We start from the raw sequence: 60,948 nt of genomic DNA on the forward strand, positions 1-60,948 counted from the left end.
TCAGGTCCCTCACAGCCCATTTCTGGAGCCTGACAAAGTTCCTTTAAACAGCAGCCCTGCATCCCAATGTACTGGACACCCTTCCCAATTCATATATCTGCAAACCAGCAAAGGATAGACTTGATCCAGTCATCCAAACTGTTACTGAGAACAAGCATGGGTGGAATCCATCCCTGAGGCAAGCAACTCATACTTTGCTGCCAGGTGAGCTTTGTACCAGTAATCACTATCTTAGAGTTCAGTGGTTGAGCTAGTTTTCTGCCCATCATACCATCTTTTTATTCAGCTCACCAGTTTGGCTGTAGGAGCACTGTGTACATTCTTAAAAGCTTTGCAATACAACATCCATTACTCTTAATGGCTTAGCTGGTAATCTCATCACAGAATAGAAGGCAGATGATCTTCCCAGACTACATGGCACAGAGGATAGATAGGTAAAGAAAGCTTATCAGAGATGAGAGGTGGCCAAAGTACATAAGAAGCAGTTCCATGGCGACTGTTTCCAACTGCTGCAAACTCGAAAATAAAAATCCAGAAATCTGGGAAGCCAAAACCAGTTAGTTGTCTGCTGGCCTTGCGTTTTCTTCTGAAATATTGTTGGGAAACTTCTCTTTCCCCAAGGTTTCTGCTCATTGTAAACATGATGCCCCCTAAAATTCAAAAGGAGTTGAGATTTTCATTTTCTCTGTCAGTTGTAGCAAGTTCTCATGCAAACACATCAACACTGGAAGCTCATAAGTGCAAGATTTAGAGTATATGTCCTTCTCACTCATTGCCTGAAATTAACAGATTTCTTCACTAAAATACACAAAGCTTGTAACAAATTTTGCCATGCTAAGCCACACATGGATTTTTCTTTTCAATGTCATATGAAAAATTTTCCAAGCCAAAAACATTTCTCTGTCGTTGTTTGAGTCATCATAACACTGACTTACATTCACATCTCCTGATGAGCTCCTCAGTTTTGCTTTCAGTTGCACTGCTACAGAATGAAACTATCATAAAAAGAGGAGACGAAAGTTGCACTAGGATTTCGCTGTACATAGGTGATGCTGCTGAAAATATACTATTGCTGACTGCTTATGAAGATTTTTAAAGCAAAAATAAATTAGTGAGGCAATAGGAGAGGCAAATGGCTTTTGAAACCCATCCATATGCACTTCATGTAATGTTAAGTTTTGTAAAACACTATGCAAGGATGTACCATATGTCAAATTGCAGAACAGGCTCTGACACTACCAGTTTCATGCATTTAATAACAAGTATTTAAACTTCAACCATATCTAGTGACTGTGACAAGATGCTTGAATATCAGACTTCACAGCCAGCCATCTTAAAATGAGAGTTGCCATAATACTTTAAGTTTATGTGCTGATTATTTTTCTTAAAGCAGTGTTAGCAGCAGCAGTCCCACTGTTGTGCTGAATGAGCAGGGTTTTTTTTTGGAATTAATTTTCAGGTTTCTAAGAATATGTAATACCCAAAGCTACTTAGTATATTTCGAAGAGGCAGGAGGGAAGCAAAAAGAGAAGAAAAAACCACCTCTTAATAAGCTCAGGACTTTCTGAAATTGTTAGTTTCACAAAACCCAAAGAAAACTGAATTTGCATAAAACAAGGAAACTTGTTTATTTCCATCTAATAGTAAAATTAAAATAAAACGTAACATTTCTAATACTTGCAGTTATGGTCTGTAGGGAATATTAATAATTCCAAGTATTTTATTTGAGGAATAGATGGTTTTAAGTAACAATCAAAAGTAGTGTTGAGGAAATGCTCCTATTCATCTACACAGTTTTTAACTGAAAGAGGAATGTGGTATTGAGGATATGTTCCTAATTAATCTAGACAGTGATAGATCACAATCTTCTCTTGAAGCTTTGATGTCTATCAATTGCTGCTTAGAATGACAGGAGAGAGGTTGTTAGATTTTACTAGTATTTATTCTTCTGTTTTTTTTTTAAATAAAAAGAATGGGAAGAAAACAAAAATATAAGCATAATTTTGTTTGGGGAGAAATTTAAAAGAAAAAAAAAAACAACCCAAAGTCTAACATGGTTTATATGTTCAAGGATAAAAGTTGTCAGTAAAAATGCCAACAGTATGTAAAACAGAGACAAGTCATGGTTGTGGGAAACTGTAAATTTGAATTCTTCACTTTGTGTATTCCAATGCAGATGTTCGGCTGCTATAAATCAGCAAAATTCCCTGACCCTTAATTTCTTACGCACACGAATGTGCTGAGGATTTTTTTTTCCACCAAATTTAGTTAAGCTAAGTAGCAGTACTCTAGCTATTCTAAGAACTACAACACCCTCTATCGGGCAAAGAATTTTCATTCAAATATGGAAAACGAGTTAATTTCAATGATCCAAAGCAACCACTGGTTGCATTCTTCCAAAGGTCGAGCTTGAGTGCATGATGCACACACATACAATCTATACAAATAAGCTATATATAAATATAATGATGTATAAAATCCTATGATTTATTTTGGTGTGATGGTAACATTTTATAAAGAGAAAGTAGGAATTCATCTTTTGATGAAAGAAAAGACCATCTCAACTCAATAATGAGGTTACTCTTGAACTCCCTTTCTCTGAATTTTCTCATTTGATGGGTGCTTTTCTCAGTACTGCCCAACATCTCCTCTGGACAAATCAGTGTTCCCAATATGGGTGCTCCTTTTTAATTTGATCCTTGCATTCCTCCTTATGTATTCTTAAAATGTCCTAAGTATGTGATACTTCTTAAGGTTGCACGGTCACAGGCCCAAAGAACTTACAGATTCTTGCACAGAGAGTATCAGTATGATACTCACTATGCCATCAGTATGATGGGATTTTCAGCTGCCTCTGTGAAAAGAGATGAAATAATGAATTTTCATCACAAATCAGAAGGACACAATGTCATACAGGAAGGAATAGATTGCTGCAAGTATAAAAAAAGGAGTAACATTTAGATTAATACTTAAGAAACAAAAAAATGGTTTAGGATGGAAAATTTATGAAAAAGGCAAGCATTATTAAACAGAAGTATTGTAGATGAAGGGGAGGTGAGAACCAGTGCGTCAGAGTTTTAAAAAAGAGCTCTTTGAAACACAAAACTGTAAAAGTAAGAAAAATAATTTAGAGAGCAAGACACTGAAATGGGAGAATGATTTTGATTGCCATACTTAGAGAAGGAGGTGCCTATCCCTTTTAGTACAGACCACTTTCTGAGTATCTACCTCCTATCAGCCCTCTGAACCACCTCTTCATTCTGCATTCTTCCAACACATCACTTGCGTGGAAACAAAACTTCCCCAGTCAAACCAACTTTCCAAGATAAAAAGTAAAGCTAGTCTAAACACGTTGATGGCATCTTCTGCTGGAAACGAGTCCTTTTAGAGGACTGGAACTTTCCTGTTTAATTTTGACTAAATAATGCATATTTAATTCTTTTAACATTTCAGTGCAATTAATATGTTTCAATTCAACTTTTTCTGAAATCAAAAATTCAGTCCCTTGTACCAAATAACATTTTTGTTTGAAATGCAGTTCACATTACTAAGTTTGATTAATCTAAATGCCTTTTATCTTTTCTTTTGTGCATTGTCACTGCCAGGAAAACTCTGCAATTAACCAGAGGATACTGACTGCACAGCAAGTTATTAGCCCACTGCATAACTGGGCTTTAAGCTTACCTGAGCCACTTCTAAATACTATTGCCAGAGATATAGTATTAGTATCACTGTGCTGGAACTTGACATCCTTAATTTAATTACACTGCTAATAGTTGTAATAATTACCGACTTTTTTCCTTGCCAATTACATTTTTTTCTCTTTTTTTCACAAAAAAATTGAAGCCCGTAATCCAAAGCATGTGCTGAGAACTACACTTTAAGTGACCATGTAAGGATAATGGATGTTTAAATTTACCTGTCTCTGTAAGATCATTTTATCTGAAAATAATAGAGAACCTCAGGATGCTTTGGGAGGGAAAAGATGACTCTTGTCTTTAAACAACATGAAAAATGCCATGGTAACTTGCAAAAAATGAATAAATGACTGTTTTTGAAACAGTCCATTTTCTTCTTCCATACACTTATGAATCCTAAATGAATTGCAACAGTGAGTAGAATGGTTATGTTCTGATGTAGGTTATCCTAGGAGTACAGGGATATTCACTCACTGGTGTTACTGCAAATGATGGAGTTTTAGCTCCAGCAGTTTTAAACAGCTTACCTAAAACTAATCTATTATCTATAGTATTAAGACACTTTATATATATGTTATATATAAAATAAGTAATATATGGTATATACACAAGAATAACTCTTTTTTACCTTGCTATCAAAGAAAGTTGTGATTCTCCTGAAACTCCTTCCCATTCCACAAAGATGTCAACCCCAAACATTCACATGCACAGGACAATCACTGTCTTGTTTAGTCTCAACAGATTCTGAGGGCAAATACCTATGAAATTGCCCTTTTGTTCTCTTCTGTAATTTCAGTAGGAGCCAGTAAACTAGGAAATTTTTCCACCTAACACTAATTCATCATTTCAAAAGAGGAAATAAGAGACATGAGAGCTTTCTGTTTCTTGGACTCTTATCTTCTCAAGAGAATTTGGTCCTGATGCATAGGTCAAAATAAAAGTTTTACCCTCTTCTCAAAACAAGGAGGTCTAAGGAGAGACAAAAGGGACCATGAAAGTGTCAGGGCTATAGGATGTCTCTTGACACCTGAAGAATTTAAATTTTGGGTCCCAATTTTCCTCCCAGTCTTTCTCCTGGCAAAAAGCACCTTAATCTGCTCTAGACTGTAGGACCTTTTCCTTTGCCAGACAAAACCCCCTATTAGGCTACCCCAATTCAGGATGGGTACACTGGGCAGATAAGCACGACCATGTTCTTGTCTCTTCCATATAATGTCCCACTGTCTGATGTCAGCATAAAACAGGGATCAGCATCTCTTCCCATCACCACTTTGCCATCACTGCTAATACAATTACCTTAAGCCCTTCAGTGAGAAGAAACAGTTGGAAAAATGAATGTCAGTCACAGTCCAAAACTTGCCTATCCTACAAAGAACGGAGTAATCAGCATTTTGTAAGCTGGTGACATTTATCATTCCTCAAACACAAATGTGCACACAATGGAGTTTTGAGCATGACTTCTGTTATTAAAATTTCTCCTCAGTGATCACCCTGAGAGCAAATAGTCATACAGTACTGTTGCATCCCAGAGTTTGGGTTTAGATTAGGGTTTTTAATTTATGTTAAAATAAATTCTGTAATCCCGCGTTTCCCCCGTGTTGTTCCCCCCCCGCGGTTTCTGGCCGCACGCTGCCGGCTCTTCCCCCTGTGCCGCTCCTGTAACCACCCTGCCGTCCGGCCCCGGGAAACCCCATGCTGGCCACCCCAAGCCACACGATCCGCTCAGCCCGCTCTGGCTCGGTGCCCGCCCCTGTGGGGTTCTCTGGTTGGTCGCTGTTGCTGGCGTCACCGTCACGGCAGCCGCCCCTATTGGGCGGCAGGCCGTGGATCCTCTCGCCCCGCCCCTCCATAAAATCCAATCCCGCCGGCACCCAGGTGCCATTTTCTCCCATGCGAGTGCCGGCAGCGGTCGCGTCTTTCCATCGAACCGCGCCATGTGTGACCAATAAACCGTTCCTGCCAAGCACGGAGTAAATGGACAAATTCCTTACCTCTTTGCCGGATCCCTAGAGCACAGTAATAGAGGCTGGCCAGCCCACGCGCCCGAGACACGGAGCCTTGTCCGGGAACCCGCGGCAGCAAACCCCGGCAGCACGTGGAAGCTACGCCACAGCCGGGCTCCCAAGAGCTGCGTGCAGCCGGGGAGAGCAAAAACCAACGCCGCACAGTACTTCATGTTACACTATAAACAAAGTCCAGATAGATTCACACCAGTAGGAAGCAGGCATCCAACCCCAACAGGTAGACAGCTAAACATTTCTGTGATTTGGTTCAACAACATTTTCTAGCCTACATTTTTTTCTATAGATCTGATTGATAAACTGATTTTTGTTTTCTTGGGTTGAGAGGGCAGAAGGACAGGGTGAGGTAATTAAAAGAGGGAAGCAAACAGAAAAGGGAACTGTAGAAAACTTTAATATGCATTTTTACCTCCTCAGAACAATTTAGTAATACAACACCATTGCAATTCCCTATAGATCTGTATGGACTAAGTTGCCTGACATTAATTCATATATTTGTTTTTCCTACCACCCAAGCCAGCTTTTTTAAAGACAAGTAAGGCAAATCTATCTCAGTGTAAATGAAGTTTACTGAGTTATATCTGTCACTTGTACTGCTGTCTGTCAACAGTTCATAGCAGTAAACCCATAAATTCTCAATAAAAAGTTTCATGAAGAGATTTAATTCTTAAAAAATATATTAAGTAAACCAAATGGGACCACATACTTAGAGACTATATGTTTATGTTCTTTACCTACTCCTTCTGTCTAGTGGAGAGCTGTTCTAAGATGTAACACACTGCAACCAACAGAATCAAACGAATCTGAGTTTGGAGTAGAGATTAGAAGGGAAAGAACAGTATCTGCTATGTTTTCCTAAAACCCCAAACCCACCACACTAGCCTGCAGAGAGAATCAGCTGCACTGCACAAAGAAAAAAAAGGTGCACCTTAAGTCACCAAACCAACCACATGATGGCAGTCCAACATTAAAAAAAGAAAGAAAACCTGCATTAAAAGAAACTATTTGAAAAAGCAGTGTAAAATCGATACATATTATTTATAATATACAAAATATACAAAAAACAATGCTGCAGAGCCGTAATTTTCAGTCTTTCTCTGTACACCTCTAAATACTTGAAGGACTTAAAGACCCAAAAGGCAGATAAATATGCTGTTTATCTTCCATGAAGCCCTGACTTCATAGATGAGTTTTTACATCCCAGAGTCCACAAAAAAAGGATTTAAATACCAATTTCATAATTTTCTAAAATACTATTTTGAAGTAGTAGTATGCAGATTTGCACTCTCTTTGTTAAGAGTTCTGACTTCAATTCACTTACATTTATTTCTGAAGTCTTGCATAGCTGTCAATGTGCTATTGTACAAATGAGGTTGTATTTTCTTCTAATCATACTTTTTAATTTCCTGCTCACTAACTGAAACTCAACTATCTACAAAAATTCACACCAAAAAGCTTCTTGTCCAAATCTTTGGTAGGCATATGCAACACATCATTATCTTATGAATGCCCAACACTTAAAAAAACTGATGACATCCAGAGTCTCATTTGCTTGGATTCAGTGTTGTTTGCTACAGTTGATATATAGTTTGATTTTTATTATTTTCATTAGTGTGGCTAATGATTTCAGTGATATTTCATGGTATTTCCAAAATAATTTCCCAATGCTTTTCCTAACCAGCATGACAGATTGTTCCAGTTGGCACATATCCCCAGAATTGCTCCCTTGTTCCTAGATGAATTAATTTTTATTTGTCTATATTGAATTCCATGTTCTGTATGCCAACTAAATCAAGATGGGTGAAATCACTTAACATCTTGTGTCTCTCATTATTGTCTTTGCTTTTGCCAGTATTGTGAGTAACTCTGAAAATGTTTTTTCTCATACCAAATTATATGGATCAAATTACCAACATCAGAGTTCACATCAGTTGCTGGTGAGAGCATTTTTACACAACACAAGACATTAGCTGCAAAACAGTCACAAATACTGCTGCTGCACCAAAATGTGGCAATTTGTCATTCTAACTCAGGTTGGAAATAGAAATTTAATTTTATATTGTGATGTTACAGGAGATATGAACTGCTAGGTCACCTGCAGGTCTGTAATCACAGATGTGAAGAATGCTTATCAGCATTCTTCCACTCCATGGTGACAAAGTAAATTTGTTGCACTTTAATTTAGAGCACATTAAACTGTGGAATCTCTTCTGGCTCACAGCTCTCCAGGTTGTGACTCAGCTTTCGTTACTTGTGGAAAAGTTTCACTGTGAATACCTGTTTGTACCTATGAAATCAAAGGGCATGCTCGTTAACTTCATTTCCACAATCACCGCAGCGTCATAGAATCATTTAGGCTGGAAAAGACCTTCAAGATCAAGTCCATCAAGTCCTTCAAGATCGCCACCTTGTCAACTAGACCACGGCACTGAGTGACACATCCAGCCATTTCTTGAACAGCTCTAGGGATGGTGACTCCACCACCTCCCTGGGCAGTCCTCTCCAATGCTTGATGACCCTCTCCATAAAAAAATTCTTCCTGGTGTCGAATCTGAACCAATCCTAGTGCAGCTTGAGACTATGTCCTCTCATCCTGTTGCTGGTTGCCTGGGAGAAGAGCCCACCTCTCACCTGGCTACAGCCTGCTTTCATGTAGCTATAGAGAGTGATAAGGCCCATCCTGAGCCTCCAGGCTAAACAATCTCAGCTCCCTCAGCCACTCTTCATGACTCACTCTCTGAACCCTTCGCTGGCTTCATTGCCCTTCTCTGGAGACACACAATGTTTTTCTTGAAGTGATGATCCATGACACCAGAGATGGAAGTGGAGGAGGAGGAGGTTTTCCAGCCTTTTGGTACTTCTGGGTGGTGCTATACAACTTCTCTGCCATACAGCAGTTCCAATCACCCCATTGCAGGTTCAGTATCCTTGTTTTACAGTGCCTTCTTCCCCCTCTCTACTGAATTGTTTTTCAGATTGCACCCTGAGCAGCCATGACAATATAAATTTTCTTCCCTGAAACAAGCCCAGGAATTGAAAAGCTGGCCTAAAACCTGCACTTCTTTCCTCTGCCTTGTAAAGCCTTCCTGTTAATGGATATAGTCTGAAATTTTTTGAGCTGACTTAGACTTGCACCATGGCACCACTTTCAGGATTACTTTTCTGAAATACTTCATATGCATATTCAAAAACACACTTTAAAATAAGTGCACTTTGGTATTTTCCTCCTGCTCATGAGATGTTTACAATTTCAAGTCTGGTATATCTATCTGGTATATCAAAATTTGCTTTTTACTGCACTATTGATTTGAAAGACACAAAAACTAGCAACATGATGACTTTTGCTATAGTATGTACAGAATTTAATTTTGTTGTCACGATGCCTTTAGTTCTAATTAAATTCCTCTCATTCTGTAAAGTTCTTTTTTCATGCTAAAAATCAAAAAGTGTCCATTATAATTACATTATTTATTCCCAGAATCCATTCTGATTATCAATATTGAAGGAAATTGATGACTTGTCAGTAATTATTCAGAAAATGCTTAACTGTGCATATACTTGAAAACGTTTAAAAATCAGAAGTACAACCACCCCATCTTCTGATCAATTTGTGGTATGACACGTCAGGAAACTCGGACACATGCTTGATATTGGATATTTTCATATTTAATTGAGAATGATTGCACATGTAACGGCCTCAATATGTGCTCAATCTTTATAAAAGCACTTAAGTGTATGATGAAAAACAAGGAACTACTGGAAAGGGTTCTGTGGTGGGCCACACAAATGATTAATGGACTGGAGCATTTCTTGTACAAGGAAGGACTGCTGGAACTGGGCCTATTAAGTCTAGAGAAGACTGAAAGGGAATTTCATCAATGCATATAAATACCTCAAAGGTGCCAAGAGCGTGGTGCCAGGCTCTTTTCAGTGGTGCCCAGCGACAAGATGAGGAGCAATAGTCATAAACTAAAACACAAAAAGTTCCACCTCAACATGAAGTAAAATTTTCTTACATTGGGGGTGGCAGAGCACTGGCACAGGGTGCCCAGGGAGGTCATGAAGTCTTTCTCCGAAGACATTCAAAGCCCACCTGGAAACTTTCCTGTCACAGGCTCCAGGTGACTCTGCCTTAGAAAGGGCTTGGACAAGTTGATGCGGAGATTGTCAAAGGGGAGAGTCAGATTAGATTATTAGAAAAATCTTTTTCACCGTTACTGTGGTCAGATATTGGAATAGGTTGCCCAGGGAGCTGGTGGAGTCAGCATGCCCAAAGTGTTTAACAGGTGTCTGATCTGGCGCTTGGTGATGTGGTTTAGGGGTTACAGTGGCAGTGCTGGGTGATGGTTGGACTTGATGCTCGTAGAGGTCTCTTCCAACCCCGATGATTCTATGATTCTCTAATTCTATCTCCAGAGCTCCCTTCCAACCCTACCGATACAGTAATTGTTTAAGAAAGCAGGCAGAACACCGCAGCTCCATTTTGGCTGCACACCGCAGGAAGAATTCCAAGTGCGAATGTACAACAGTTTCATGTCGGGAACCTTCAAGTCGAAACGCTGCTCCCCAAGGCAACAGCTCCATCCCGGATTTGCCAGAGCAGTGACCAGCCCCACAGGCCCGCGGAAGCACCAGGGCCTGCTGGGGAAGCGGAAGGGCCGCCCCGCCCGGCCCGGCCCCGCCCGGCCCGGCCCGGCCCGGCCCCGCCCCACCCGCGCGGCCCCGCCCCTGCCTCTCCTGCGCAGGGGCCGCCGGAGCCGCCGGAGCCGCCGCGCTCGCCCGGCGCCGGGGCCGCCGCCGCCCCGCCATGTCCGAGGCGGGCCAGGAGCTCGTCCACCTGGTGTGGGGCAAGAAGGCCGGGCCCCGCGGGCTGGCCGACACCATCTTCTGCCGCTGGGCGCAAGGTACCTGCGTGCGCCGTGCCCTGCCGGCCCTTCCCGCCTCGCTGCCCGCCCGCCGGGGCACGCCCGCAGCTCCCCGCGCCGCCCCCGCGCTGTGGGTCCGTGTGCCTGAGGGGCGCCGTGCCGCGGGCACTGCTCGTGTGCTTGTGGCAGCGGCACCTCGGCGCTGGCCCACGCGGGAAAATGATGCAGCAGCTTCCCTTGCTAAATAATTATTTTGGTTTTTTGCAGCATAATCTTCTTTAGCCACACATCTCCCCAGGAACTTAAAATTGTGTAGAAAAGGGTCTGAATTTGTTAAATATAACAACAGCGTCTTATGTTGTAATTTTACATGGCTTGTGGAAACGAACATAAGTTGTGCTTTGGTTTTGGTTTTTTTGTGAAGAACATATGAGTCACAAATAGCAAAAGCGGGGCCGAACTTGGGACAGAGACCCACAGATTTGTTTTTTGAACTGGTTATTTGGCCGTGGAAGCAGGTGCATGCCAGTGTTAGGACATGCCAAGAGGTAAAGCACCAGTAACGCTGGAACGTGTGGTATTTGTAAGGTGTTTTTTCTGCGTTTAAGTTGTGTATCCAGTGAATGGTTTCTTCTTGATGGAAGCTTGTTGGTGGTCCTTAAAAGTGCAATTGAAATGCTTGCCTATAAGAATTATATGCAAGGAATCAGTATGTGTACCTGTCCTGGCTGAAAGAAGGGAATCATAGCCTTCTCTATAACTTACTGTGGGTTTTGAGGAATTCTAGTAATGATTCATGTTCGAGATAAAACTGTTGATTCCTGGAGAAAATATGTAAGTGAAATAGTGGAATTTATACATTAAAAAAAATGTATCCAGGTCATAGGTTAAAGTTGTTTGAAACAGAAGTTTCTTAGTGTTCTCTGTTCCTTTTTATTTTTTTAACAAGGGTGTTGTCATCTGCATAGTTTCAGTAGATTTGGGAGCTGCGCAGCTGCTCCCCACTACTGGACACAGTATATTACCAGACTTATATTTTTTTCCCCTAAGTTTATCTGTCTTCAGATAATTCAGTGATAAGTATTTAGGGAAAAAAGCCAAATTCCTCCTAAGATCTAAAATTTAAGCAGGCGCAGCAAAGCCATTGCTTTTCCTAACAAAATTGCTTATTGATATGTAATTACTTTCTATAATATCTCTTTATGTTTTGGTAATGTTGCGGTTTCAGTATAAGGTGTGTGCAAAGTCAGAAAAGAAGAATTGGTGTTAAAAAGCTTAATTATTTCTTTAGCTGGTAATCTTGGATTGCCACATTTGAAGGTTTAAATATAGTTTGTATGAGAAATTTCAACAGTTTCAAAATGTATTGAAATGTGTGTTATAATGCGCTGTACTTGTGATTGAGTGAGGGTTTAATGGAAAAGGTCTCTGGAGTTCTTGGTGGCTTCTGCAATGGAGCTATTTCCAATCTGTCTTCAGGGAAAGTCCTGTGACTAGAATATGTAGTGCATCTGTTCCCTTCCCTATATCCCTCTCAGTATAATCAATTTTGTGTAGCAAAACCCCATGACATTAAGTTAGACTGTTTGGAGGTCTTGTGCTGAGAATCAAACAGTCAGTTCCAATCACTTACCTTATGTAGCTGCATAATACTTTCACCCAGCTTTCAGTTTCTATTCTGTTGAAAAAGTTCTGCAGCATTTACTTGCTGCAAAGGAGGCCCGTCAACACTGACTCATCAAGATTTAAAAGAAAAAAAAACCCCAAAAATATATAAAGCTTTATTATTTCCAAAGACTTAAAAGTTTAAAATGTAGACCCCGTTCCACATAAAAAGTGCTAAAAGCATCAAACAACTAGTTTGGTGTTGGATTTTTTTTTGTTTGTTTGTTTGTTTGTTTTTATTTCTTTTGACTGTAGTGCCAGCACTGGCATTTATTTTGAATACTTGCTGAACATCATCTGATCCTTTCTCAAACCCTTTTGAAGTTGAGAGCTATGATTTTCATTTGGAAAGAAAAGTAGGCAGTAGGGAGGGTGTTGAGGAAGGTAAGACTGATAGTTGTCAGTTTCTCAGTGAAGACAGTGCACTCCAGGAATCCTGTTATGCACCAGACTCATTGACCATCATACTAGTTTGAAGACAGGCTGATTTGCAAGCAGTTACAGAACTGACCCAGCTCATGTGGGTGTGTTGTTGGAAGTTAGTGGCAGTAATTCCCTCAGGTTTCTGCACTGGCAACTTTAAATATATGGGTTTTATTCCAGACTTAACAAAGGCATGGCTGTAAAGTTGTTGTGAGGGCTTTTGTGTGGAGTTCTTTACAGAATTTTTTTCTTTATGATTGCAGCAGAATTTGCAGTTTGAACCTTGTGGATTCCATTTACCAGAATCCTGAAAGCAGACACAGGAATGTAGTCCAAAGCCTCAGTCTGCTCTTTGGTGTTTCCTGGCATAGACGTGAGGACTTGGGAGGGAGCTGAGAAGATGACTGAACCCTAAAGGAACATACCTATGTTAGGAGTAAATTTCTCCATTGATCCAAGGCACAAATTTCATGTATAGAACTGCTCTTCAGATTATCCCCAAGACATAAGACATCATGTCTATCCAATACAAATATCTGGCAGGCTTGCACTCAGCATCCTTTCAGAATTAGGTAAGCTGTGTTCTCACTGGTCCTTGGAAAGAAAGATATGGAATGGTCTTCTCCAACAATCATTTAACTGCAAAAGCATAGTGGGAAGTACAGTTTATGTATGTGGATAACATACAGTGTAAAAAGGTCCGTTTTGTTTGGATTCTCTTCCAGCTTCCAGTTGCCCAGTTTAGTGGTAGCCTACCAGATAGTTTGTATACATTCCTTAATCCCTTACAGGACTTCTGTCTCTTTATCCACAACCCATTCAGTGGAGTTTTGTTCTGATATTGCTGTAGTAAATTCCCCTTTCTTTATGTGGGCAGGAAAATAGTTTTTGTTTGTTGGGGGTTTTTCTCCCCACAGAAAATTTCAGAAGTTTTATTTTACTGTAAAGATATGCTTGGAAAACCCAAAGCCACAAACAAAATGTGTATCATTCTATTCCCAGTGCTAGAGAAAGAATGAAACATTAAGGTGTATTGTGAACCTCATTCTTGGGTAATAATGTGTTATTCTAGTGTTTCTGTCAGGCAGTTCTTGTATCCCAAAAGAGAAAAAGAAAAGCACTTCCATGGTGAGAGGTGGCTGAAGTCACTTGGTTCGTTCAGCTTGGAGAAGAGGAGACTGAGGGGGAAGACTTGTGGTCTTCAACATCCACACAAGGGGAAGTGAAAGGGCAGTCTTCACTCTTGTGACCAGTGACAGGACTTGAGAAAACAGCATGAAGCTGAGTCAGAGGAGGTTTAGGTTGGGTATCAGGAAAAGGTTTGGAAAACCAGCAGGTGGTTGAGCACTGGAATGTGCTCCCCACATAAGTGGTTTTAGCATCAAGCCTGTCAGAGTTAAGGAGCGTTTGGACAGCACTCTCAGGAACATAGTATGACTCTTAGGGTCTCATGTGCAGGAACAGGGGTTGGACTTGATGATCCATGTGGTTCCTTTCCAACTCAACATATTCTGTGATTCTAAAAAAAAAGTGGATAGTGCAGTGTCTTTATAGCTAGATTGGATCAGCAAGGATCACCTGTTAGTGTTGTGTGCTCTTTGCTAATTCCCTTGTCTCTTTCATTCAGGTAGAATTGGGTTTTGTACAGAGTGAAAATACTGAAGAAACTCAGCATCCTTTGAGAAATGACAGTTATATCTATGGTGTCTTGCATGGAAAAAAATATTTTTTAGAAATAGGCTAGTAATAAAAAGATACAAGAAGGTGGTGGAGTAGTCATAATAGAAGATTGAATGGGTTTTGTAGTACTTTGGACTGTGATGTGGTACATTAGATGAAGGACAACAGTGATTAAGTAAGTCATACACTAATTTTGGTAAACTGTACATAGAAGAGCTAAGAATTAGATGCAAGAAAGAAACATGGACCTTCATAAATGCCAAATGGGGAAATAAGGAGACTAAAACTTTGTGTTGTGTGATTATAGTGGACAAAGGATATAAAGACAAATTTCTCAATGTCATTACTCAAAATATTGAGTAATGCACTGGCTACCAACAGGAATCTAGATCCACTTCATCTCTCTGCCATGCTGCGTCAAAAGGTTAAAGCAGCAGAGCAGTAGCGATGTTGAAAAAATTGGGTCAATGCAGTGTTTAATAGGGTTATAAATGACATGGAAGATACATGGTAATGACATTATTTTATGTTTCTTGCAGAGAAATGATTCTAATTGTACTCATGGATAAAAGGCAGACACATTTATTAAAAAAATATTTTGGCTGTGTTACATCTTTTTTTTTTTTTTTTTTGAGATTTTATCTTGAGTGAAAAGAGCTGTATGATAGATATGAAAAGTTGAGAGAGAGTAAGCAGAAGTTACTCTGGATCGGAGATGCTCATCTTGGTAGCTTAAAGGGTGGCCAGGTCATTCTTACGGATCATAAGGAAGAGTGTGGGGTTAATGAGTGTTTACAGAGATTGCCCAAAATGTGACTGTTGTAGAGGGTTAAAAAGGTAAGTGGGTGTGGTTTCAGGCTGAGGTAGACTTGAACCCAGCTGGAGTTCAGAATGCTGCTTTTTGGAATTCTACAGAATTGGAAGCCAGCTCAGGTAAAACTTTTTAGAAGAGCAAGACCATACTACCTGAAGCCCATTTTTTTGCTTAACAGCTTTTAGAATCTTAGTATTTATCAAGCATTAAGCAGCATTTAAGTAATAAGAAGTGTTTCCTCAGGTATTTTATATGTGTTTTGCCTGTGGTTGTATTCTGTGAAATTCTGTGTGATATCGACTTTACATTGTCTATCTCATATTTGTATTCATTCTGGTGGATCAATAGATGTTCTTTGTTTTTAGGAAGCTATTCTGAAAAACAGGGCAGGGTTAAGCTGAGACAGTTCATGCCTTCTATAAGAAGCCTGAAGAATGTGAAGCAAATTCAAGATTTCTTAAGTGTGGTTTAGTGGTACCACACGCAAGTATGTTGTTTTTCTGCAGAAACAAATCATTAAAACAACTAAAAAAGCTCTTTTGTTGAAGTGTGCTTATGTGGCATGCAGTAACGCTTCAAAGCAGAGGAGGACTCACCTATTAATATTCCAAGCCTGCACAAACCAATTCAGAAGGTTGAAAAGACTGATGATATTTCTTAGTAGGGCATGTTAACAGGGCAGTGAAATGGGATTACTGCAAACTTTGCTTCAAGTAGGAATTAGTGGAGTTTCATTGCCACATCAGGTGATGCCAGATGTAAGTATGTAGGCTTGACATAGGCACCTAGGTTTTGGTTATAAAATACATCTTTGTAATGCACGTTTGCACATATGGTTAAAAATAACGTGGAGCCTTTGGTCAGATACAGTGGAAACCCCATGGCTACCCTGATCCTTAAAAAAAAAAAAAATCACATTGCTGTGTAACAACTACTATTGTGTGATGAAGTATGGTGTACAAAACATGCAGTTGTCCTATCTCTTGCTGCTTGGGATGATGTACTTGCCATGCTGTAGTGTGGGGGAATGCATTTCCTCAGTTCAAATTCACATCCAGGGCTTAGAGTGCTTTTGTTATGGCAGCATGTAATCCTACAGAATTGGGAAGAGGAGAAATTGTGTAAAAGTAGCATTGAACTTTCTTTCTGCTGAGACTGACACTATCAGTTCATGACAAGATGCATGTGTATCCCCTTTCTGTCTGCCCCCACTTGCTTGTGTTTGTTGGTTACTTGCTGACTACAGTTGCATGGTTTCTGGATTACAGTGAACTAGAATGACTTTGGCACAATTTTATCATTTCTTAAAAGGATAATGCAAAACACCACTCACTCTAAGTTGCTGTGTGTCAGCTTCATCGGGGTAATTGCATGTGCATTTATCAATGAAAAATGAAAGATAAGAATCACCTATCTTAAAGACAAGTTTAAGGGCAAGGTGGTAATGAACAATTTTGCTGTAATTGCTCCAGTATTTGCTTTATTATATGACTGTAAGATAATTCTGAAATACAAATTAATACAAAGCATTAAAGCTGAAGGGGGAAAATAGGTGATGTTGCATCTCAGTAAATGTAGTGTATCTTCTGTGAAAGAACACCATTAAGAGGTTTAATGCAGGAATTGCAAGTGAATATTTAAGCTACTCAGCATATTTCAGTCTTAATAGGATGTGCTGATAGGTCAAAAATGAGATCAGTGGGAGGCATAGTGTGCCATTCATCAGGAATAGAAGTGTATTATATGTGTTCAGTGAAGGTTCCAAGACATATTTTTATTACAGATGTAGACAAAATAATACACAAATTTAAATTTATTGATAAGAAATAAACTATCATAAAATAAAAACCATGGTTTAAGTTAGAAATTCTTTTGTTTAAAACCCTATCTGTTGGACCTTTGTGGTCATGATTTAATTGAAGATATAAATAATTAATGTCTGTCCTTTCATCTGTATTCGTTACTTTTTTTGCTTCAGATAGTTTAACCATATGCAGTTACATTTATCAAGGAAACAAAAAACCTGATTTTTAAAGGTGAATAAATCAGGTGTCATTTCTGTTAGGGAAGGAATATACATACTTGTTTACAATATTACATACTTGTTTATTTATTTCATTAAATAAAATCCTTTTTCATTTGACAGGATTTGTTTTTAGTGACTCTGAATCAACTGCATTAGAACAATTTGAAGGTGGCCCTTGTGCAGTGATAGCACCTGTGCAGGTAAGATGCCTTTATTATAGGAATAATTTAAAATCAGTAAGCCCAAAATTTGTTCTTTATGTATTTGGAGCTGAAATAGATATGAAAAGAATTGCGGATCAGTTGTATTTTGATTTCATAATTAAAGTGTGGAGGAGGCAAAATCTCTGTAAAAAGGCAGGGATGAGCATGGGCTGATTTTGAACTATAATTTTGCAGAAGGACATTTGTTTGAGGAAATGCAGCAGGCTGATCCAAGCAGAAGTAACTTCAAAATCAGGAATGCATTATAAAGGGGAGAAGGAAAAGATCAGTTACAAATTTAATCCTAATCCTTTCACATCTGTTGAATTCCCTGCCTTTAAGGATAATGTCTGTGTCACAGTGTCTGCTTTTTTTTTTTTTTTTTCGTAATTCTGTATTAGAAATATTTGAAGTAGTTGATTTTCACATCTAACAAGGTTTGCTAAAGAAAAAAAATCTGTTTTAAAAAAAAAATCTGTAATGGGAGAACAGGGCGAGTGTGTCAGGAAGGCAGTGAAAGCTGAACCAGCTGTTTCTGAGGTGCTAAAAATACCTGAAATGGCAAGATGGCAAGACTGCTTAATGAAGTTTCTTCTTTCATTGTTCCTTCTCTGTACCTTAGAGCTTTTTGTTCTGCTTTTTTTTAATTGCAGCATTGCATTGGCGTTGTTGATAAAGCAAAGCAGGGGTGTAGAGATGCATAGGATTTCTTTAACCTGTTCTGCAGTTTATTGTTTGAAATAGTTAAAAGAGGTGGGTTTGTTATCTACTAAAGGGGTTTGTGTTAATGACTAGAGATAGCTTGTACTACTGATCAGTTATACTGAAAAATATTTGTGCCTCCATTCCTGCAGTCCTGTGAGTCTGGAGGTGTATATGCCAATATGCACTATGTGTATTTGAAGTGTACTTGAGGTTCAAACTCAGTGGTGTTGAATGTAGTTACAAGGCCACCATTGTAGCTGGTTTGATGAGTCTTGTTCTGAATGGTAAGCAGCTTGAAACTCTTTTAAAAACATGCAAAAATGCTTTGGTGCTTGTGACGTAACACAAAAGGTAGTGTTGTCTTGTATTTTAATAATATTTTACTCTTTGGTAACAAAGGCATTCCTTTTGAAGAGGCTTTTTACCAGTGAAAAGTCATCTTGGAGAGACTGTCCAGGTACTGAAACCCTTTTTTTTCCCCTCATTATTTTTTCCATTTTATTTATTTGTAAAACATGCATTAGTTAAAAAAACTTAAAATATTACACACTTTGTTTGTGTTCTTCCATATTGTATGTATACTGTGTGCTTCAGAACTCCTATTTGTGAGGTCTGTGATGGTCCTTAATACTTCTGTGTTCTAGAAATATTTAATTGAAATCCTTTATTAAGAAAGAGAATGGGTTACAAATGCTATAAAACCACATTTTTCTAAAGACAGCCTTATAATCTTTGGTCCATTATAGTCAAAGAGCAATTAACATTAGTAATTAATGAGATAAAAGTAATAATTATTTAGATAGCATTAATGTATAAAAAGATACTAGTAGCTTATATATGAATGACAATGGTTCTCAGCAATCAGACTCATGTAGGTTTCTGATCTTTCAGAAGAGGAGCAGAAGAACCTTCTCTGTCATACATTATGTGATATTTTGGAAATGGCTTGCTCTGATAATTCTGAGTCATACTGTCTGGCAACATGGATAAGAGGAAAAACAACCGAAGAAACTGCTAGTATTTCTGAAAGTCCTGCAGAATCTAGTCATCAAGAGGAGCAACCTTGTAAGATGTATTTCTGTGCTAAATTACCCATCACTTAGTGAAGTATTACATGGTTTTTGAGGGACCACTGCTATTTTATTAATTCACAGATGGGGGGGTTTGCCTTTATGATTCCATTAGCAAAAGACAGATTTTTGTCTGTTGTAATTAGCGGCATTCATCCTTTTTGCTGAAAGCAATGTGGTGCCTTATCACTGGAGTTCTAACATACGTGTTTCTTTAGAATTTCAGCAATTTCCATACTCTTCAATTTTATTTTGTAATTTACTGGGACCTGATACATCTTTAATTTTGAAACATCTACATGCTTCTTAACACTGGAAGAATATTTGTCACTTGTGTTTTTAGAAGAATTTTGTAGAAAATTCTTCAATGCTTTATTTATTCTAAATTATTCTGGATCCTATATTATTATGGAGAAGTAGCCGTTTTCCATTTGTCTGTGCAGTACCAAACAATTTAAATCACCTTCTGGTAAATTACTGTATTTTTTTGGTAGTTTGGAGTTTTTCAGTTACCTGCTTTTTGCAAATGTCTTCACTCCTTCATGAGTTACTGACATCAAGGATCCAGGAGACATCATCTGTTGCACTAAGATGAGGCATCCAGTCATATCTAACTACTGCAGAGTCAGTGACATGGAAAGTTTGTCTGTGCACATGTGATCAGAGTTGTATATATTAATCTTTAAACAGGAAAGATCTAATGTGTTAAAAGATAAGCTGCTTTTTCTTTTAGTTTTTGTTCACAATTTGTGCCTGAAGAAGTATGAAAATCTCTTCACATGAGAATATATTGCTTATCGAGGTGCTATCTTTTGATGGAAAGAATATGTTATTCATCAGTTTGTGGCATAACTACAAAGTAAGAATTGTACAAATAGATTTATATGTGCACAGCTAGTTATAGCAATTTGTAGTGATGGAGCTCTTTCAAAGTCATCTTCATCTGCTTCTAGCAAATGCTCCCTGTGCTTTAGAAGGCTCAAACAATAATAATTAAAATTATATTTATTTGAAAAAACAGATGGTCAGTGCATAAGAGCTCCAAGGTAAGCATTTTTTAAAGTAAGAAAAAGTATTATACAGAAAGTTTTATCTGCAACTTTTCTGGTTTATCCTTTGCAAGATAAGGCAGCTGTAACTCTGAAATTGCTGAATTTTTCCTTTTTTTAGTTGTCTCTGAAGCTCTTGCCAGTGATAGGAGTTTGTTTTCTGGATGGAATGAAGCAGAGATTAGTTATCTACAGGATCTTACTAATGTATTGCTTGATTCCAAAGGACTTTTAACTGTAGGAAATGTTCAACAGTGTTTTTAAATGTACACTCAAGTTAATAATTACTCTCAACACTGACACTTACGAACTAATCCGTTCTATTACATAACTACATTTTTCGCGGTTCTGTGCAAGTCTTCAAGTTCTGCCTGACTTGTCCTTAATAACATGGAATGTGCTCAAGGAAGACCAGGATACTTTTCCTGTGTACAGCCTGCTTATGTTGTGGGCAATGTTGATCTCTTTCATTGTTTGTATTCTATATTCCCTGCTAGACACTGAGTGCACCTCTCCTATGTACAGCATTTTGCTTTCTATGTGTAATGCTGTACACTTACCAATTGAAGATATGTTAGTTAGGTTTGGGCTTTTTTCCCTTTCTCTGTCCTGCTATTTACCTGTAGACCATCTTCTTAACCTGGTTAGGGGTGGGACAAAGATGCTGAGGAGAAGATGTTGTGAATAATGCAAAGTTGTGTAACTGCTAGTGCATTTATTTCTTGCTTGGCTGCTGCACTCAATAAAAATAGAAACTGGCATTGTCGTAGTTGATAGGACTTAAGAGATGAGTTGGGTGAGCGAGGAGTATTACAGATACAGTTCCATATGGCAGGCTGTTTGAGAATTGAATATGAGGGTATGTTTATAATAAAGTCATGAAATATGCTTAGACACAGCATGATAGAGTATCATTTTAAAGAATTTCTAAACAATTGTATTTCTCATACATCTCATGTTCTCTTGCTGTTTGTTCTTTTTCATTCCACTAAGCACTGTCTTTATTTAGCATTGTTTGGGTTATGTATAGCTCTACTTCTCTTTAGAATTTCTACTTATTTCCCTTTATTTCAAATAGTAATTATCTTAGCATTTCACTCTGTTCTTTAGTAACAGAATGAAACTGCCTATCATCCTGCTCTGTGAACAAAAGGTGGATTCGAGCACACTTACTGAATGCAATAGCATTTTTCATCTGCTTTTGTGGTGTATAGCAGTCACTTGTTGGCCATGTGTTGCCTTTAGTAGTGCAAGTTCCCAGGTTCAAAGATTGCTTTATATGAGTTAGTCCCTCTAACCTTCTGCTTACAAAAACATGTGTTCTTCAAGCAAGGTTAGTTTTTGCAGCATTTTCTGCAATTTAGATTCATTGTTTCATATTTTATAAAAATGTCTTAAAAATACATTATTTTAAGTCCAGTTTTACTCTTGGTAATCTAAGCAATTCCTTGTAGTTATTCAAATGACAAAAACTAAAATTCTTAAGGCTGCTGCTGTATTTCTTAAGTAGAAAATGAAAGTATTCTGTTGGTTAAGAATCAGTTGTATTTGCATGTAGGGCAAATTAAGTGCATCTTTCAAAATACAATCAGAATAGGCACAAAATGCCTTTTGGGGAATTCTGGTGGGAAGAATTGATCAGTAGTACTAGCCCTAATAGCTTCAGATCTTAACTGAATTGTATGCAGCTGCATTCTGTAGCTCAGTGATCAGACATTGTTTAAATATTCAGCATCAGGTGGTATCTATCAGAAAGCAGATCTGTTCTGTATATTGCTCTACTAGCAGAAAGATAAAGGAAAGGTATAAAGCCTGTGTTGAACTTGGGAAGACACTAATGCTGTATTTTTTTATGTCCTGGATGCACACTAATTTGAAAGGCTGTTTATCCATTATTGAAAGAAAACAGCAGGAACTTATTTAAAAACAGAATGTGTAACACTGTTTAGAATAATTATTTTTCATTTGTAATAAATAAGCATTAAAGGGAAAAAAAAAACCAAACTAAATTTCAGTAACAGAGGTATATATTCAAAGAAAAAATACAGCTTACCTACACTGATAAAATGATCCAAATAATCACGCTTGCTTTTCTAGGAAATAGTACTTCTTGTTGACCTGCAAAATTATATCTATAGTATGCATATGCTTGGTGACTTTGTGACAGCCACATTTTGTACAAAATCAACAGCTCAGTATCTGACAAATATTTCCAACACACCAGTGGCTTTGTGCTTTTAATAAATTGATTAGTCCAAATAGAAATGTTCTCACTAATTTGTATGGTGGAATCTTAATGTTGCAGTAAATTAGTTTATACTAATAATGTAAATTTAAATGTCAGGAGAGGATTAAAAATATAATTAGAGCTTGAAAGTATTCTAGCTTGCTGTGTGTATCTTGTGTCATTTTTTTGCCATGTGTAGTGCTGAAAAGTGTCTCTTGTGTATAGCTGCCTTGGCTGTCGAAGAGCTTGGCTTTGAGCGATTTCATGCATTAATTCAGTAAGTAATATGTTGGAACATTTAAAATACAATATTTTGAAGTTACACTTATATTCACTGGCCTGAAAGGGGTATGCTGAGGAACTTTTTGTGTGTTAGTCATCAGGTTAAACTTAGATTTCAAGTTTTGGTTTGGGGGTTTTGTATTTTTTCTTTGCATTTTAGCCATTTTAAATGGAATATCATTTTGAGCATAAGTATTAGACTTTAAAATAAAACTGGAGCAATGTAATGTATAAATTGGCTAGATAATTTATGCATTTCAAGTTTATGAACACCAAGTTTTGGGAGTCTAATCAAGATTACCATTTAAGTTAAAGATGTTAATCCTCAATAATTATATAATGTCATCAGTACTTTTTCCTGATTTGAGATATCATAAGAAACATTTTTTAAAAGGTTTCATATACAAGACTGATTTTTGTTTCATACTTTAAACATTGTTCTTTTTTGAGGGTCTAAACCCATAGCTCACAGTTCCAGTGAGTTTATATTTGAAGGTAACAGCCTTTTATTTTCACAGTGAACAGTTGGGTAAATATTATACAAATCAATCCCCAAAGAGTAAATAAAAAGCAGCAGAACTCCAAAAAACACCTGAGATGGAAAATGTTGCTAATTAGAACTGAAATAACCACAGCTCATTTTATCAGTAGTAATTATAGTTTATTTTTTAAACCTATTGTCATATAAGGAAATAAGAAAGAGGAGAATATAAAATTTTTATAACCTTAGCTGATCAAAACACTAATTTCCTGCCCTTTCTCCTCCCCTCCTGCTCATCCCTTCAATCTTTGGACTGGTGGTACTAAATTAATTTTTTTCTGTCATTCTCACTGGGAATCAATGCTCTGGCATTTGCCTTTAGCCATCAGATGGATTTCAGAACTGGCTTTGCCTTGCATACCTTGTATGCTGTGTGTACTCTACTGATGAAAAAATGATGTTTAGAAATCAAGTATTAGCCAGAGTAAACCCATCTATGAATATATTTTTGTAGATCTTTGTTTCTTTTTTAAACAAAGCTTACTAAAAGTGTGCAAGAAATCAGAAAGAAAATAATGTACTGTTTGTGTAAGATAAGCAAAGACTATGATCTAGTTTGAATTACTCAAACTGATGTTTGTGTTCTGAAATGTAATATTTAGCTCCAACTACCCAAGGAATTGCAAGTGTGTTGCTTCACTGGGATATTGGTGAATTTCTTCCTTTCCTCAGTTTTTATTTCAGTTTTTTTCCTTTTTAAACATATGATCACATGGTGTTACCTTATCGTCCAGGCAGGCACCATATTATGCTATAAGATAGTATCCCAAATGTCAATGTTCAATGTTTTGAACAATTCGCCTTATCTAGAGCTAGTGTCTAACAAAGTCAAATTCCTATGGGAAATAAAATAATTGCTTCAAAAGCTTGGAAGATAGTCTTACCTGGTTAAGTAGAAGGTTTATTTCTCCATTGTTTATAGGCAGAATGTCATTCAGAACACTGTATAATGCAAATGTTATTTTGGTGACATAGTCTATTTGTAATTTCAGTAACAGTGTTTTATAGAATTACAGTAGTGGTGCAAGCCACTCAGCTCTTTCACATGTATATGTAACTTTATGGTTAGTGTTTGCATGTAAAAACCATTCATTTTTGCATTTTGCTCCAGAATTATTTATCATCTGCAGATGGCAGTTACCATAACTCCAGAGGAGCTGCTGTGTCATTCTGTATATAATACCAGATCTCTTCTACTTTTACTTTGATGGTTTCATGTTAGGTGTTAGTAATTCTTGGTAGTGCTTTGTGACACTATTCTAATGCTTAATCTAAATTACATACTTCTTTTCTGTTGTTTGTTTGTTATTGTTTTTTGTCTTTAGCAAACGAGCATTCAAAAGCTTCCCTGAACTGAAGGCTGCAGTTTGGGATCAATATTCAGCGTGGACAAACAGATTTGGAGTATTGCTCTTTCTGTATTCTGTAATACTGACAAAGGTTTGTGGGTTGCTTGATGTATTTTTGGGGTGGATTTTATTTCTTTGTTATGAGAAAATTTGATCATGTAACCCTTTTTCTGTAAAAGGTGAACAAATAAACTGATGAACTAAGTCCAGATATTGATGAAATGGTATCTTCATCTATGTTGCAGTACAGTTCCAGGCTAAAAATTTGAAAGGCTCAGTCCTTTGGGGTTTTTTTTGGGGTTCTGGTTTGTCTTTTTCTCTTTTGATCTGGGAGACTTCCACATTTTGAAAATATCCTTCCTTGCAAGATGTTTGAAAACATCTTCCTTTGAAGAGAAAGCAGCCTGTTATCAGTTCATGTAAAAACATCAGCCTCCCAATGTTTTACTGTTGCATTCTGTTGTATAAATGTTGCAGCTCATTCCTTAAGACAGAACAATGTTTGTAATTTTTCTACAGGGTATAGAAAACATAAAAAATGAAATTGAAGATGCAACTGAGCCATTGATAGATCCTGTTTATGGTCATGGAAGGTAAGCTGCAAAAAAGTTTGGTACCACTTAAAATAGATTTTTGGGCTAATTCTTTGTCATATGTAACTGATCATTCTTTTAGGAAGTTACTGACATTAAAAGAGAGACTCAAACTCAATTGTAACTTAAAAATAACTAAAAGCAACACTGAAAAGTGTGTCTATTTCACTGCTAACTCCTATTAACTATTAACTACTAACATCAGTTCTGAGGAAATGCTTCTGTTCTCGTTGAATTTTCAGATGGATAATTCTCAAATTCAGGACTACATTCTATGTCAAGTTCATGTTTGAAAGAGTGGAGATGATAATTAGGGTTCCTGAATTAAAATACACACTAGTTAATGGAAAATAGTTACAAAATGTCTGCTTAGGCAATCCAATAATTTTTTAAATTTGTTACAGATAACCACATTTTTTTAAATAGATTTCATGTCCTTTTTAATTTCTTATGTCTTACATAATTTCTTTCTGTTGTGTAGCCAAAGTTTGATTAATCTGCTGTTGACTGGACATGCTGTTTCTAACGTGTGGGATGGAGACAGAGAGTGTTCAGGAATGAGTAAGTTGGTTCTAGTTTATGCTTGTTATTTTTTAAGATACTCTGAGATGCTAACCTATAGATTTGGAATATATTCCATTTCTGTTTTGATAGTCTCCTTGTTTACTGCTCTTTGAATTAAGTAGACTCCAAATGGAAATAAAGCATACTGCACAAAATTGCTGATGTTGGTATCAGTGAATACAGGATTGCCAGCTACAAGTTAAACGTAGACGTTACCTGATGACCTGGATGATGGAAGGGAGTGCAGTCTCTGTAATTTGGGAAGTTTGAGGACAAGGCCACCATTCAAAACAGCCACATCAAACTAGAGAAATGGACTGACAGTAATGTCCTGAGATGCACTCAAGTCCTACACCCAGGATGGAATAAACCCATGGAACAGCACAGGGAAGCACTGGCTGGCTGGGAAGCAGCCTTGTAGGAGACGACCCAAGGCCCCTGTGAGCAGTGAGGTGCACTCAGTCATGGTGTGTCCTTCTGACAAAGAAGGGCTGTGCAGGGTGTAGCCAGCAGCTGAAGAGAAATGGTGGTTCTTTCCCGCTCTCTGGCACTTGTGGGACCACCTCTGGAGTGGTGTGTCCAGTTTTGGGCTCCCCAGTGCATGAAACATTAACATAGTGGAGTGATTCAGTGGAAGCTCATTATTAGAGGGCTTTTGTGGTTTTGGGGTTTCATTTTACAAATAGAAATTATATGAAAACAGGAACAGTTTGAATTGTTCACATCTCCTCTTCAACTGCTACAAAGTCGATCTCAGGTTCATCAGCATATTTCTTACAATGATTTTCCATCACCTAAGTCAGCACATAAAATACTTACTTGAAATGAGGTTCATGTAATACCTGAATTGATGATGAACAAGTAATATAATCTCCCTTGAGACATCTTAGACTTGCACTTGGTTATGATTTCATGCAGCCTATGCTTTCAGACTTACAGAATGTCATTTGGATATTCTATCTTTCCTCTATTTGACATTGTTGTCATTTATCCCCCCTATTTCTAATAGAAATATGTTTCAATTAGTCTTCTGGGTTTTATCTGTATGTTTTCTTCAGTACATTAATTTTCCCTTTTTGATTATGATATATCAGTCTTAATTTTTAGATTATGATTGATCAATCAATCTGAATTTTCTAGGAGCTTTCCTTTACATTAGGCTAAGTTGCTGTTCCGCAATTCAGTATATTGGTTTCGAAAACTGTGAGTTCATTCCCTCATTTGCCTTACAGATTATCTTTCTGGTAGGCTTTATTTCTTAGTTATCCAAGTTGGAATTTTTTCTTTTCTGAGAATGCTGAACTTGCTTTGGACACAGTAATAGACAACATTTAGGTTCTCAGTCAGTTCTGTCCTGAAAACCTAGAGTCTGTATTTTTGTGGAGAGCAGAGGAACAGAAAATGATCTTTAGTACTTTTTAAGGATCCGGTATTATGTGTCCTGTTAGTCTTTCTGACCAGTCAAGTAATTGGACATTATATTGGGAGCCCACCATTTTCTTGAAGCCATTGGATAATTGTACCCAGAAGCTACTTAGACACAGTATTAAGTCTATAATCATATTTGTTACCAAGTGAGTTGTTACAGTCTATCAAAAAGAAAGATAAAGAGCGGCCGGTACTGTTTGCAACTTCTTAGGCTAGGCTGAATTTTGGATCCATTGTCACATTTCCTTTATATAGAAATTCTTTTTGTTATCTTTTATTCTTTGAGCATTTCTCTTGGATTTTGTTTCTCTTTGTGTGTAGAACCTTCAGCTGCTTTCATGTCAATGCTTATGAGCTTTTCATATAGAAGGGTTGAAGGTATCAAAATAACAAGGACTGAATACTGTTTTATTCAGAAGTTATCTGAAGTCACTTTACCTGTTTTTCAACTATTTAGATAAGCAGTTTTAAATTAATAAATAATTAAAATTATTTATAAGCCATTTTAAAAGTACTGCCAGTAATTTTAGCAGTGATGAAAAAACAGACTGAATTCCAAACTTAAGGAATTACCATGTCTTTGCAGAATGTACTGAGAGCACTGGCTCTCACAGTATTGCATATTTTCTAAATAGGGTAGGAGTTATTAACTTTGTTCTTGGCCACTGGTGGTAAAAACGCCAGTGAAATGATATCTCTTCTTTGACTATCTACATGTTCTCCTTTAAACCTTTCTTCTTATTCTGATCTCTTCTCTTGCCACAGCTATCCACAGTGTGAAGCTATGGGGAGGTAGTTGGTATTTTTTACTGCTTTTTTAGGGCTGTTGTTCCTCCATGCACTGTAGCAGTTCCCTATGAATGCGTCCAGGGCTGGAACTCCTTTTCCCGGCGGTGCCAGGGATTTGTGGGGTTGATGTGGCCGCTGGGTGGCGCTGTGCCGATAAAGATGGAAACAAGTGGGTTCAGAAATTTGAGTCCTTTGCAAAAGTCCTTTGAGTCCTTTGCAAGAGAAACTTTGTGACAAGAGGCATAAATATTAATTTTCTTAGTTGATCTTTGGTGTTATCAGATGTCTTCCAGTCATCTTCTCTCTTTGTGGGGTAAGGATATTCACAGATTAAACTTTGATTTAGTGCAGCTAGTCTCCTTTTGTTTCTTAGTAAATCATCTGAGAATAGTTTTTGCTTTTGTGTCTCTCCTCTCTGTTGGCTGATTCTGAAGAAGGCATGGGTAGATCAGTGACTACAGGCTGAAGTTAACCTAGGAGCTTCCTACAGAGATACACAGTCTGTGTAGCTTGACTACTAACTATTCAGAATATTCACTCTGTGTGGCCACTGTCATAGCCAGAATCACAGCACTCTCTAGTTATCAGTCAAGAATTCTCATCTAGTTATCTGTCAGGGGGACAAAGTACTTAATCATAGCATTATGTTGAATAATTTTCTGAATAGTAAATATTATTTTCATGTGACTTAGTTTTTCTGTGCCCAGGTATTGGCTCCTACATCTGAAGCCCTTGTTTAGCAGACTGAACTTTACACTGGTTTTTGTTACTGGTTTTAAGAAATATATGTGACACATAAAATTACTTCTCTAATGTACTGTTGCTTACTTCTGCCACTTGTTTCCTTCATTGCACATATAAATGTGTTATTTCTGTTTGTTAGCTGTTCCCTAGTTCGCAGGATTCTTCAGTAGTTTTTTTAATTGGGCTGTAGCTCTCTTCCCCCCAGCTCAAAGAAAGGATGAATTGTCTCTGCATATTAGCCAGGGAGATAATGGGGTTTTGCTGAGGATGATCTGTGCACCTCTGAATATTGTAATTCCAAGCAAGTTTGAAGGCAATCTGTGAAAGCACAGCTTTCAGATCAAGGAATTCTACACTGCAGAGAGGCTTTTAATATGTATAGCTCACACTCTAAAGAAGGAGTTGTACTTCCAGACACAAAGATAGTGAACAAGCTCATATATGTAAGTTTTTTGGGTTTTGGTTTTCAGCATTGGATATATGGAGACTTTTGCTTAACAATAGAGGGAAGAATTAAACCATTACTAGAATAACTGTTCTGCACTGTTGCAAAGTTAGTGAGGTAAACTTGAAGCTGGTGAAGAGAGTATATCATGCTTGGTGCTGCAGAGTTCACTTCTGCAAATCCAAGAATCTTTTAAATTCAGAATGGTTTCTTTCACTTGCTATGGTCCTGAGGCTTTAGCCCATGGATAAAGATGTCAGTTTTATGCTGTTGTACACAGATGACTGGTGTTAAAAATTATGGTTGAGACTTAGTGTTTTAGAGGGAACTTTCAAATATGGAAGTCAGCGTTCAACAAAATAAAGGAAGTCCAGATATTCTTAAATTGATCATAGTGTATGCTTCCAGTATGTGCTGCTCTTGTTACTGTTTGGGGATCTAGCAGAGCTGTTCTAAGCAGACACTACTTGGAACTCCTTAAATGATGTATACAAAAGCCCAGAGCTTCTTCCAGATCTTTATAATTCGGTTCAAAGCTTGAATTTTGAAATACTTTCTCTTTATTTATATTAGAGGACCTCAAATATGGCTCTGTAAGTGCTCTTCCAATCAGAAGTACATAAATATTTCAGCTATTTCTGGCAGCTGTGTGTGTTTGAGAGCTTTAAATGGAAGTCAGTATTGAAGATCAAATTAGTTTTTCTGCTTAAAAAATTATTATTTCAAAAATTGTGTTTTCGTATTCAGAATTTGTTAAGATAAATATGGCCAAGGAACTCTAAGAAAAAAGAGGGAGAGAGGAAGAAACATTCATTTATGTGTGTATATGGGATTTTCTTTTATTGAAGATAGCTGTTCTTCTTAGATTTTTTCTAAGTATAATTGTGATGTAAACTGCAAGTATTCCCCTCCTACAAAGTCCAACAGGTTTATAAAAGAGACTATCAACAGGAACCTCTTAAAGCTTGAGTCTGGATCTTATTTTATAGAGAGATTTTTTTATAGTGATTGTGTTTTATAGAGAGAGAAATTACCATATTTGACTATATCTTGATATTTTGCTATTGTTACTAAAACTGAATAACTTAAAATTGTTATTAGTTGACCAATTTTGAAAGTAAGAAAAAATGGCTTAAAATAGAATTTGCAGATTTTTCTTGAATAAATTTTGTGTTTTCTTTTAAACAGAACTTCTTGGCATACACAAACAGGCAACAGTAGGCTTTTTGACATTGATGGAATCACTGAGATACTGTAAGGTAAGCTGTTTTCTACACAGTTTATATTTTTTCTTTCATTAAGATGTTGCGGGCTTTTTTAACAGTATTACTGAAAGCTTCACTGTGTACTATTGGAGATCTTAAAGAACTTTCAATTAATGTCCAAATTCATATATTGAGACATATATGAGACATATATTAAGACAAATATATGATAAAATTTTTAAATGTATCTTACTGAGTAAATGTTGCTTGATGCTATTTAGATTAGAACTTTATTGCATCAATTAATTATTGATAGTTAGAAGCTTATGTTTTTACTGAAAACTTTGTGTTTTTCCTGAAATAACTCTAGCTAAAGTTTTGTAGCTGGTTTTAAAACTGTGAAGTCCCAGAATGGCTTGCTGTTGTCTTGTAATTTTATTGATCTCTTTTTATGCCTTCATTGTCTTCCATTTAAAATAAATATCTCTAAGGAAAAATTATAAAACTACTATTAAGCAACTGTATTCTAAATATAATATATTCAAAATTTAAAAGGTATTTTATGTATTTATCTCTGAACATTTGAAAGTTGCTGGTGTGCACCTTAGTCCATATTGTTTCTTCCTATTGTGACAGAATTTCTTGATTTCTGGTTTTTATTTGAGAAACTCTGTGCTTTACTGCTGTGGTTTAATTCCAGCCAGCAACCAAGTCCCACAAACCTGCTCACTCGCTCCCCCAGCAGCAGGATCAGCAAGAGAATTAGAAGGGTTCAAGCTGAAAAACTCATGGGTCAAGATAAAGGCAGATTAGTAGGGAAAACAAAAGCCACACACAAAGGCAAAGCAAAACAAGAAATTAATTATGGTTTTTGATGGACAGGCAGGCATTCAGCCATGTCCAGGAGAAAACAGCCCAATCAAGTGTAACAGTTACTTGGCAAACCAAATGCCATCACTCCAAATGTCCCCCCTTTCCTCCTTCTTCCCTCCCACTTTATATCCTATGGTCACTTTGGGTCACCTGTCCCAGCTGTGTCTCTTCCCAGCCTCCCTTGCACCCCATTACCCTTGCCAGTGTGGCTGTAAAAAAGCAGAATAGGCCTTGGCTCTGTGTTAGCTCTGCTCAGCAGCAACAAAAACATCTCTATATTGTCAACCCTGTGTTCAGCACAAATCCAAAACACAGCCCCATACCAGCCACTTTGAAGAAAATAAACCCTATTTCATTTGAAAGCAGCACATCCACCCCTTATTCCATACCATTTATGTCATGCTCAGGTCCCATACTATTCAATACAACCTCATTAAACACCACTCCCCTTTCCACCCTTTGATATAAAGTATATCTCTCATTCCCTTAGTCTGACCACCCCTGCTGAATGTCTGTACAATGTCCATGAAATGTCCTTTGAGTTATTTTAGTCCATGGCTTTGGGCTCCATCTGTTCTGGTGGTCACTTAGAATAGGAGATGTGGTGCTGTGTGGAGTCACTGGGCACCAAAGCCAGCTCAGGTCAGGTCACTGCTGCACTGCATCTGCTTCTTGTAGGGCTTCTCCTCCACTGGTTCAGGTGGTTCCTGTTACAGTAATTCCTGTAACAGCAACTCAAATAATGGCTTATAACAAATTAAAGACATCCATTACAACCTCCACCCTTGGTCCTTTTAAGCCAGGTTATCTGTTTTAACGCTGCAATCAACCGCTGTGCTTGTTCCCAGCCTAGCTGCAGCAAGAGACTCCTGCTATAGTGAGGAGTCTGTACCATTAATTAGTACAGTCCATATGCTGGTCCTCCATGAGCTGCAAGGGAATTTGTGCTTCCCCTCTTCCAGCCTGGGGTCCCACTCGTGGGCGACAGTCCTCCCTGAGCTTATCCAGCATCCCCTATGGGGTCACAGGTCCTGGCTGTTCTACAAAAACTACTTTTGAAACAGCATTAATACTCTTTAATTCCTGAACCTTTTTTGTTGTTCTTTGCTTTCTGTATAGTCTATATTCAATTCCTTCAGCTTATCTCAGAGTTAAAGAGAATAATGTAGTTGGCAGAATGTTGATGCATTGACTGCAACTGGCTGTCTATTTATTAAATAAAGGTCAATTCTGAATTAATCAATCCAAAACCAGTTAATAAATCAAGTGAACTTCTACCTTTCATTAGCATCTGATTATAGTATTGTTAAGCATACTACTTGTCTGCAAGCTAAACACTTACATAATTTTATTAAACATTTTATATCAGTGGAGTCCTAACCATTCTGAAAACTAACTAAATTTTCATTAATTTGGTCACTAACTAGATGACCTTTCTGGGTTTGCTTTGTATTTCTGATTTTGCTGTACCTTTTGTAGGTTGGGTCCTATTTGAAATCTCCGAAATTTCCCATTTGGATACTTGGCAGTGAAACACACCTCACAGTCTTCTTTGCCAAGGTATGTTAGATGTGGTTTTGGTAACCACAGGCAGATAAACACCACATAAATTCAAAGTACAGATCTTGCTACAAAGTGACTTTTATGTGGCTTTAATGTAAAAACATAGTCAGTAAAACTGTTAATTAAGCCTGTCCTTCGAGGCAGAGTTGTTCCCATACTTAGCAATATTTCATAAGTTGCAGTGTGAAATCTTCTGGTTTTTCCTTAATTAATTGGGCTGGGCGTAGTTTATGCTTTGGAACACCATGCTTGGGATAAGTACTGTCTTAAATTTCTATAGTGTAAGAGAGATTTATGTAGTAGTTTCAGCTCCCTGGCAGTACTTTCACAATTTTTAATCTCTAGTTGGTTGTTCTAGATTTAAAATAGATATCAGGACTGTTACAATACTTCTTGATACATAGTCTGTCAGATATCTACTGTAGCCTGTGAAACATAAAATGCTTTCAGGAGGACTCTCAGTTTAAAATCTTAGACCAGATTTTCCAAGGAGACAATTTCTGTTTCTTTAGTTGAAGATTGTAAGTTTTTTACTTTAAATTTTACTTTTATAGAACACCTGTTTCTGATTAAAAATTGTTTTTGTAGTAGTATTTTTTAATCTTTAAACTTAAATTAAAAAAAATTAATAAGCCAGTTTTACACATGGAAATTTTTATTTGCAAATTTTTAATCCCTAAATATTCTTTCTTCCTTAATCCATGAAATAGAAAAGTCCTTATTCACCTTTGGATATTTCTTTTCTGCTTTACTCTCTCCCCAGTCTTCCCTAGTAAAGCTTTTCTATTTCAATTTTGAAATTTTTATCCCCAGTTTTTCTGAATAGTATCATCAAAGTCAGTACCATGTAGACAGCAGTGTGATGCAAATAGATATAATTGATCTGTTAATGCTAGTCCAGCGTTCCTGTCACAATGTTAATACAGCTAATGTTCAGTGTCTACAGAGGCCATTTCCCTACAGAAATCCACTCCTAATGCTCTTTCTTTTAGGATGCTGCAGGCTGTTTCCTGGGTTTAGAGTAACTGGGTATCAATATTTGGTGTCTCCAATTGTTTCTTTATTCACTGAGCTCCGCTTAGGCTGTGTAGAAGTTCAGCTTGTGATTATTAAAAAGTAGAATAAAGAATTGACATAGTCATGACAAAGACTTTCCTAGATTTTTTTTTGTTGTTATTATTATGCAAAGCAGGAGCTGAAAGTGTGTAAAAGCTCTTAGTTTTTGAATTTGAGTGTCTAACCTCACCCTTTCTAAAGTAGCAGTTGTTGAGCATTTCAGGTGGAGCAGACATGTCAGCTGCAGTGCAAATACGAATGGTGTTGACAATCAGTTATTGCATCAATTGAAGCTACATGTCAAAAACTACAGGAAGAAACTTGAATTCGTTGCCAGTGGTTAATCAGCAAGTTGTTAAAGCATGTGTAGTTGTGTAAATGATGTTTGATACTGAGGATGTAGCTTCTAGTTTGGTGGTGAGTTTAATTACATGAGAAGGAAATGTTCAGAATGGAAAGAGAAAAATGAACTGTGGAGCCAAAACCAGTGAAGATTAAATTAAAAAAAAACCCCAAGCTTTAATTCTTTCAACCTGCATATATTGTACAGGAGCATAAAGCCTTATTTTTAAATAGAATAATGTTAGGCAATTATTAATTATTCTATTAAGCAGAACAGTAGTCAGTTTTGTCATTAACTGAGTAATTTGGTATAGAAATCTGGAAACAGCAATCTTCCTAGGCTACTGTTGCTATAGACAACTAGCATGGGAAAATTAGGGAAGAGAACAGAATCTTCATTTCCTTGAGCATGGAGGTTTAACAAGCAAAATGTTTTACTCATATTCTGCATACTGCTCTACTTAAAGAAAGAAACCTGGCTGCTGTTCTTTAGTATTTAGATGTTTGACTCAGATTTTTTACATTAGATGAATGATAAACATTTTTCTCCTATCAGTGGAATGAACGATAAACCACCGCACTCTTCTATCTCAGACGATTTTGATTTAAATATTGTAGACTTCTATTGTTGTCTGCCAGAATACATTTGCACTACTCTGAATGTCGACCATTCTTTTAGCTGTGACTTTGAGAAATGTTTCATTTTGTAAAATAAATTATTCTGTTCGTAGCTGCCATTCTAAAACTCTGTATATTTTCAATGGATTTTAATGTGCAAAATGCAGCACAGTGTCTTTGGCTGAAGGTCACACTTATAGCTTAAAGTGAAAATTTATTAACTAAAGTGTGTAATTGGGCTTAAGCTCTCTTGTAACTGCTGCTGCATGAAATAGCTGTAGACAGAGACAGTTGAGTCAATTCCTAGTTTTAAGACAAGTCTACAGTGGGTCAGCAGTTTCTCCTGTTACTAGAAGAGCAAGTTTTCGTCTATCTGCATGGTCTTCATTTCCACATCTTGACTGTCACAGCATTTCTGTACATACCCAGTGAGTTATTAGCCTTATTTTAGTACAGAGATTTGGAGATTCAGAGAAATAACAAATTGTTTCTTTATTGTTTTGATTTAAGCACATTTTATTAAAGACCATATCAGTAGTTTTGTTGTCTGTGACTTAACCAACCTGTCATCAGCAAAATAATTATTTGTACTTAGATCTTTTGGAAAGAAAATAGAATTTGGAAGTATTTGAAATGAAACCTCATTGTCTTGAGCAAAAATACTACAGCTTGTTCTGCAGATGGGTAAATGTTGAAGTCAGAAAGCACACGTGAACATCTATATTACCTAAATAGTTCTTCAAAACTCTGATAGTTATGTGTGTCATAATAGAGTTGGAAAAACTTTGTGAATCATTGTGGGGGAGAGGATGTCGCTAGCAAAGAACCATAAATAGTACCATCGTTTTTCTTCACAACTGTTGTGTGTATAAAGTCAGAAAGTTGCTTAATGCTCAGCAGTCCAAATTTAACGTTTTTTGAAAAAATAACGTGGCTATTACTCTTAGTGGTCATGGTGCATTTGTGACAAGGTAGATTTTGCCGGAAAAAGTGAGTATGCAGATTATTTATAGGCTACTAAATTTAAGCAGCCATCATTTCTGCCTCTCCCTGCCCACTCTTCCTTTCAGTGAATAGAAAAACTTTCAAATGGCTTCAGTCCAACAAAACTGAACAAGGAATCTTTCATCTGACACAATGAGTTTCCCTGCATGTTCTGTCAGTTGGTGTGAAGGCAAATATGTGGTATTGTAAATATTCTCTAAAAATCAGCTTTATTACTACAGTTTTTTTCTATTTCTTTTTCCTCTTTCATTGTAGGGATAAGAGAGAGTAGGAACTGGGGCAGCTCTAAATAAGGCTGTGATGTTCTGGATGAAATGTTGTACAAGCATTTCATAATTATTTTTATAATACTCATAGGAAGTTATGACAAGCTGAGACAATTCAGAACTTCAAGGAATGCCAGAATGTGGTCAGACACTGTATAAAAGAGTACCAACAAGTTGAAATGTTATGCAAAATATAGCAAGAAAATGTTCCAATGCAAACAATAGGAAGAACAACAGGAGGTTAATAGGTGCTTTCTAAATTCTGTCGTGACATGCAAATCCACATTTTGTTGAAGTTTGAATTCAGACTCATTGAAAGTGAAAAGACAGCATGGAATAAATATATGTCTGCTGACTTCAGCTGTCTAGGTCTTTAAAAAATTTCTTGTGTTTCTATGTCTGTGCACAGAGGCCCCAGCAGAATTGGCTATCCATTTTCAGTTACAGCATTATGGCATTTCTAGACTTGAAGAGTCACATAAGTGGAGAAAACACCTGTCTGAGAAATCTGAATAAGTTACAAATTACTGCTTTTGAAGGAAAATGTCCTGTCCTGGACTCCTGGAACCACATTGGTTTTGGATTACATTTTTTTATTTCTCTGACTTTGATCACTGTAACCTGTTCTACACATTCTCAGGGCCTTTCTTCTGCATCCTTGATAGCATTGTCTCTCAGAAGAAAGAACATTGACTTCTCTTCCTAAACAATCTCTTTCATCAGAGTTCAGCTGAGGGACACCTCACCAAACACTGACACTGCTATAGGAGAGCCTAAATGTGGGTCAGTGGTGTTTACCCGAGCAGGGCCAAGGGGAGTGTTAGTTGGTGCAGCATTTAAGCTCAGAACACCAACAGAGATGGTTAGTGGTGTGCAAGGAAACTAAATGCATGTGTGAAAATTCAGTCATTATTAGTATGTGTTAACAGCCTTGGTTTCTACAAAAATAACCTATATGTATCCTTTAACTCAAGAACTCTTCTACTTAAGGAAGGGAGTGAAAAATATCTATGCACTTCCTTTTGCTTTTTGCTTCCATAACCAGTAAATGCAGGTAACCAAATTTTGAAAAAGTATGTTTTCATCAGAGAAGAAATTAAAATCACATTTTGAAGATTCCACTTCAGGAAATGGTTACAGAACATGTGGATATAGGGTCTCTAGTTTTCAGGAGTAAGAAGAATTGGTTCTGTTGGAGCAGTCTTGACACCTAAATGGAAAAGATACAGATGTGTGAGGCAACAGCAGAAATAATTTCTAGACTAAAGTAGGGTTCGCATTTTCTGTGTGCTGCTTCAGAACAGGGAGGTAGATGCTGTTCTGTTTTTGACAGTAGTGCTCACCTGACTAAATCAGCATTGATTCTTCAAATATTCCTATTGTTAATTTAAGAGCTGCTTTCTGCAGGAAGAGACCCATTTTTAAAATTAATGTTGATGGAAGCTGTTTCCTGTGGGAACTGTGGGCTCCCAAAAAGAATTGAAGTTACTCTACTGGTTGGTTTTGTAGTGTATATTTGTAGTGTAAATGCTATTGCTAAATGAATTTAAGTTGTTCTGAATAACACAACATTCCATAGGTTCATAAGCAATTCCAAATGAGTTTTCTAGTAGAAAGGCCAGCTTTGAGGTCTCATTGTTAGCAAGGGATATATCAAAATAAAATAGTTCTGAAAGGTTCTACCCTTCTCTAGCTTTGCGATATCACAGAGCATAAGTGTGAAACCTTCTCCTGCTATTTGTGAGTCTACTCCGATTTTACTTGCAGGTTAATTAGTTCCTACTACAAATGTGTAGTCCTTTCTGTGAACAAGTGCTTCTGAACAGTTTGTTTATTGTTTGTTTGGAAGATTTTCTGTGGGAGAACTTGTACTTGTTACATTCATGTCAGTCATTTTCACACCAGCGTTTATCAAGTAACTTTTAGATTTTGTCTAAATTTTTCATTCTAGTAAAAGAGGCTCTATATGTGATGCAACAGGGTGTGGTGGCATATTTGTTTCTAATGAAACCAGTTCATGGCATCAATTGGCATCAATTTGGCATCAATCAGAGTCTCAGTGGCTTTATCTTCCCTAAAGATAAAAAATCTGAAGCATTGTCATTTATGAAGCCCCTGTGGTTTTTGGGGTTTTTTTGGTGGGTTTTCTTGGTTGTTGTTGGTTTTTTTTGGTGGAGGGGGGGTGTTTGGTTTTGGTTTTTTATTTAATTAGACATGTGGTTTTGGTTTTAAGTGGAGGTGGCTTTTATGAGAAACTGTAGCCATCATACAGTTTTTAGCTTGCTCAAAAGAAATAGTTGTTTCATTTTATTTTCCTGTTTCCCACATTGTTTGAATGAGCAGCCAATTCTGATAGCTGCTAGGAAATAGCAGATCTCTCTGTCTGCTCATAATTTTCATGGTCTCTACTTCAGCTTTACTAAAAAAAAACTTGAAATACTGGAAAAGGTAAAGCCCCTCTGAGTTACTATACTTACTGAGAATTTATCCTGAAATGTTACACATTTTGATACTATTCTGTGCTCAGGTAGATTGAGAGAATGCCTTTGAACTGACTCTGGGAATGCTGTTTCTAGGCCTAGATAAAATCTTGCAAAATGGGGAATGGGGAGTAGTTCTAGCAGTTCCAATAAAAGCTTTCTATCCAGCAACACTTAGATATAAAAACTGAAAATGAAACACTACCACTTGTTGCATGAATTACACTTTAAAATGAAGGAAGGGAGGATGAGATAATAAAGGATAGAAAACCAGTGCAATAAGAGAACCTTTTCTAGATCCACAAATCAAAAAGGAAGGAATTTCCTACAAATTGTTAAGCTCTCAATTTAGTCTATTGTAGCAGCACTTCTGAATCAGAAAACTTACAAAGAAAATATGCCTAAGTAATAACCATGAATATCACATTAAACATCTTTAGGAAGATGTCTCCTTAATAATTTCAAGTCTGTTTTAAATACAGTTAGGAAGAAAAGTGATTCTAGAGGTAATCCATGAATTTACTTTTCCAATTTCCTAGTTTCCTTCAAAGTGTGTGCTCTGTTTACTCGCTGCTTGCTGTGTTTGCATTTCAGTTGGTTAAGAAAAAACTTTTGTCTGATTTTTAAAAATTAGCACTAAGTTGTTAGTAAATATGTGGGAACATATTTGAGACCAATGGACAGTCATTTCCTTGAGACAATATTTGGACAATAAGTTGATGGATGCATTGTCTCTGAACATGAGCTAGCTATGTGTTTAGTGGAAAACCTGTAAAGCACCTGTTGTGAAAAATGCAGAGCAGTATAGAAATGGTGGGTCATTTCTTGCCCCTTTGTAGGATGTGCTGTCATGAGAAGTACATTTTCCTTTTCCTCCTATTAGCATGTATGACTTTCATATGTAAACTGAGACTGGGGGCTGGAAGGTAACAAATTGGGTCCTACCTCATAGGAAAACTTCTAGAAGGAATTGCAATCTCCTGTCTCTGGAAGGAAGAGGCTATGAGCAACATCTAGTTTGCATGTACATTGGCCTACCAGTGGAAAGACTGGTTTTTAAAGAAACACATTTTAGTTGTTTCATTCCTTTCTGTAGCATATGCAGAGTGGTTTGCAAGTAGTAAATACATCCAAGAAATTTCTAAATGCAGTTTTATAATTTATAAGTCACTATCAAATTCTAAAAGTAGAGATAGAAACAAAGGCTGAGAACTTTTATTATTCTGTATCCCTTTTAAATATGAAAGCAGTGTTGGTTCCAGTTATATTTGATACAACAGCAAAGACATTGGGCCTGAGTCATCACATAATGGGCAAATAATTCTGGATATGAAATGTGGATTAATAGACATACTGGTTCATTGCTAAAATATAATTGAGTTTTTAATAGTATTGAAGTATTCAAAAGTCAAATTGATTTTTAACAAATTGTTGCTTAAAAAATGGTATTTGTAATTCCAAATCAAGTGAAAAGGGTAATACACACACAGTTAGGAAGATGACATTAGCTCTCTTAATAGTTAATCTGGCATCAAGTGAAAAATGAAGAGTGTTAATTAAGAGCAGTAGAACATACTTTCCAGAAATCCTGTAAATGCAGTGCTATGCTCCAGTGTCCACACCAGGCTTTGGCACAATGGTGTATTTGTGGCAGAGGTAAGGCAGAAGTAAAAGGTGCTGTTTGTCATAAGATACAACCTCAGCACATGGAGAGGGTAAAAAAGTTGAGTTTATTTTCCTTCTTATTTCCCCCCCCAACAACTGCATATATGTCTGATTGTCAAAGGTTATAAACCAGAGCAGGTCAGTAAATAAACCAATTTAAGACAGCAAATAGTATATTCATAATCAGGGGTTATCTTCACGGAATATTCCAGAAATTGAATTTTGAAAGAGAAATTTTGAGTCATTTCCACACAAAATTTTTCATAAGAGCCCCAGAAGCTAAACCACTGTCTTCCAAAATATGGAATTTAACATGTTTATAGTAATACAGTGAAGAGAAGGCAAAAAAAATGAACAACTTCTCCACATACGCCATGTACCTTTGAGGTAAGAGGTAGAAGTCGTACAACCTTGATAGTGCCAGGCTCACACCTTCCATTCTTTCCTTTACAAAGCACCTTCCCTTTTACTTTATCTTTTAATTGTAGCCTACTAACTGCATCTTTTTAATACCAGATAATGGTACTGGGAATACTAAGAATTGGGAATGTAATATTCACCATGTGACAGACTGGTAGTTCCAGTTTACGAACTCTTTATCTGCCTGTCTTGTGTTCTGTTTGGGAAAATGAATCTCTATGAATGGCTGTTAATCCTTGTTCCTTTGTTATAAATACATGTTCTGGATGGAATCTGAGCTATCATTCTTCCCCTTACAATTTTTCTTCCTGAGAAAATGTCCTGAAGTCATTAATATATTACAGAACTTAGGAAACAGAGTTTTAAATATAGTTACTCAATGCCTATTAAAGATATTTTTAAGGGAAGTGTACTTGTGCAAAACAACAGGGAAATTATTTTGTGGCCATTTGTCTCTTTGCATGTTTTTTCTCCAAAATGTCTGAAGACCAGATGTTCTTTCTGAGCAGGGCACCATGTATCCTTGGAAGTGGAGGCTTACATATTTTTTTATTCTCTGTTCAGCCTGCTTTATTCCCATATTCCCAAACTCTACAGGGATAGATGCGGGAACTAGAAACAGTAGATGAGACTGCCAACACATGCTTCAGTAATAAGAATAGGCTTTAAAATAGTAACTGTTGTAGTCTGTTCTGAAACTTTGTGCCAAGTTCTGTTTTTTGCAAAACTCACACACAGTGTAATAAACCTGTGACATGACAGGCTGAACTTATGTAGAGAATCTCTATCAGGAGACTTTCAGTCATTTTATAAATGACAGGAACCTGGTTGAAATCTGGGTTGTAGCTGTTGTTTGATCCACAAAACCTTAATATATGTGACAGCTGTGGAATCCCCAGGAACTTAGGGTGAATCCATATACAGCATCAGGTTTAATCCAAGTACAGTCACAAAGATCTTTAGCAACCAATTTCTAACCATTTTTTTTTAAATTGTTGAAAAATAAGTTTTCCATCCCTTTATTTACTCATTTCATAGTGATAACAGCTTTGTTTCATACAAAATAAAAATAACATCTCTGAACTCTTTTGATAAGGCAGCTCTACTTTTAGGTTAGGATGTGTAAATGAATGAATTGAAAGTCTAAATGTGAAAGGATGCAAATACAGAGAAAAGGCAGAGACAGGGATTGTCTGTGGAGGAGGGATCTTGGAACTTCTAGCAAAGGTGAAGCACATTTAGTGATGCTTTAGCTATTGCCTTCATTTTCTATCTTTCTCCTCTTACATAAGAAGTTATATGTGATTAGCTATGTGTATAACATATTCTTTTGTTTCTAAAACTCAACCTCATAGCCACCTCATGTAGCAACCTCATTTAGATATTTAAGTACATTTTTTCCAGTGTTGGTTTGTTTTACATAAGAAGCTTATGAAATCTGTTTTCTTTTTGTGTTATGGGGAGTCCAATGCCATTTTCTTCTACCAGTTGATAGTTTAGGATATCTTATATGTGTACTTTAAAAATAACTGTTATAGAGGGGTGCCAAAGTTGTCAGAGGCTGTGGTATGAAAATATTGAAGCAGTTCAGATGTATTTAGAGAAGAAATTCAGTCACTGCCTATGTGTAGTTAAGAAAGTCATGCAGGAGTGAAGTGAGATGGGCTTTACTTTATAATACAGCTTTAATGAAAAAAACCACATGTTTTGTATTAATAAAAGAATAAAACATATTGTTTTTATAGAAGCTAATTGCTCTATTCTACTACTGTTAGAATTAGCTACCTGCAATAATATACTTCAAAGATGAACATAAATGACTGCTTTTATAATATATGAAACTGTCATGTGTGTGAATATTTAGTATTTTCTCTGTACATGTAGCAACGTGCATATAAAGATTTCCTGAAATACTACTTACCAATACTAAATAACAGTGGATCACATGCCATTATTAATATACTTTTTTTCTTCATTACTTCACAGTAATGTACAGAGCTTGTACATTACATGAAAAGCCATAAAATATTACTGTTAGGTTAATGAATCAGGCTAAGAATTGTCCTTTAGAAACTCTCAGCATATTTGAGTTAAAAAATAATTGATCTGGTCTATTTTCAAAAAACATTTCATCATTCTGGATTGAAGCATGTCAGAGGATTTTTGTCATCCCAAGAGAGAATTATATGGTTTAGGAGGAAACTGAATACTGTAGGCTGGTTTCCAACATTTAGTGCAGCTTTCAGTATTGTTAGAACTGTAGTTAGGAAGATTTAAATTTCTGCAGTGCATCTTCACTAGTTTTAAACTTTGCTATCAAATGTTCCTGACATACATGTTTATTTCTCATCTCCTTATTGTAATTCCCAAATAGAATTGGTAATATGTTAATACTCACCACTACTTTGTATAGCAATCAGCTCTTGTCTATAGGCTGAAAAAGTGTTAGATGTAGAAATAGTGTTTAATACTAGATATTAATTTTTTTACATAGAAAATGGGTAGCATAACAGAAGAGGCTAAAGTTCATCCTGAATTAATTATATTGTGGAGGTTTTGGAAGTCATAAAACATGGAATTTGTCCACTTTCAGTTTGATTCCTCTTAAGAACAAAGTTTCGTGTTTGTATAGCATTGTGTTCTGTCTTCCAAAAAAAAAAAAAAAGCTATATGAGTATAATTTGAAAAGCTGCCCTTTCAGATTAAGCTTGTGACTGGAGAGTAGTATGTAATTTAGTTATTAGATAAGAATTCCAGTAAGCTCTAATTTGCTGACTCTTGGTCTATAATTCCAGTAATGTATTTTTACTTTCAAAAAAAAAAACAACCTTGTTTTGTGTTGATGAGGAAAACAAGCTAATAACTGAATAATAAAAATACTATATACCTATTCTTTATTGGTTTAATCTCTTGTAATCTGTCCATGAAAACAAGGAACATGTTGAAGAAGCTCTTATTTTTTAATGAATGAGCAAGTGAATTTTTGCCTTCTTGTGATGTTTTAAACTAAACCACCAACATCTGTGGCAATGTAACTGTAAATAGGTATTCACTGTACTTCTGAGTTTCTCTTATTTTTAAAAACTGCAACGCTGTGGCTTTTTTTTGTTGACTGTATTATTAAACCATCCTTTTCCAACGGAATGGAGGATATATTGTGGTTTTTATAACTTACTTGAGTGTATGTTAAAAGCCCTGCTTTCCAGATGAGCAGACTGACAGGGTCCTCAGATTTTTGTGACTAATTCTTCTTTGGTTTGTGTTCGCTTTTCTTCCACAGCCTCACCCCACCCTTGGATTAAGTAGGCTCTCTTTTCTGCCTGGTACTATGGGTGAAGGTGAAAAAGAGTTTGAAGTAGTCCATATGTAGCTTTTCTCTCTTCCCTATTGAGAACTCTCTTCTGTCCTCAGCAAGGTACTGCAGGTACTGTAGATGAAATGCAGTCATTTCACTTTTGCAAGGCAGTGTACAGCTAGAGCAAATTTGCTTCCTTTTAACCACCTTGTTGCAGCAAATTGCTTGTCATGAATGTTCCTCCTCCAGCACCCCCACTATCCCTTGATGAACACTTTCAGATAAACTGTTGTCTTTTCCTGGTCTAAACTTCAAGGCCTGTATTTTGTTTTCTGACCCTTGATAATAAGAATTCCGCTACTTTGGGAGTGGCGTTCTTCCTTTGTGTCTTTTTCTTCTCTTCTTATTCAAGGAAAGTACTTTCTTTTGGCATTTTCTGAATCCCAGATAGACTCATAGCCCCTCTTCAAGGCTTAGGAGGATACAGTATATGATCTTTGACACCTGCCATTCTGAAGTGGAAATAGTTGTGGCTGCAGAGCTCTTGTATAGCAACTCTAGGACCTTTCCTTCAGTTCCTCCATATACATCTGTCAAGTGAGGAAAAAACTTATACTCCTTCAAGTATTGTTTGGATATGTTCCAGTAGTTTGACATTTTTTAATGCCTTCTCTCGTGGAAGATAGTATGCTGCATAGCAATGGCACATTCTATTGGCCAGCGTAAGAAATGCATGGTAAGCAGTCTGTACAGGGCACTGCCATGGCTGCAACAACCAAGGGCACTGCCCCCTACAAACTACTAGTGTGGATGATGTCCCTGAACACAAATGGAAGTCTTCAACTAGCCTTCATTGGCCATCTCTGTTCAGAGCCAGACTCATAGTCTTTCAAAATAAATTTATATCAAATAACATCAAATGGTTTAGGACTGACACTCACAGGTAAGTGCTCTAGAATTTGACTTGCTTTGTTACCATGGCATAATTCTCTAACTGTCCCTTTCCAGACCGACCCTTCACAATAGTCTGCCTAGATTGACAGTAGATGCTATGTTGGTATTTTTAGAACCAGTAACTTCATACCTCAGTGGTCTCAATACTTCCTCAGTGATGCCTAAGAGGAGAAAAGATCTATGACCTTTCTGTAACTGTTCAGTTCTTTGTATAATGGTAATAATGGCCTCCCATTTTAGATCTTAAGGACTCTTTTTTTCCTTGGTTTGATAAATAGCTCCTAGGAAAACCTACCAAAAAAAAGCTGTTATTTAATTTCAAGCAATGCCTAAATTCTGTTGAGCCTTCTTCATCTTAATGAGAGTCAGCAACTGGATTTTTATATCATTCTAAGTCTTTGAACCTATTTTTGCTACTATAGTGATGATACATTTCCTTCTTTTCAACTCATACCAGTCTGTGTTAAATTTTAATTTTTGGTTCACTTCCTACAAGTCCAAGTCCTACTGGCAGGGTTTTTCAGAGGTGAGAAAAAGGTTATGGAAAAAGAAGACAGGTTCTCTATGTGTCTGTATGGCTCACAGGATCATTATCACTACCTAAGAACAAAAGAACCAACATTGACGTTCCACTGATGTACAAAGCATTAGAGGAGAATCAGATTCCTACTGATTCACTGACACTTTGGTTTAGTCCCTACAAGTAAAACTATCTGATACCTTTAGGACACAAACTCATTTGTATGCGTGGTGATATATATGGCACTTCTGCTCCTTGTCCCCAAATAAATCTGCATTCAATTAATTCTATTCTCTCTTAGTCAAGTGAGTTGTTATATCTCAGGCTATAAAGAGCATTTTGAGTTCTGGCTTTGGTAGCAGGGTCCCTTCACCTTTTGAAGAAGAATGTGCTCTGTGTCCTCTGGGGTACGTAGAATGGATGTGGAGATTCATTGCAAATGAATGATTACAACCACAGGAGGATCTGAAGTTGGACATTCTAATTTCAGAGCGCTATCCAATTTGAAATGCATTCCAGTCGTGTGTGAAAGACCTGTGTGTCCAAATTACAATGATACAGTTGCATAGTACATCAGTAGGATTGTGTGAAGTGTCTTTTCTCTTTCAAAATACAGTCTCCAAAGGAACCTTGCTGGCACATAAAATCAAATTTCTTTTTGAACCAATTCCTCACTGAGATGCTCTGCCTGGCATCCAGTTTCAACAATCAGTTGTGAGACTCCTGTAAAATTTAAATTGGGCAATGGATTCAGAAGTCAGCTAGAGAGATGGGAATCACTTTCAGAGATCACATCAACCTTGTTTTCTTAGGAAGCAATTTTGGAAAAGTTGATGCCTTGAAAGCCACTGATTATAGCATTGAAAAATACACACTTTCCTCATAATAGAAGACTGGATTGAATAAACTTCAGTTCTCCAGATGCAATTAAGTTACAGCAAGTTAAAAATTTGATAAAGAAACAGTGTTTTTGTACTGTTTTTAGGTAAATTTTAAAGAAGAAAGTTAGTATTACAATGTATAATTCTTCCACATATCACTCAGTAGTGATAGTGTAGAACCATAAAGCAGTTCATATGGAAGCAGATTTCATTTTTCAGGGCAATGGGTCTTTCAGGGTGTGATTTTTGTAAAAAATTTATAGCCAGCATTTCAGTGTGGCTTAGCTATTATGTTCTGCTTTGAATTTGTAGAATGAAAAGTTTGGGAATGTTTTCATTAAAACTTATGAAGAATATTTTTTGCCTCTGAGGCTAAGCATGGGATCTTAAAATAACTGGTATGACTGATGAGAATAACTTTTCAAAGTAATATAAAATGACTTGTTTGTGTATCACAAGAGCCAATGAGTGAAACATGATTTTTGGGACATGTTGTACTTAGTATTGGAAATAATTATTGTAATTAACTGTTTATGAGATTCCCTTATATGGAACTTTCACTGCATGGGTTATATCAAAATACAATTCATAAGGCTGGGGTGGGCAATATATTTTGGCACATATGGTGAAATATCAGCTTGGGCAGCTGAAATATGTTTTTGTTAGATGTTTATCACATTTTTAGCTTTATTGCATGAAAGACCTATGGTATTTTTCCCCCAGTACAAATATATGGAGTAATTGAAGTTTTTAAAGTTATCTTCATAGTGCAAATGAATGACATGATGAGTTAAGAGGTTATGTGAGATTTGTATGTAAAGGATTTTGCATTTTAAACATTTTATACTACAACAATCTCAGTGAAAAGTTAGAATTATTTTACAGGTAAGAGAGGTTGGGATTTTGGTCATCTTACTCTAAGGGAGACTTTTCTAGCTTTGCATCTGAAGTTACTTGCTTAGAGCATCAGAACATCACATTTAGTGAATAAAAAAAGTTAATGTGTAACAATATGGAGGCTTTACGATATTTGAAAGTTCCTTTAAAAGAGAGGGAATTTTCAGTATGACTAATGCATTTAGTGATTTCATCTCTAAGTTCTTCCCATTTATACATACATGAACTGAAAAACTAAGGACCTGGAAAATGAAAATGCTAGCAGAAATGCACACTATTTTCAAATGGACTATGAAAAAAATTGTTGGCAGTTGCAGAAGACTTTCTTTCGAGAATCTGTTTTGCATCATACGAAACTGTGGAAAGTACTACATTAACAAGATAATTTGTGGGTATGGAGGACAACACAAATGGTAGTCTTTATTCTTGGAATACATTAAGATTGTATGGAGGGAACTGCATACTCATAAACCAAAGTAGAACTATGTAGTTTACATTTGAAATTATATGCCTATGCCATTGGAAGTTACTTTGGGTTATATCCTTCCATACCATTGGAAAGTCTAAGTGTTCTCCCTTGTTACATAGGCTTTGTGATCTGCTGACTTCTGTAATAAGAAACTACCACTAAAATATCCCTTCTTCAGAGTTAAATCCTGAATACTGAAATCACTAATCATCTTGTCATTAATAAGCTTTATTAATGATGCTATGGCATCACTAGTTTTAAACTGAGAAATATTTACATTAGTTTATTGTAATACACTGTGATAATGAAATCTGTTCCTGATTAGTATGTTTTGTATTCCAGATTATTTAAGAGCTTGTCACATACTGCAAAATTTCATAGTGTATGTATGTGCCCTACATAATAACATTAGTGTTACTCATTGTAACAGGGTATGTGCTCAACAACTGCACAACTTCATACTTTATTTGGCATCCTGAAACGAGCTTTGCTGAGCTAATACAGTCTTTTTATCTGAAAGTACTTTAAATTATTTCAGAACATATCTAAACATGAAGATACACTGTTAAAATGTTGGTTTTCTTTAAATGTTCTAGTTACCATTCATTCATAAAATCAGTGGAAAATTTTTCTTTTAACAGTGGGTTTGTTTCTATTAAGTCATATTTATGGATTCTTAAAACTACATTATTGTGATACTGAATTAATATAAAAATCTAGCATTTACATTTCCAGGACATGAAGCAAGCAATTTTCAAGTTGTTCTCATCAGGAGAGATGAGCAGGACAAAGGGACTCCTTCCAAATTAGTTTCTTCTGTACACTTTCCCACTTGGAGCTCGAGTACAAATGATTGGAATTGTAGTTTCCAGTTAGCTTTTGTGCCACAACATCTGCATGATAAGACTTGCATAAAATTTGTGGGATTCAGAAGTTTGTGGAATAATCTTTAGCATATTTCTTGATTGTTTTATGTCACTATCAGCAAAATTGCCAAATTACTTTAACTTTTCTTCTGTTGTATTGAAATTTTCATTAATTTAGGTTCCAACTGGATGAAGTATGGCTAAATATTTTATTAGTAATCTGTATCTGAAGTAAGAATGTTTTGTAAATTTTCTTTGTGTTTGTTTTTTTTTTTCCCACCTCCATAGGACATGGCCCTTGTTGCTCCTGAAGCACCTTCAGAACAAGCAAGAAGAGTTTTCCAGACATATGACCCTGAGGGTAAGGGCTGTACTTTGTGCTGAAATAAGATTTTTTTAATAGAAATGTACTCATGAAGAGAGGATTGAAATGCGTAGTCCTTAAGAAATGTTCAGTACAGGAGTCAATCTACAAGTGACATTGACCATTCCATTGGTATACTGGAATGTCTCCCTGCCCATGCAGGCAGGTTGGAACTAGGTGATCTTTAAGGTCCATTCTAACCCAAACCATTCCATAATTCTATGAAGAAATTACCTGAGAATTCTGCAGTAAGGGAATTTGTACAATAGGAAGTAGAGTTTTTAAAAGAGACATTTTTTAACCTTGTTATGTTCTTTGTTAATTAACATAAAGCTTAAATAAAATTTATTTCTCCTATATTAAATTTTCATAAAACAACTGATCTGGTATGATTCATCCTTCATGAAATTTTGTTCTTGAATGTATGCAGCATACATGGAAAATTTTCTTATGTTTTGGAAAACAGAGGATGTCTAGCATTCAGGTATTATTTTAACTAATCAAAAGGGGGAAACAGTACAGATGTTATCTCAAGGTACGTTGTGGAGAACTCTGTAGCAAGTATTAAGCTTCTAAGTGTATGACTGATAAATCCACTTTCTCTATTGCACTTTTTTTTATTTAAAGTGTCAAAGAAGCGTTTGAGAACTCCTTTCCTTCTAGAACCCAAACATTTGCTTGCAGATTTTACAGATAAAGATATGTTGTATTTGTATTTTGAAGTGAAATTTGTTCTGGAAAGCATTTTGTTTCTTTTCCTCACAAGAAACTTTGCTGCTTCTTCAGATAATGGGTTTATACCTGACACACTTCTAGAAGATGTCATGAAGGCTCTGGACCTTGTTTCAGATCCTGAATAGTACGTATAATAAAATTTAAATACTACAGAAGTATTAGTTAATGACATTAAATATCATTTATGGCTTTTTTACCACATATCTATTATATTTTTGGGTTGGTTTTGGGGTTTTTTCCTAGTTTGGATTTTTTTCCTACTTTACATTCTGGGCACAGACTGTTATTTTCAAATGTTAAGCTTTAAATTTAAGGGGAGGAATTAAGATTAAGATGTCTCTAACTTTGGTAGTAATAACTAGAAGGAAAAAAAAACCTTCAAACCTACTGCATTACTATATATTGAGGAGATAATCAGGATTATATGTCTATATATTAATGCGGGTGAAATGGTGCGTCAGAAGAGCTAAACCGTCAAGGTATTCAGAGACAAGTCTGGATTACCACTGGATCTTTCTGCAAAGTTGGAAGCTGAAACTGCTTCAGTTACAGTTTTGTTTTCACCAGCAATCAGGACCTAGTAGTGTTTATAATTGCCATTTATTTTCAGAAATAACACATTGATTCCCAGGGTTGGAGTTAAATATTTTAGCTCTAATATGGACAGATAAGACTAATGTTAAATGACAGCAGTTAACCCTCAATGTCAAAACTTACCATGTTTTGTGACCAAATGCTTAACCCAGAAAGGTGAGCTGAGCACTTGTACTTTTTTACTGCACCAAAAGTTGCTTCTCTCTTGTAAATGTTTGGTCTACTTTAGTTGGGTTAAAACTGAAATGACTGTGGAGACTGTGAGTTTACTTACCAGAGCCATCTGAAATGTGATTGAGCCTATTTTCTGTCCTTTCAAATGTTTATAGTGTGGTTTATAATGAAGTTTATTTAGTTGATCTCTGGAGGATAGGAGTAAAAATTGAAATAAAGAGATACCCAAACCAAAAGAAAGTACAAGACAAAAGGCTCACATTCATATTATAACAATAAATGGTGAAATTTGCAAAAGACTTTTTTTTTTAAAGGAGGGGAAAGGAAAAAAAGCCATTGTTTAATAGGTCTGAGAAGATAACTTTTGCCTTTTTGTTCTACTGTCTCAATAAATCTGCAGAAATCCTCTTTCTTCATGCAGTGTCTTTTCCATTTGGCTGTTTGTCTTTCAGGGCATTTGTGGCACAGCCCTGTCCTATTTTATTGTGCATAGCACATAAAATAAAAAGTTATATATGAGGAGCAAGTCATAAAAGACATGCTGTATTGAAAAGCCATGATCAAACTATGGAATGTGCAGTCTTAAATAATCTCCTCTTAAATAAATATATTGCCTGTTACTATTATCTTGAGAACCTACTCAGTTTGGGTTCTAGATGCTGTGTCTTTTTTGTGTGGAATGCAAGTATAAATAATGTATTTCAAACTCCATACAGGCTTTTTTGGTTGTTTTTTGTTTGCTTGTTTTTAAGTAAAATTAAAGGCCTTGCCTCCAAATGTAGTATTTAAATTTATTATCTAATCCAAGGCTTTAAGTTTCTCAGAATCTCAGAATGTATAAATATCAGATCTGATTAGAATTTTAGAACTGTATAGGAGAAAAGTCTGTGGAGCAGGCATGAATTAGCAAGGTGGCTTAGCCAGTACTGAATGCCACTGTATGTGTTTTTAGTAAAATTTTATAGTCTTCTAGTAAATGTATCTGAGGACCCACCTGTCTCATTTGTTTTGCCTGTTTCTACAAATCATTTGATGCCCTTTAGGGCACTGATCTGAACACATCTGCCAATGTAGGTTTAGCTTGCTTAAAACATTTTATGCTCTCTGCCTATTTGACCAGTAGTGGAGGCTTTTGTCCCCACACACTTCTCAGCAATAACAGTACAAAGGCCATCACCCCAACACTTGTAACCTCTTGAGTTCAGATGCCAAGCTTTGCACTGAGGAGACTGAAGCACAATCACACATGTGTTCAGTAGCTCTGCTGTGGTACCAGTAACATTGAAAGGTGTTAATGACTTGCTGAAAGAAAAAAGCTGAGTTGAAACATAGCACAATCCAAGTTTATTAAATCTACCCTCCTGCTTAACTGATTGAATTTTGTACGCTGGCCATATTTAAAAACGTATGTGGTGCTGTATTTTTAAACAGTTCTTGTATTTCTTTATTAGTATATACCTTGCTTTAACTTTATTAAATATTTTTAAGTTCATTTAAAAAATTATCTGTAATGATTCTGTTTGCAAACACAATGTTTGTGCAACTCTGTTCCAGTACTTCAAGAATTTGGGCAGATTTCAAACGGCCCCTGAAATAGCCAAAATTTTGTACTTTGAGAGCAGTGAGAATGAGGAATAGAAGGATTGAAGTCCAGTATCTTGCAAATTCTCAGTCGTGGTTTCACTTGAGTAGTGATTTTTTAAAAAAATAATAAATTAGCATAGTTTATAGGATACCACATTCAGTTTTATGAATTTTAAAATTCTTCTCCCAAGGACCTTAACAGAGCCACTCTCTTTAGATTTACATAATATGTCCTCTGTGTGTTGAGGGAGAAACAAAAATAATTCAAATAACTTACTGCTAGTTCTATGTTAGGACCAAGAAAGGAAGTTACTTAAAGATGAAGAAACATAAGTGGTAGCCAAAAGGACAAAATGCTTCTGTACAACAATCAAAAAGACCTTGGAAACTACACCTTCTGCTCACAGCCCCCAACAAAAGAGACCTGGGGGGTGGTTAAAGGCCTAAGTAGTAAAAGAGGCATCTATGAGAAACTAAGAGTGTGTCTTCTGAAAGGAAAACGTAGTGTGTACACTAAAAAAAATGGGAAGAATCTGGATTTATGGAAGGTTAAATGTAAATACAATATAAAGCAGAGTCAAAACCTGTAGACTAATAAATAAAGTTACAAAACAAAAACTAATAGTATTCTTCTGAGCCCATCAGTGCCAAGGGGCTTGCAAGAGGTTTGTAGTTCTGACAGATGATTCCCTATGATTTAAAAGTATTTAAAGTCAATTAGAAAAGTTCAATGAGTTCTTCATATTCACCAGGGAAGATGGCAGGGAGTAGTTCTCATCACTGGAGAAGATTACAGAGTGGTTCCGCACTTAAGCCTTTTGATGGGTGGTCAGAGTAACTAACATTCTGAAGTGTCAAAATAAGTAAAAAAAATGCAAATTCCTGAAGAAACATCAGAATGACATTGCTGAACTCTTTTAGGTTACCTACGATTGTGAGCTGTGCTGGTACCAAAGAGTATAGGAATGAGAAAGGTGGCAAATGAACAGTAGGACTTAGAAAAGGATTCGAAGGCCAGTCTAGGGAAAATTCACAGGTAAATGGTTCGTGTGAAAACATGGAATAGGAAGGAACATCTTTTGTAGATAAAGAATTGATCAAGGAATAAAAATGTCACTTTTTCTTAATAGAGGGAGATAATTAGAGGAATTTTATGGGAATTTGTATTAAGTCTGTGAATTTTGTTATTTTACCAGCAAGGATTTGACAGTAGGGATTTGTATGATTGTTACTGATACAAATATGTTTGAGATGTTAAAAAAAAGAATGTGTAAGAGCAGCAGAAGTTACTTGAAGATATGGAAACAGAGAAGTGTCAAAGTAAATGTAGATTGGTTGCTCAGGGGATAAAGCAATGCTGATTTCACATACACATTGTGGGTCTGTGAACTAGATATTACTGGTCAGGAAATAGATCTCTAGATTTAAACTCATAATGATAGACACATGGAGTGGGATTCATAGGAGTTACATCATTGTATAAATGCCTGATGTTTCACTCCATCTTGGAAAAAGGATATTACAAAAAGCTGGCAACAAGGCTAATTAAAGATGCAGAATGCCATTAGCGCAAGGAAAAGCTAGGTTAGAACTGGGAAAGATAGACAACCATTGACACAGTAAATAGGGAAAGACTGTTAATTGCTTCACACAATACAAAAATGAGGTGTCATCAAACTGAATCAGGTGACAGGTTCAAAACATAGAAGACTATGATTCCCAGAATCCATAGTTTAATTTGTATTTTTTGAGTGGAATTTATTAAGAGCCAGAAATATAGATAGATTCAAAGCCAATTAGGCACATGCATGGAAAGAAAAATATATATCTTTGTGTTTTAGATACTGCCTGTCACTGAAGATGTCTTTGAGCAGCAGACTGCTGGAAATGGGGAGGGTAAACTAAGGATGTGTGTTTGCCCTATCATAAGCATCCACTTCTGACCAGTGTCAGGAACAGGATACTGGGCAAGGCGCTCAGTTGGTTTGACCCAATGAGGACGCTCTTGTGTACGGTACAGCTTGTAACTCAAGGAGAGGGCTAGGTAGATGCAAATAGATGCAATCTGCTGCCTGTAGAAATATATTGCTTAAATAGATATATAGTCTTACAATTGACCTTCGTTTGCAGTGACCTGAAATTAGACTATAGTCATGCAGTAAGGCTTCCAGATTAGTATTGTTATTATTTCCATTGTTTGTTGGTTCTGGCTTCTTTGATACCGAGTACTTGATGTAAATAAGAAATGTATCTGTTAATTTTATTTCAGCGTACTTAGAAAATCTTGGGAGGTATTCAAATCTCTGTTTAAAAACAGGTTGTTTGGCAGTGACAGAGCTATATTTGAAAGATGACTGGTTTTTGTATCTTTAAAGAATGCTTACAAGACAGCAAAATGCCTTTGGGCTGTAAACCTGGTTTTAGATTATATGGGTTTCAAATTATTTTACCAAATATGGTGGTCCTTCAGAATTATCACTTCTTTAATTTAAAATAATAAATTACTTTTACTTAAAAATAACCATGTTTTGGCAACTTGCATGCCATTCTGGTGCAGTTGTCACTTACGATTAAAAATAGAATAGTATTGCTATACTTGGCAGTCAGTACTGTGGTAGCACAGCATAACTTAGTCATGCAAGAATAAAAGTGTCTTACTCATACTTTTATATTCAATGTTTTTATCTTAGTGTAAACCTCATGAAGACCAAATTAGACCCAGAAGGACTGGGCATCATACTACTGGGTCCCTTTCTGCAAGAATTTTTCCCTGAGCAGGTAATCAATATAGCTTAATTGCTGCAGAGCATTGTTTATTCTGGTTGGCTTTGAGATTCATTAAAAACTTCCATGAATATCACAAGAGTAAATTTTAATAAGTATTGTGTTCATTCAACTCAGCTGATCAGCAGATAACTTCTGTATTCCACCACAAATGGTAGATTTCTGTTTTCTGTAACATGTCTGTGATTTTGTCAGCTTTACACTGGAAGGAAACTCCATTGTTCTAAATTTAACTTCAGGAAATATATAATCATTTTGAGTATGACATTGAATTGTTTCCTTACTCAGAAAGTTCATCTGAGTTTGGTTTTTCTGAGAATAAATGACCATACTGGTTTTATCAATATTAAAAAGGTTGCTTGCAAACGGGAAAAGGTTGCAAACACATTTAAAACTCTTTTTATGTACATTTCTTGATAATGTAAAATTTTTGACAGTTTAACAAAAAAATCATTATAGGCTTAGATTTAACATATGTGGAAGTTAGGGTATTGGAAAATTATTTTCAAACTCTGTCTGTTCCATATATTCTTTAAGACTATACCACTACTGAGAGGCAGGTGTTACCCTAGCACTGGTGTCCTCTTTCCCCTTTGCCTTGGGTCACATTTTCCTGCTCTCACACTGCCTCCCTGCCACCAGGAGCCTCTTTAAACAGATTTGTGGTAAACCAGAACAGGAAGCTGGTCTGGATAAGAGCTCTGTTTGCAGGTGTGTGCTTGTTCCATGGCCATGCACATGCTTGTATTGGCAAAAAAAGAGCAGGTTTACCTGGGGTAGAAGAATAGGCTGGTGGAAGAAGGAGAAGGGCTGAGAGGAGTACTTCTTTAAAGACTTCTTAGCTTAATGTGTCACTGAAACTATGAGGCTTAATTTTTACAGTCAAGGAAACGTGAAACTGATGGGTTTGAATGCCTTCAGCAAGATTCTTTTTGTTAGGATTGTGCAGCACTGGGTATTACATTCTGTACTATGAAGCATTCTGGTCAGTCAGAAGACACTAGAATTGCTCTGCCAAAGATGGTAGGGACTGAATATATCATATCATTCAGATGCTTTTATCATCTGGAGGAAAGAGAAGGAGGAGTTAGTCTTCATTTTCTCTGACCTTTTAGAATTACACCTGCATTGTATTTTTGCCAACTCTTTCTTCTTCCTTTCATTTGTTTATATGGAAGTGGAAATATATGTACAATTGAATATAATTTCTTTCTTACAATTATATTACATCTGCAAATCTGGAAGACTCCACTGCTTCATTTTAGGCCCCAGGCTTAAAATGAAGTTCAGGATGCCAAAGAACATCCTCCATAATTGGCTGCGCCTAAACTGTCCAGTACCATGGGCCATAGGGAGGTGGAGGAGAAAAGAGCCATTGTATGAGACTGCTGCCTCTCGTGCCTGTCATAAGGGTATCATTGACTGAAGAAGGGGAGCTGGAGAACAAAGCACAGTGCAGTCATGGGCAGAACGCTGCTTTGGTCACCTTGCTGGAGGAACTCTGCCACCTGTTAAAATTGGAGTCCCTGAGTCAATGCCTGTCTGTCAAGTGCTAATTCCCTGCTACGTGTGATTCCCCACCACTCAGTTCTTCCTGTCCTGTTAAACCATCACTGGCTCCAGTAAAAAACGTAGGAACTGTTACTGCCTTATGGGTGCTATTTGAGCAATCAGCATGTTTTGGACTGGAACCTGCCAGTATCCATTTTTTCAGTCTGTCTGTACTCTGTGGATCAGATAGCAGTAGCCCTTAACCATACTGACACCTTGCTAAGAATTCTTTCTGAGTGAAATTCTGCAGAAATGAAGATGAAAATATATTTGAAAGTCTTCTTTTCAAATACTGTGAGGAAAATGCAGAAAGCAGCGATGGTTGGAATTGCTGATGTTAATATTTGAACATCTAGCTAGGGCTTGGGAGATCCAGATTAGATTCCTTTGCTGAGAATATTCAAACCCCTGTTCTTACTCTCCTAAGTACTCAACTCCACCTCAAAAGAAGGAAGATATCTCAACTTTCCTTCTGAAAGCTGTTGGCTTAGAAAAAAGTATTTTTAATGCTATTCAGCCTGATTCCTTACCACTTAGGGCAGTCACCTGGAGAGGGGCATTCCTGAATTCCATACTAGCCTTTTTTTTTTTTTTTTTTTTTTTTTTTTTTTTAACAATAACTGTGCAAAATTCTTAAATTCCATGGCACAGGAACTGGGAAACAGCATTTTTTCCCTTCTGGGTGAGCATAACTTCCTCAGGGAAATTAATATGTCTTCTTTCCCTCCCCAGGAAGGCTTAATTTTATTTATCTCTGTGAAGCAACTTCTGTAAGCAGAGTTACCAGAGTTACCTCTTATCTTCCTTTTCACCACCCTCCCTCCAGTGAATAGCCTGGATGGCTGTGAGAGACCCATAGAGAGATAGAGTTTGTGAATCATTCAAAAGTAGAAAAATGAATGAGGATTTTGTAATCTGATGGATGTACTGTAACCTGAGCAGATTTATTCTTGTTCCAGCCTTTACTTCCATGTGCTCAAAAAAGGGATAGCTTTTGTTTGGAGCCTGGTCCGGTAGGCATGAAAGAGCTGATACTACACCTGATTTGTATTTCCTGGTTCAGTGAATCCAAAGCTTTCAGTCCTCTTAGGACTACAGCATTTAAACACCTGGAATGGTAAAGATCACCAAGAGCCAGTAGCTTTGCTGTTGGACCTTGGCAGAACCGGTGTCTTCAAAATTAGTTTATTTAGACAGGCATGGGAGCTTTTTAGCTCTCAGATGGAGAGCCAGAGATTGGATCTGGTCCTTAGTAAAAAACTTTGTGTCATCCAAACTGTCAAAAATAAACATGCATATGACTACTGCATAAGGTTTCTGACATTAAATATTAGGATGGCTTCTCCATAGTCAGTGCTGAAGTTGTACTTCAGATTGTCCAGGTGAACACAGAAAATCATGACTTGCTCTTGGTGGCATTACTCATTAATTTATTGACATGTAGTTTTTTATTTCTGATAAGAAAGGTTAAATGAAGATTTTGTCACCTGAAAGAAATGGCACTTTTTAACAGTTTTCTCAAGTCTTACTGGTTGAATGCATCTGTCTGGTTGTAAAGACAAGAGAAGCAAGGCACAGTGGATGCCTCATGAAATTAACTGTATTCTTTCTATTAGGACTCAAGGGTTTCAGAGTCATTCACTGTTTACCATTACAATGGACTGAAGCAATCTAATTATAACGAAAAGGTAAGATTTACAATTAAGGCCTAATAACAGTCACTAAGCAAAACTGAATATAGTTAAAGGCAAAATACTCTAAACTTGAAACAGACTTTTTACAAAGCTATTATTTTGATAATTTTCTTCCAAAATTATATATTTGGAATTAGAAACTTATTTGCTCTTAATCGTATTTGAACTACTATACTGGATTGCTTGGCCAGACGACATCTCTGAAACTCTGCATTTTGAAAAGAACACTTTCTCACACCTACCTGTCACAAGGGGGATCTGAACTCTAAGGGACAGTGGAGATGTAATACACAGAAAGTGCAACTTCTAGAAATAACTCTACAGCTAAATTAGGTTATTTAGATTTTTTTGTGAATTTTTTTAGTACTTCATGCTTGCATCAAAATATCAGTATTTTTTGAGCCATTTACTGAGGAAACAAAGATGACCTGTTTCATTTTCAGCATTCTTGAAAAAAGGGGTATAACAGACACAATATGACTGCTTCTAAGTTCCTGAAGGAGAATTTAGAGTAAAAGATTGTGAGGCATTAAGAGACATAAGGAGCAAGAATGGCTTAAGTAAGACTTCTTTCAGAAAATATATCTATTCAATCTTTGGAATAGCTTGTAATTAAGTCCTTAAAATGAAGCCTGTGAAATCTCCAGCAGTTCCATACGCCATAATATAAGCAGAAGCATTCAAAGATGAGGGTTTTTCAATTTCATACTTCCATTTCATTAAAAAAGGGAGTATGTAAAACTTCACAGATTTGATGTGTATCATAACAAATCCTCTCCTGACCTGGTGAAAATAATGATCTCATCTTTCAGTTCTTGAACAGGCTGACAGAGTTGGGTTTACTTTGACAGGTCATGTATGTGGAAGGCACAGCAGTTGTCATGGGCTTTGAAGAGCCAATGCTGCAGACCGACGACACCCCGGTGAAACGCTGCTTGCAGACCAAATGGCCGTACATAGAACTGCTCTGGAGCACAGACCGATCTCCTTCCCTAAACTGACGCGCTGGCCATGAACAACATCCAGCCGTCGGATCTTCCGGCGGGGATACGGAATTGGAGATGGCTTGGGGAGTGGTACACTTTGACTGTGTGGAGTTATACACTGGTATCATTGAGGAATTGTAAATAATGATTACAAACACTTTTTCAGTGTTAATTGGAATATTTAATTTTTTAATCAGATTGATTTCTATTATAATAGTTTGTCTTTTTTGGCCACTGTAGTACTGTTAATGTGAGTTACCCTAAAAAAAAAAAAGCCTACTTAAAAGATCTTACCATTATTTTGCCATCTCATGAAGATTTGAAAAATTCTGATATTGCAGAATCTGCATATTAGATGTCAGATCTTTAAAACATGAAACATATTCAGCTTTCTCAGAATCATATAGGCATGTTTTATTATTTAAATTATATTAGCTTACATTACAGTACCATAATGTGTGGACTAGACTGGCCTTTGCACTGGATATGTTTTAATGAGTTTAAATTTTCTGCAGTTTTTCCTAAAATCTAATTTTACCTAAAGAGCTTGCACAATGTGACATTAATAAGATACATTTTTAGGAATAAGTATAATTCTTAAATACTCTTTCTTGGCAGTTGTATATTACTGTGGCTTAGTTATTGGGCATGTTAAAAGTGAACAGAAAATCTGAGGAAAAATAGATATATTAATATTTATTTGAATTTGTATAAAAGAAATGTAAAAACAGCAGAATTTCTTGTTCTATAATCTTTAAACTATTCAAAACTTACAATATTGCCAAATACCTCTTCTTAATTTGTCCAAACAGCAGTGTAAGCCAGCATTACTGTATGTGTTAAGTGCATGAGAACATCTGTTATTACATTATTATATTCCTTTATTTATTATCAACTTCTTAGCCCTAAAATAAAATCTTTTCCTTGAATCATATATTATTTAAAGTTTGGTTTACTTGGACTTGGTTGCTGCTTCTCTGAGATGATGAAAAGGAACCACAGGTTTAGAAATGTCAACTTTCAAGTTGAATGCATCCTGGGGGAGAAAAAGCCCACGCCAAAAGCTAATTTCCTAACTTCTGGAATTACCATGATCATTTCTTATTGCAGACTGACAGCCGAGTATCTTAGTATTAAGAGAGTATTTTTGTTAGATTTCTTTTTCTGAAAAAAAAAATCCTTTGCAGATAACAATGATTTGAAAAGATTCTTTAATTTGTCTTAGGACTCACTTTGCTTTGAACACAAGTATTCTGTCTTGCAGTGTGGGCTTGACATTAAAAACTTGTGCAACAGTGGTATTACTGGTGAAAAATGTAGGTAAATTAAGAGAATCTGCTTGTCAAATATAGAACTTTACTTTTCAAAAATACTCAAGCTTGATAGGTATTTGTTTTAGCTTGTTTTACACATTTAAGATAAATGTCTTTAAACTGCCACTGACACCTTGAAAGGGGAAAATTTATTTTTCTTGCTCTTTCTCTTGAATTCCAGTATCTGGCTTGCACTAGAGTATCACACCAGATTTTGCACTGAATCATAGCTTGAATTTGTTAGAATATGCATCTTAATGTTTTTCTGTGAAGGTTTTTAACTTGGACAGTGTTCACAAAGGTAAGGTTCAAAGAGGAATGCTGAACATCTTTTGCCAGCATGTCATCCTGGATTCAAATCCCACAAATTCACTCTCTTTGTAATGCATGGTCACATCCTCATTTTATCCTCTTGCAACACAATAATCAATACAAAATACTGTCTATGTAGTTGCTCCAACTACAGTTCAGGAGAAGGATTCTGGCATACAGAAACAGAACTAGGAAACAATTGAAAGTTTTCCTGTGGGAATTGGACATTTCAGCTTCTGTACTGCCGTATTTTGAAAAGATTTAACAGTAAAATTATCACTAATTTTGATAAGATGTATGC

The 60,948-nt window shown here is 36.6% G+C and overlaps 1 protein-coding gene across 2 annotated transcripts; it reads left to right on the top strand.

The window, feature by feature from the left end:
* Nucleotides 1-10,472: 10,472 nt before the first annotated feature.
* MINDY3 (MINDY lysine 48 deubiquitinase 3) lies at nt 10,473-59,956 on the top strand. 2 transcript variants are annotated; one of them, XM_053937746.1, is made up of 15 exons: nt 10,473-10,623; nt 17,313-17,392; nt 18,500-18,557; nt 18,992-19,165; nt 22,672-22,723; nt 24,595-24,709; nt 25,138-25,211; nt 25,693-25,772; nt 30,370-30,440; nt 32,739-32,819; nt 48,845-48,917; nt 49,707-49,779; nt 54,698-54,785; nt 57,959-58,030; nt 58,888-59,956. In XM_053937746.1, exons 1-15 carry the CDS (start codon nt 10,527-10,529, stop codon nt 59,035-59,037), a joined length of 1,338 nt encoding a protein of 445 aa, XP_053793721.1. In that variant the 5' UTR covers nt 10,473-10,526; the 3' UTR covers nt 59,038-59,956. The 2 variants fall into 2 exon arrangements, with proteins under 2 accessions (XP_053793721.1, XP_053793730.1); XM_053937755.1 differs by lacking the exon at nt 57,959-58,030.
* The last annotated feature ends 992 nt before the right edge of the window (nt 59,957-60,948 follow it).

This window comes from Vidua chalybeata, chromosome 1, assembly GCF_026979565.1.
Source record: "Vidua chalybeata isolate OUT-0048 chromosome 1, bVidCha1 merged haplotype, whole genome shotgun sequence".
Taxonomy (NCBI): Eukaryota; Metazoa; Chordata; class Aves; order Passeriformes; family Viduidae; genus Vidua; species Vidua chalybeata.

Bases quoted from the DNA above. Each gene is read 5' to 3' on its own strand.
- MINDY3 (XM_053937746.1), top strand. From the start codon at position 10,527: ATGTCCGAGGCGGGCCAGGAGCTCGTCCACCTGGTGTGGGGCAAGAAG. The intron at 10,624-17,312 runs GTACCTGCGTGC...TTCATTTGACAG, and splicing joins CTTCTGCCGCTGGGCGCAAG to GATTTGTTTTTAGTGACTCT. The intron at 54,786-57,958 runs GTAATCAATATA...TCTTTCTATTAG, and splicing joins AAGAATTTTTCCCTGAGCAG to GACTCAAGGGTTTCAGAGTC.